The sequence below is a fragment of the Pseudophryne corroboree genome, chromosome 1 (assembly GCF_028390025.1).
Source record: "Pseudophryne corroboree isolate aPseCor3 chromosome 1, aPseCor3.hap2, whole genome shotgun sequence".
NCBI lineage: Eukaryota > Metazoa > Chordata > Amphibia > Anura > Myobatrachidae > Pseudophryne > Pseudophryne corroboree.
The window spans coordinates 133,341,673-133,413,761 of NC_086444.1; positions in this window are offsets into that span (position 1 = coordinate 133,341,673).

Here is a 72,089-nt window from a genome sequence, read left to right on the forward strand (position 1 = left end):
TTTTGTGGCAGGGGAAACGTTCATGAATTGCCTATGCCAGGTTAAGATTACCTCGAAAGAAAGGAGGTCTGGGATTCCATGATCTAGCCTTGTATTCCAATGCAATATGTTTTCTATATATCAGTGATTGGTTGCTTGACGCTAGCTCTTATACAGATAATCAATTAGATTCTGCATTATTTGCCCCTTACTCTCCAAGGGGTAAATTTACTAAGATGGGAGTTCTATTTTTAGATGGGATGTTGCCCATAGCAACCAATCAGATTCCAGGTATTATATTCTAGAAGGTCCTAGATAAATGAGAAGTTGAAGCTGATTGGTTGCTATGGGCAACATCCCATCTTAAATAGAACTCCCATCTTAGTAAATTTACCCCCAAATGTGTTACTACACTCTAAATTATCAGACATACCAATTTTTAACAAGGAAAACCCTTTATTCATAGACACTTACCATACCTGGATTATTAGAAATAAAATATTTCATGTTAACCCACTCTACTTCCCATACATTTCATTATGGGGGAACCCGTTTTTCCCCCCATCATTATCTAATATCACATTTCTTCATTGGAAGGAAAAAGGCTTGGCCTCAATAGCAAAAGTTTTTGACCCTGGTGGCAATTTGCTTTAATTTGCTGATCTACAATCCCATTTTCTTATCCCAGCTCATCATTTCTACATGTTCCTCCAAACACAGCATTATATTCGATCTCTGCCCACCCTGTCAACAAATAATAGTACAGCAACCATTTTTCTTTCCCTTCTTAAACTTATTTCCTCTATACCTTACAAAATCAGCTAATTATGTGAACCATTGGCTTCTCTATCAGCTCCATCTTATTGGGAACCTATTTTGAGGAAATGGTCTGTAGATGTCCCTAGTATCAGTTTATTACCAGACCTTCTATCTCAATATGACACTACTCTTACATTTTTCCTATCTACAGGAAGTCCATATTAGGATGATACATAGGGGGCATATATTTCCCCTGCACAGAGTAAATATATGACAACCCTTGAATCCGGTGCCTGTATCAAATGTAAAATGTCTCATGCTACTTTTATTCATTGTGTGTGTTAATGTGGTAAAGTCAAAAACTCTGGAATAAGGTAATTCAATTTATCAATTCCATGTTCTCCTCTCATGTGCTTCCTGACCCTTTAGCATGTATTTGTGGGAATTGTAAGAACTGGGGTTTAGGACCCAATAAAAATTTAAACTCCAATTATTGGTTGTAATTATTACAATTGCAAAAAAATTATTATTTATTGGACTCATCGTACAACTCCCTCCTTATCAGAGGTCAAACAAAAATTGATACAGGTATTATATTGTGACAGATGGACTACTATTCCTGATATTGAAAATGGTGTAGAAAAATTCTACAATAAATGGGAATTTTTTGTTAACACTTTAGACGAACATTCACAGAATCATATTCTTAAATTGTTTGAAAATACTTCCTGGAATCTGCTTCGAAAAATATCTGCTGACATATAATTTTTGAATCACATGTGTACTTTCATTTGCTGGACTGTCTTGATCAGAATTGAACCTCTGATTTGTATTGATATATTATTCTCCCCCCCTTTCCTTCTCCTTCCCTTATGTGTTCCTCCTTTAATTTATTCCATTTCTTAGCGCTACAAGGCACCACTTTGACTGTATAATTTTTGGATTGTTCCATTTCTTTTCTTGTGATAGGTTTGTGATATATGACATCAATATCTCTCTTACTTCAGACCAACTGGATACTATTTCATGTTACTCTATTCTATTTGTTTATTCTATGTGTGTATTCTTAGTCGTTCTATTTAGCTGTAACAATATGGAATGACTACAACCTTGCTTGAAAATCAATAACATTTATTTGAAACCCCCCCCCCCACAAAAAAAACAAAAACAAAAAAAATCCAACACATTTTAGTGCACAAACAGGTGTTACACTCGCATTGATGTGTAGATTTGATTGCATGTTACACTTATGATTGTGGAAGGAGCTGTGGGCTGAGGAAGGTAATGGGGGCTGTGGCCGAGGATGGTGATGGACTCCTAAGACTATATACAATTTATGCTGCAAGTCACTAGGGGCCTAATTCAGACCTGATCGTAGATGTGCTAAATTTAGCACATCTACGATCAGTCACACAGAAATGCCGGGGGATGCCCAGCACAGGGCTAATTCTCTCCACATGTCAGGCCCAATTCTCCAGCACAAGTACAAAATCATCGCACAGCGACAATGCTTTTGTACTTTAGGAGTAGATCCCTGCCAGTGCAGCTCCCTGCCAGCACAGCTCCTGCATGCTGGCAGGAGCTACTTGTCGCTGTGAGCGTCGGTGGCCCGCCCCCCTAATTGTCCGGGCTTGCGTTGCCTGGACCGTGCCCCCCTAAACGGCGGCCAAACACTGCTGTCCCGTCCCCTCCCACCCAGCAACTGTCTCTGCCTGTCAGTGACGGCGCATGCGCAGTTCAGACCTGATCGACTGCGGTGCGACAATGCACAGCACCGATCCGGTCTGAATTTGGCCCTATATGTACAATCCTTTGTGCTTTATAAGATCTTACATTGGATTACTGGAGTACAATTTGGCCCTTTAGGACTGGCATTCCAAACTTCTCATCACATAGAGATCATATGGTTTTATCTGTACGCTGACCCACAAATAGCTATTTATTTTGGAAGCAACATTGCAAATTTTTTTTTTATACAATTTCACAATGTGAAAGATATATGAACACATTATTTCTATGAACTGATGTTTGACATTAATACATTTATAATTTACAAGTTCTTTTTTGTTTATTTTGTCTGCGAGGCTTTGGGAAATAGTTTGTAGAGAATTTTTTCTTTGCCTTTGTAAAAGATGGACACCATGTAAAACATACAAAGACTGCACTACTTACACTGAAAGTATTGTAGAATAAAAGTAATTACAGATATGTCCTTATACATCTATCCTCAATACGCCATGCACTGCGAGATGTCTGGCATGAGTGAGCTGGCAGTTCCCAGGCAGCTCTGCTAGCGTTGAGCGTCCTTTTTTAGATACAGCCACAGAAACACACACGGAATATAGGCATGCATATAATTTTAATCAGAGTCTGTTTGTGTGTCTTATTCGCATAGCGATGTGAATAAGATGTATTTTCAGGGAAAATTCACAAAAACATGTCTGGCTATAGTAAACGCTCTCACAACTAGCTGCAACTAGAAGGGCAGTTTAATGTGACTGCAGTAAGGCATGCTTACCTACTTTGCAAAGCTCCTCTCCGGGAGATGCCCAGAGAGGAAAAGAAGGTGAGTAGCGATGGAGGCGGGGTTGGGCTAATTGTGTCATTAGGACCTGACCCCTCATGGGTAAATCACCATAAATGGCTCATATTTGCATAGGAGGCAAGACCAAATGACACAATTGCATGTAAACAAGTCATTGTGCTCCACCCCCTCCTCAGAATACCACAGTATTCTCTCGATTCTGCCCAGTTCTCTAGGAAATGGGTGGAGTGCGGGAGTGGTGCCCACTCTTCAGGGGATGTGGGGGACAACAAATTGTGTGTCTCCTGCAGGAACGGGGAGAGTAGGCAAGTGTGCAGTCAGGATGTAGGAGGACACATCTGTAGCAGTCATATGGTAGAATTCATTTTTCCATATATTGGTTATCAACCAGTGAATGAACAGCTGTGGGTTTAAATAACTAGCTGTAAACTTCTCAGCCAATCATGCCAAGTGTTTAATTTTGTTTTATTAACGTAAGCAAGGTTCATTCACTGAATTTGTATGTTGAACTTGACGGTGTTGGGGTTGATTCTTATGGTGCCCATACACTTGTAAGATATTAGGTGCTATCCTTCGATTTCGACCTCATCTGTGAGAGAAATCAAAGGATTGTATGCACATTTTAGGTACCTTGAGACGTGATGCGCGGGCACGCCGCTCGGATGTCGCATCTCCAGATAGTATGTGCTGCACTTAATATTTCTCGCATCGCGATCACATGTGGTTTTTAAACTACATGCGATATATCACACTGCGATGTGCGATGGGCACCCGTCAGGAGCGGCCAGAGGCCACTCCCACTCGGCGGTGATGTTGCGATCACGTGATTACCATGCGATCTATCGCATGATCGCATGGTAATCACTTTGGCAGTTCAGATGTGATTTAATTGCACCTGAACTGCCGGTGCGATGCCATGCGATGTCGCGTTGTGGGGCATCGCACAAGTGTATGGGTACCTTAAGTTGGGAGCAAAGCAAGAAATGAAGAGTAACTATAAGATTATCTGTCCAATCTGTCTGGTTGGAGTGAAAATCTGGTAATGTATGGGAACAAATGACAATCAACCATTTGCTCCCCAAAAAAACAGAAAATGGGCAAAATGGTCATACAGATAAAGTGGTTAAATCAAATGGATTCAACCAATTTGTCTGAATGTCCATTTGCGTCTGTTTGTCTGTGTTGTACAGTGTACCATCTGGTTTTGGTTCTAATTCATCATCGTGTTTTGGCTCGGATTCGGTTTTTGGTTTGGTTTTTGATTCCTTTAAAATTGATAAATATAGATAAACATTGGTTAAAGTAAATCAATTAAATAAATTTAAAAAATCATTAAAAATCAACAAAAGCAGCTAAAATCATGTAATATGGATCTGTCTATATGCAATCCAAAACCCAAGTTCGGTTTTTAAATCCAATTTCTGAACTGACAATAGACCAGAGCAGGGACCCAAAGTGATTCCGAACTGGGACCTTGATTTAAATCAGAATCCCTAAATTCGGGTGTGTTCATACAGTATTTCTGGAAAACTGTAACATATACATATACAAGAGAATTCCCTTAACCTTTCATTCACCGTTTGATTCACCCTATTATTGTCAATGAACAAGTACAAATGAACTAGCCAAGAAAGAAGCTGCTATACGTACTGTAATGTATTGCAGTTCTAACTTAGATCGCTCTATCTTTATAAAAGTATACATAAAAGTATACAAAAGTCTGCATATTATCAACACCTGCTCTCCCTATATAATCAACTGCTCAGTAACAGCCTTTTATGTGTAGTGCAGATGGATCTATTCAAAGCAGGTATTTGTGGGCAATTACTATAAGAGAGAGAAAAGCAGAACAAAAGCATGAAATGACTTTGAATGCTGCATGATAGTGAGCGCCAGATGTACTGGCTTGAGGTAAAGAGAAACACAATGTAAAATGTTTCTTCAAATCTGAATATGCTGCAATCCCCTCTAGATATGTTAAACTATAAAGGGATATCACTCAGCTTATCACAGTCCTCAAATTCTCAAGGATCCTGTGGCAAAATAACCTGTCCCTGTATGAGATATACATTATCGCATATTTAAACAAATCTCACCAGAGAAAAGGAACCTGAAACATTCAAGATAATGAAAGGAGAAAAAGAGAAAAACTAAAAAGAGAAACAAGTAGGAAAAGAGAAAAGACAGAGAGAGCAAGGCAAAAAGAAAACAGAGAACAGAAAGTCCCATTGCCCCCCGCCATTCCTAGAACAAAAATTGTTACAATAGTGATTAAAAAGAAGAAAGGAGCCTACTAGGTTCACATTATCCCCTCGTGTAAAGATTTGTAGTGATCTGATTCTTTGTATACTGGCCAAGGATACCAAGTAGCAGTAAAAGCTTGATTTTTAATTGCTAATGTAGAAATAAGGTCATCCATTACCATATAATGTTCTATACGTGCACACACTCAATAATGGTGGGAATAACACCAGACTTACTTATTACCCCAACACAGAGTTTTGTTTACCAGCACATTGACAGAGGATGAAAACCTATTGCTGAATATTTCTTCCCAATCATCTTCACCTATCAAACTATTGAATTCAGACTCCCAATCTCCTATAAATTTAGGTTTAGAAGAGAAAGTCTGATCAATTATTAGTTTATAAATGGCAGAGTGGGAATGATGGGTATAAGCTCGGGAGAGGCACAAGTTCTCAAATGTGGTAGTCAACCATCTGCAATCTAGTCAATATCTGCATTTTGTACATTGTTTAAATGCAATCTACAGGTGATCATAGACCCATAAGAAAATGTTTAATCTTGCAAATTTCCCTGTTAGGTAGGTCCCAATTGGCATGTACTGCGGAAAAACTCAGTATACCATATGAATCAAGTAACTGGTTTACTCTCTGTATACCCCTCTCATGCCATACCCGAAATGATCAAGATAAGTTACTTGGAGAGGATTTCTAAATAATGGTGTGAGCGGAGATAGAGACGGTGAAGGGAGAGGCTGAACCCGCAAGCGACACCAGCACGCAAAGGTGGGCCCCACAAAAGGATGAGAAATAATAGGGCTTTTAGAAATCCAGGGCAAATCCAGATGTAAAGAAGGGAGTGAGGCTAATTCAGTATCTACCCACTGTTTCCTATCTGCCCCAGGTCCCCAATTCAATACTCTTGTGAGAAGCACCGCATGGTAATAAGAGAGAAAGTGTGGTAATTAGAGCCCCCCCCCCCCCCCCCGATGTTTTCTTCTATATAGAATTTCATGTTTAAACCTAGGTTTACGTCCCACTCAAATAAATCTCTGATCTCACGCTGTATGGGAATAAACCAGGAACAAGTAAAAACAATAGGCAAGGTTTGAATGCGGTATAATACTCTTGGTAAAATATTCATTTTAATAACTCCTATTCTACCTATCCATGAAATTGTTTTAGCACCCCAAGTGAGGAGGTCTGAACAGTGCCATTTCTTGTGGCAGCCGTGCCATGCAGCAAATATTTCTGTCATCCAGGTGGATTACAAATGCACTCCATTCTGCCTGCTGATCTTGCATAACTACATAATGTAGGCCTTCACCGCTCGCAGCTGTGATGTTACATTTCTCATGCATCCAAAGCTACTGGCATACTGTTTCCTCCCTCAAGGTCTCCTGTGCCTATACATAATATTATGTACATATTCTTAAACCCTTATGCACTGAAACCTCAACGCTATAAGAGTGGGAGTAAACGAGGGGAGCCATGTCCGGAACCTACGTTATTGTTGCCTGTTTCAGACTCCTTGGATACTACGGTAGACCTCCCAGTTACTATGCCTCTGAAGGCTCCTCCCACTCCCCCTTCCTACTTGAAAATAGTGAAAGCAATTAAAGAAACAGTGGAACCTCTACTACAAACTCAGGCGGATAAATTTATGTTAGCCATATAATACCTGAAATCGGAACTTGGTTCCATGTCGCGCTGGATATCGGTGAATGAAAATAGGATCAGAGCAAATTTTAAGGAAATTGAAGATCTTAAGGAACAGGTCGCCTCTATCTCCTCTTCTTGCCAACATACAGTATGATAATGAAAATTAACGACCTTGAGAACAGATTAAGACAAAATAATCTGAGAATAGTGGGCCTTAAAGAGTCGTTGAAAGGTCCCGACCTCCTTAAATTTCTTTTTTCTGATTTACCTGACGTATTGGGCATCCTGGAGGAATTTTATTCTCTTGAAATTCAGATAGCTCATAGATTGGGACCACCACTCTATTCCAACCAATCTAGACCTCGCCCAGTTATCTTTAAATATTTTAATATTAGACCTAAGGTATGCACTGGTGCCAGGAATAATGGAACTCTTCACTGGGATGGTCAAATAATTTTCCTATTTTAGGGTTATTCCACAGAAATTTCCAGGGCCAGAAGTGAAATGTCATCAATTTGCTCTCAACTGGTGAAGAATGGTACTAGAATTGCTCTTTTTTATCCTGCATGGCTGAGCATTTTCACTCCACAAGGTCCGAAAGATTTCAGTGGACTCTGCTAAAGACTTTGTGTCTGAAACTATGGAGTCCTCGAGGTCGGCGTCAACTTCCAATTCTGTCTCTGTGGATCACAATGACTGAACTCAGGTTATATGGTTTTGTTACTCTTTCTTGTGGTTGCTTGTAATCTCTCCATGGATTGAGATGCTTCTACTTTTTCTGTCATGATGTTTTTGAATGCAAATTATTCCCCCCCCTTTAAGGAGCAATGTTTTCCCTCCCTCAGATTGCCAATTCGGCGTTGCAAGTTTGATTATGTTACTGTTTGGTGATGAATATTTTTTCATCTTTTGTTCTTGTTGCTCTCTCTTCTGTCCTTTCTTCTTCTTTATCTCTTTTCATATACAATGACTTTGCCGCATTTGTATGCTCATATATGGTCTTTCAAATAATGCTGAGATATATTGTATATTGTAACCTGATGATGGCTGACTCTGCCATTTATGGGTTCGTTGCTGTTTTCACATTTTCTTATATTGATCATATAAATGTCCCAACTTAATTTATTTTCTTGGAACGTTAGGGGTATCAACTCCCCTGTCAAGCAAAGACGCATTCTTACCTATCTAAATAAAATGAAGGCAGATGTTATGCTGCTGTAAGACACCCATTTGACCCCTACTGAACATGCTAAACTTGGAATGCTTAGACATGAGGTTCTTGCTTCCTCTTTTTATACTTCCAAAGTGAGGGGTGTCGCAATCCTCATCCGTAAGGGTATTAAGTTTGACATCCACCATCAGGTTATTCATTCCTTAGGTAGATACAATGTATTAGATATTACCTTAGAAAGATTGAGGTTTACTTTATGTAATGTTTACGCCCCGGATGTGTATGGTAAAATTATTCTACGTCCTTACTCATACACCTGCCTCATTTTGGGAGTAGATATGAATCTGGTATCTTCATTGGTTTTGGATAAAGAGGGTTCCTCTGCTCAGAGGACCTGGCTTCCCAAAATTAATTTGGATTATGTCTCTGAACAATTGGGCCTGGTTGATATATGGAGATTACGTAATCCTGTTGAGCTAGAATATACTTGTTACTCAGAAATGTATAACTCCTTCTCACATATTGATTATTTTCTTGTGTCCACCGCTCTGTCCACCAGGATCATTGAAACACATATTAACCCCATAAGTGTTTCAGACCATGCTTCTATTTCTATTTTATTGCAGGATAAATTCACTCTGGGAATGAATTCCCATTGGCTTCTAAAAGCTTCCAATCTATGCTGATAGCTTCCTGGGACTCTTACTGCTTTAACAACTCTGACAATGTGTCAGACCCTGCCTTGTTCTGGCATGCGGCAAAAGCTGTCATATGGGGTGATATAATTGCTTATATGACAAAGTATAAGAGGGATCAGGATGCTGCTTATAGGGAAGCACAATCTACACTCACTAATTCCTTCCAATCTTTCAAGGCCTCACCCACATTAGACAATAAACAAAAATATAGGGAAACTAAACAACATTTTGATCACACTCTCACACAGATGGATAATAGATTTCTCACTGCGGGCAAATATAAGTTTTTTCAATGTGGGGACAAGCCTAGCTGTTTACTCTCTAACCTTCTTAAATCCGATGGTGGTCCTCACCATGTAACAGCTCAAAAAGACTAATGCCACTATACAATTTGAGGGGTGATAAGGTTCTGTACTCACAGGGTGATATTGACCACAACAACAAATGCACCTTTCAGGAGACTCTCCAGCTGCAGCAAATATCCTCTGATCAGTCAGACTCTCTTATTACGCCTTTTTCTGTTACTGAAATTGTAGATGCTATTAAGGGCCTTAAATCTATAAAATCCCCTGATGGTTTGTCTGGTGAATTTTTTTTAAGCTACTCTCCCCTAAAATAGCAGATTCCCTAACCACCTTTTATAACTCTATTATTTCAACCCACACTATTCCTCATCTCTTCAATTCCGCTCTTATCCGGGTCTTACCCAAGTCAGGTAAAGATCCTCTTCTCCCTACCTCGTACAGACCTATTTCCTTATTTAATGTGGATTACAAGCTGTTCACCAAGTTGCTGGCTGACAAATTGAAATCTATTTTGCCTGAGATAATTCATAAAGACCAAACCTGCAGTATCTGGGGCAGACAATCAGTGACTAATATCCATAAAATTCTGACAGTCCTCCAGTCCTTGGAGGGTACTGGGACAGGTGATCACACACTATTGTTATCACTTGATGCAGAAAAAGCATTTGATCTAGTGACTTGGGATCACCTGTTCGAGATATTCCGATGATTTGGATTCCCTGAACAATTTTTGAACATCATACCATATACCACAATTCTTTTACCCAAATTTTCACTAGTAGATTTCTCTCTCAACCCCTAACAATCTATAGAGGGACTAGGCAGGGATGCCCATTATCTCCATTACTCTTCGCAACTGTGTTGAAACCCCTGGCTATAGCCTTGAGACAGCAATCAGCTTTTTCTGAGATTTCGGTAGGAGGCAGGGAGGTCAAACGTGGATTATTTGTGGATGATATGATTTTATTTGTATCCAACCCTCATACTTCTATTCTGACTATTTTTGACACTATACATTGCTTTAATACCTTTGCTGGTTATCGAATAAATGTTCATGAGTCGGAGCTACTCCCTCTGACTAACTTTACTGACCCCCTTTTTTATGCTCATTTCTCTTCCCAATTTACATTAACCCCTACCAAATTGAAATATCTAGGAATCTATATCTCCTCGCACCTTCATCAGTTGTATTATACCCCAATTATTCAAAAACTTTAAATGCGTTTAGAGAATTGAAAAGATTTTCAACTTTCACTAATGGGTAGGATCACAGTGATAAAAGCCATTATCTTCCCCAAATTAGCCTATTTGCTTCAAATGCTCCCTATCACGATTTCTAGAAAGGATTCTCTTCCCTGCACGCAAATGTTTTTGCAATTTATTTGGAAAAACGGTAAACCTCATATGCCCAGAGCCCAAACTTATGTCACTAAACAAAATGGCGGTTTGAGTTTGCCCAGTATGACGATGTTTGCCAGGTTGGCGCTTTTTAAATTTGCTTCAGACTGGCTTCTTCAATAGGGTCTATTTACAATTTTGGAGCTGGAATAAGCCTTGTCCTTCCCATATTCACCAGTGGCATTGCTTCACACCGCCCTCTTTAAACTTCCACATGACATCAAGAATAATATTTTGTTTTGGAATACCTATAAAACCTGGATCTCTTTTCATAAGACTTTTGGTAGTAATCCTTTTGAATTGCCATATATATCTTTATTGGGCAATCCTAATTTCCCTCCGTCATTAGATAACAGACACTTTTACACATGGAAATACTGGGGAATAACTGCTATCAAATATGTCTTTGATTTTGGTGGACAGATGCTCTGTTTTGCACAACTACAGGGCAGGTTTTCATTACCTCGCTCTCAGTTTTTCATGTATCTTCAGATGCGTCATTACATCCACTTCCTTATAGTCCCACTGGGTAGGACATTGCCCACGCATATAGTACATGATACCCTTATGTTTTGTAAATGTAACCCATTCAAGATTCGTTATCTCTACAATGACCTAATAGAGGTGACCACCCCCTCTTGGTCCTCTCTTTCCTTAACCTGGAAAAAGGAAATTCCAGATACACCCACGATGTAGGAGATATCTGCAAATACTAAGTTGGTCTTGAAAGCTTTGAAATCTGCTAAATTGCAGGAAATACATTCATAGGTAATAAACATAATGTATGTATCCTCTTCCCAAAGGAATCATTTCCTGAGGAATTAGGTCTTTGCCCTAAATGTGGAGTAAGTGGAGCTTCTCTTGCACATAACTTTTGGTTTTGTGGGAAAATTTATTTATTATTTATTATTATTATTTATTAACAGTTTCTTATATAGCGCAGCAAATTCCGTTGCGCTTTACAATTTGAAATAACAATAACAAACTGGGTGATAACAGTCATAGAGGTAGGAAGGCCCTGCTCGCAAGCTTACAATCTATAGGGAAATAGGCATATGTACACAAGGAAAGGTGCTATCTATTGCATAGAATGAACAGACATGTGAGGATATGTGTGGACTGTACAGAGTGGATGTAATTTGATAGGAAGGTTTATGAAAGTTTTTTTTTTTTTTTTAACATTTCCAAGCGATATTTTATTAGGTTGAAATGTATCACTATCAACTCCATAAAATGGAAGCGTTTGCACAATGGCATTCATTTGAACGAGGAAAATATGTTACACACAGTCTGATTACAAAATATAAAGTTATTTCAAGTGACAATTTCATACCTATAGCAAGATCACAACAGCACAAGTTTACCAACAGTGGACAGAACGCTGTAACTGACCAAAATGTGTATATAACAAATGCTTCATGTTAGACAGGTATAATAAAACGCTGCAGCCACAGTTCTCCTCTGCAGACACGGGGACAGATGTCTGATCAGTCAGTATTTACTCATTTCTCTCACTCGATATTGTGCAGTTTCTTCATGAATCGCTTTGGTGAATGTTACAGTCACTACAGTATATTGTTTCCTTATTGCCTCGAAAGAGTGGGAATTGGATGTCGATGATGCATAAATATTATATTATTCCAGAAAAATCGTGGCACTGAAATAAAGTTCCTCGATCTATTGACAAAAGCAAGATACTCCGCCTTCCTAGCCATTCTCCAGCGTATTTCTGCAACCAGAAGAGAGAAAACAGCTTCCAGCATGGGGCGACCTCCCCCCGAACTGCCTGCACCAGTCAGCACTACTCCTGTCTGGGCTCCGGACGCCAGTCTTCCATGTTATCTCCCCGGACTCATCCCCAAGCTGCACTGCTCCCTGAAGAAAAGCATCAGTGTCAAACCACCGTCCCTGGGTCACCTCCGTCCTGCAGCCGAATAAGAAAATAAGAAGATTCTGTTGTAAAATCCTTTGATATTTACATTCTCTAAAGATTTTGCAGTTTGACATCTCTCCTGTGGTTACCTTAATGATAGTTATGTTTACGGTAGTGAAACAGATCATATTAAGACATTGGATTTTCAAAATGGCTCCAACAGTCGTAGAATGGGAATCAGCTCTACTAGATGTCCTATTTTGTGAAAGACGTATGGCCACTTTCCAGATTGACAAAGGAGTAAAAGTTTTCCATAAAAAATTGGGTATTTATATAGATAGCCTCCCTTTGAACACTCGTACTCGTATCTGGACGGTTTTTCAGGATACCCCATGGTACTTACCCGTATTACCGGTGTTATCACTAGAGACTTCCTACTGATACTGAATGCAAGCTGCGTATTTACTCTCTGTATGGGCTTTGTCTCTCCCTTACACATGGAATTTTATGTCTTCTCCAAACCTCCATTTTGACCTTTATGTGTTGTGGAACTGACGCGTGACCTTTCCTCCCCTGGCAATGCTTCTCGACTCTATTCTTCCTCTTCCTTTTCTTTTTACTTTTTCTTCTTCCTTTCTTCTTCTTTCTTATTGTATTTTCCCCTTTCTTAACTTTTATTTTTTGTTATATTCTATTTAGTGTTGTTGTAATGATTGCTATGCATCTTGTGTATATTAACTTGTGCTGGATGGGGTGTTTAGACACCTCGGAGAGCTAATTCTTTTTTTTCTTCATTCAACTGTGCTTGAATTCTTTCCTTTCTCAACAAAAAAATAAAATAAAATGTACAGCCACTATTGTTCTTATATTGTTATATTGTGACTCTGAATGTATATCTTTGATATGTGTTTTTCATGTGTACTTTCTGTCATTATTATTGTAATTTGACGGATGTCTAATAAAACGTTATATTAATAAAAAAAAAAAAAAAGAGTTAAGCTCCTTACGTGCGTTTAGAAGGGATTGAAGTGCCTCATCCGAAAGAGAAGATTTATGTAAAAGCTCAAGGGCTTGAATTTTCCTTATTAAGGCCTCCCTAGCAGCTAAGTGTTGCTTTTTCATGTAAGCACCTAGCTTTATTAATTTACCTCTTATTACGCACTTGGGTGCCCCCCAAACTGTTACCCTAGAAACATTAGCATTATCGTTAACAGTAACATATTCGCCAATCACCTCCCTAATCTGCTGCTGTCAATAAGGGTCCCGGAGGATTAATTCATTTATTTTCCAAGTATAGGAGGTCGAATTTATAGACGGCAAAGAGAGTTTCAAAGAAACAGGTGCATGGTCTGCCAAGGTAATATTACCTATGGTCGAAGCCTCAACTAAATGTAAAAATCTATGTGAGATAAACAGGAGGTCAAGTCTTGTATAGACATTATGGGGATGTGAGCAGAAGGTATAATCCCAAGTGGTGGGGTGTGTGATACACCAAACATCAATAAATTGGTAACAGTGTAGATTTTTTCTCACTCTACTGTGCAGCTTATCTGAATATCATGGTGAGGGGTTAGAAGAATCCAGGCGAGGGTCAATGGACCAATTTAAATCTCCACCAAAAATTAAGACATCTTTTATTTAAGGCTGGGCCAAAGTAAACACTTTATCAAAAAATGCAGGCTGGGCTCTATTTGGAGCAAAACATTAATAAAAGGAAAGTCACTATTGGACACCTTACAATTCAGCAGCAGGGTCCTGCCTGGTATCAATTGGTGGCATTTAACATCGGTGAGAGCAACATGTCAGGCAAACAGGATCACAACACCTAATGTTTTACCCTTAACATTATTTGAAACATAACCTATAGGAAAGTCCCTAGTCACAAAAAAAATAACTGTATGACCTAAACCCTTAAGTGAAAACACATGAGCTGCACATTACGTATTACAGTGACATTGTCAATTGATTATGGCCTAAAAAAGAAGATGACCACAGAGTTTACCCATTGATCAGTCCCGGATCATATCAATGTCCTGAGAAGGGGACTCATTAGCAAAGTTCAGACCCTCCTAACAAGTGGCTGGACAAGTGCTTTATACTTGCATGAACCCCTTAAGGACAGTAAAGTATACAAACTGGAATTTGAGGATTAACCTCTGAGTCTCATGTTTTTGCAGCTGATGAGGATGTTGAGGAGGACGTAGAAGAACTATTCCACTTCTGTGACAATAAGGGAACTCCTACAACCTGATAAGGAAAATCAGACTGGGGAACTTGTAGGGGAGAGATCCGTGAGCAAAGGGACTGCCAATCAGGGATCCGTACAAGGTCAATGTCCAGTATGGAACAAAAAGAAGCTATATCTTCTGAGCCACGAATTGTGGCTGATTTTCCTCTGTTATTAGCTGTAAAGCTGAATGGAAACCCTCGTCTGTACTTTATGCTTCTGTTGCGACATCTTCATTGTAGAGTATGCTATGAAAGGTCCTGAAAAACTTGAATGGGTTGACCATTAAATTCAAGGCCCTCCGAACTTTGCAGTCTTTGCAATATTTTATCCTTTTGACTAAAATAGTGTAAGTGACAGATTTTGTCTCTTGGGTGCTCAGACTGTAGGCCTCTAGGACGCAATGTCCTGTAACCTGCAGGTTATTTCTGCATTCCCTATTATCAATGTCATCCAAGTGGTCACACAAATTTTTAATTTCTTCCGCTAGGAGCTTTATCGTGTTTACCAGTTCTTGGTGAAAAGCGTTAGACTTATCCCCATTTGTCTCCAAAGTATCAATTCGAGAGCCCAATTGTGTCAGCTCTATCTTGAGCGCAGATACTTCAGAGTGTATCACCTCCTGCAGCTTACTTTCCCAGGATATAAAATCTGCTTTAGTGGTAGAGACTGCAGTATCTTAAGGACCTTCTGCATATCTTGTTTTACACCCAGTCATGGGGCATTTGGCAAATCTCTAATTTCAGTAGATGCCTCCGAGTTTGATGAATGTGCTGGTGAGGCGGGTGTTGAAGGAGCAGACATATCCAAGTTTTTCTGGAGATTGAGAAATCACCTGAGTTCAGAGCAAGGAGGAGCCTCAGTCAGGTGGATATTACTCTTTATGCCCTAATGCTGTCTATGACTTAGGAAAAGGCTGCATTTTTCTCAGGACGTATTTTACGTATTGAAGTCACTGAAGGCTAACCACCCACACAGAGGACAATCTCAGGGCTTACTGTAGGAAGAAATCCAACTGCAATCATGTAACAAGGATTTAGGTTGTGTTATTGCAAATGCAAAATTCAACTATTAAATGGAAAAAGAATATATCGAGGCCATGGTAGGTTTGTGAAACAAAACTTTGGTCACATCATATAGAGATTTTGTTAGAAGTTATCAACCATCCCTCACCAAGGAGGCCTTAGATAGTCATCAGAGGAAGTATTCCCTAGCAGAGAGAATCTGGATCACATATCAAAGAATGTTTAAGAAGGCTTGAGCAACCATTAAACGGCACCAAATGCTTACAGGATCAATCTACCTTTATATGAGTCTATTCCAAGGTAATATAGCAAATAGATAATAGTGTGATAGGCCGGGTGTTTCAATGAAATAAAAGAACTTAATGCCAGCATCTCCCAGCTTATATGTGGACTATTGCAATAATTTCAGTAAGTACCAAGAGCTAGGACCTCAGGGGGTCACCATAGACACTCCAGGCATTTGTATCCAGGTACGGGAGCCAGCCACAGCTATCTCAATGCATGATCTCTGCCTCTGAAAGTCCGTCCCAGACACTTTACAAAATTTAGGCCCCGACTTCTAGGGAGTGAGTGGGCTGCAATCCACAAGATCATCTGGGAACACTCCCTGATTCCATGGACCCCACAATTTGACCCCAGGCACCATTATACACTCACCAGCCACCACTGGTCACTTGAGCCCTGCAGGATCACAATGCAGATGGAGGAAGGAACCACAAGATGGCTGCCGCCACCTCACATGCTGATAAGATCCATCTCTTCCCTACAGTTTTCCAACCCTTAATAGGGGTCCACGGGCAGCTAGTCTGCATTGGTGGCTTTGTGGGGTCCAGTCCTCTAGCTGGGGCTAATGGTGCTGCTTCCAGCCGACAAATGGCACCCATCTCGGCTGAATACGGATCTCTGGAAACTCCGCCGGGCAGCCTCACCACTACAGTCCCTGATCCTGACCAGGCGGGTAGGCTGCAACCCGCAAGAGCTATAGAATGCTCTCTGGGATCCACAGCGCTAACTCATCCAGTCCCTGGTGAGTTTAGGAGGGGCAAGGGATGTGTACAGCTACTTCTGGTATTCTCTCAGCCACCAGGCCATGCCCCACACTTTATGATAATTTTTATCTGCTACTATCGATTTACTAATACTATGGTGTGCACATCCATGCAAGCCCCAATAGATAGATAGATAGATAGATAGATAGATAGATAGATGATTGATAGATAGATAGATAGATGTAAAGTTAAAATATAACAGGTGCACTAACTAACTTTTTGCATTTAGACCTGATTTTGGATCTACTAGAACTATATGTGTTTTTCTATATGATAGTGTGGACTATCTATCTATCTATCTATCTATCTATCTATCTATCTATCTATCTATCTATCTATCTGTGGGCTTGTGAGCTAACCTTAGTGTTCCCCTGTATTTGACACCCCCACAGTCTGTGCAGCCCATCCCCTCACTATTTGTACTGCCCTGTGCGCCCTCCTGCGCATATCATGCACACTGTGACGGGAGCAGCAGGGACTGCCCAGCATCTCGCTTCCAGAGTACTGTGCAAGCATCCAGCATGACGAGAGCATCACACTCCCAAAATGTGCACAATAGAGGGTGTGGCCTTCAATGGCATGAGACCACGCAAGTCCGTACTCATGAAAGTCCCTACTCTCTCCTCCCCACTGTTGGGAGATATGCTAAGTGACATTTTTCTTTTTGTCATATTATGGTCACGTTATCAAGGAGTGCTTCCCTTTGTTCATAGACTCTCACTTTCCCTTTACAATATTAATACACCACCTATATAGACCACACCCCCAAAACACTGGCCACACCTCTCATATCACTAGTAACATACTTGTGGCTCTGGGCACACCCACTATAGCACACAATAGGCCTGTCATACATTTCAGCTCCAGGCTCACATGGACCTTTATCTGGGACTGGTTGGGGGTACTTGTGGACTGGAGTTGGATACGTCTGAGGCAATACAAAAAACGTGTGACTACTGTACCTTAGATACCAAAAACCTTAGTGTTCCATTGTCTTATAGATTTTATATGGTAAGCCCACCTGGGTGGGCTATGTAAGGGAGTGTACACATAACTCGGAAAGGCATATCCTTGCTTATCAAGGGGTATCATTACTCAGTGTGCTTGATGTATTTTAGCTTTGTTTATTGTTTAAGTCACCCATAACTTTATTGTGACACACTTAAACATATAAACTTAAACTAGCTTAGTACTAAGAAATAACAACATGGACACCAACTTCTAGATTTTAGAGGTCAAACAGGCATTTATTGTTTGTTGACCTAAATGTAACTATTTATTGGAGGATGGCAAAGAAAGGCGCTACCAACTCACCAGCACTAGTCAACTGGAATAATATCAGATAACCTAGGAGGGGACTTACCACCGCCTCCTAATGACATAAACTGCATTGAGAAGGACTCACCACCCTTTACTCTAGCAGAGCAATGGATGAAACCACATGGGAAAGTCCATAGTCCCCCGCAAGGGGAGGACACACTCACCATTTTACCAAAAGGGGGTGCTCCACAATGACCACTTATGTAAACTTTGACCGCTGGCTGGTAGCAACTTTCTGCCACAAGGTTTACCTAAACTGCAGAATGCCATCCAAACCAAGAAAACCAAAAGCCGTAAAATAACCATTCAAAAAGTTAAAAATACTTTTCAAAAACACACTAATGCCTGCAGGGGAAAGGTGAACACCGTCCTCCCTATAAATCTGTGAATTACGAAGGACCGGCAGTGGATGCCAAACTACCAGACCCCCCATGGCCTTCATATACACAGACACTGCAGATTTCACCTTCTTAGAAGCTTTTTCTATGGCAGAAAATCGAACCGCACCCTGCCAGTGAAAACGGGGCACAATATCTGATCCCACCACTCTCACTCGAGGCCAAGAGGCTCGCAAAGCCACCAAATCCATCTTGACACTTAGGGTGACATGTAATAGGATGAAATTTTTCGACTTCTGAGACTTTTAGTAAAAAAAAGGCCGAAATCGCCTGTTTTGAGTAAATCACAAATGTAATAGAATGCGAATTGCACTCTAATTCGCATTTTCCCCAGAGAAAATCGCATATTTTCACCTGTAGATTTCATTTCGCACTTCAAATTGCATCCAGATGTTTTCCCATTCAAAAGTATACAACTCGCAAATGTAATAGGATGCAATTTTGGAAATCGCACTTAAAAATTGTCTAAAAACCGCACACAAAACAGACCAGGTAGAAATAGGCGATTTTGAGTACTTCCACCATCCAAAAAAACAAAAGGTTACATTTTGCACAGGTGAGCCATACTTTCACCAGAAACACCCTTACAAATACCCCTATATCATCCATGGCACCTGTGAGGGATTGAGCAATGGAGTTTTTGCAGTCAGGAGTTGAGCTGTGTGTATGTGATATTGCACGTTTGGAGGAGCTGCGCAGGAGGAGAGAGCAGGCTGCGCACCAGATCCAGGTCCCCAGACCACTTCATGCTTCACGTAGGTACCGTGCAAGGGTGTACCTGGACTCCCTCTCAGATCAAGAGGTGGTGGAGATGTTTCGGCTGAACCGCACAAACCTCTTGAGCTTATACGGGCAGGTGAGACATGATCTGTAGCCATATGGCTCTGCCAACTATGCAGTGTCTGGGCCGTAAAAATTAATGTGTGCCCGGCACTTTTTTGCCACAGGCACCACTCAGTCTGTGGGCTCTTGGTTGCTGGGGGTTACACAAGCCACTTTCTCAAGGCATTTAACTGAAGTGTTATATGCCTTGAAGAAGCTGTGGTGCACATATATCACATTCCCAAGTTCTGAGTCTGAGTGGCAGGACCTAAAGGTGGCATTCTATCGGCTCTCAGCATTCCCTAATGTGCTGGGGGCCATAGACTGCACCCACATTGGGATTCAGGCACCACACGTGAGGGGGTATGTCTTTGTCAATCGACATGGGCATCACTCCCTCAATGTGCAGGTGGTGTGTGTTGCTAACTTTAGAATTCTCAGTGTGATTGCAGGTTACCCAGGGTCTTGCCATGATGTCTATATCCTGCGTCACTCATCCCTTTGGGAACGCTTCCAGCAGCACACCATGCCTGAGGAATGGCTACTTGGTAGGTACATTCAAGTTATCTTTTAATGTGTTTCCTAATATGTCCTTTTAAAAGTACTGTTTTAATGCCTAACAATGCAGCATGACCCTAACCCATAATGGTGTGCTTATTTTGTCAGTAACACACTTATTTGTGCCATGAAGTCAACTTACATTCCTCTAATGATTGTGCTTATGTGTAGTAATAACTGACTGTTAGGGTCTGGTAATTAACTATACCTTAGTGTGTAACAAATACCTGAAAACAACTGTAATTAATCATTCACAATTTATGTTTTGCAGGGGATTCAGGGTATGGGTGTCTACCGTGGCTCATGACACCTCTACGTAATCCACAAGGCCCTTCACAGCACCAATATAACGATGCACACATTGCCACCCGCAATGTTGTATCAGCTATGTGTAGCCCGGGAAGTATCTCTGGCGGTATTATTTGCTTAAGTTGTTCCTCGTAGTCTGTAATGGGTGCACTGGTACCTCCCCCTGTGCATCTGGCCTCCTTTCTCTCTGCAGCCATCTTTGTTTTGAGCAGTCTTTTTATGTCATTAAATCTTTTTTTAACGTTCACCACTTTTCGCTTGAAAATGCTAACCACATTAATTGCGTCTGTAATGTCCTCCCACATTTTGTGCTAATGCATCATATTAGTACAGTGGTTGTCCTTACCCAGAAGCCGATTAAAAACTGGCCTGACTAGAGCACAGTTTTCCTCATAGGAGAAACGCACATGGTGACCACTGGGAGTATGCCCTGGCATAGGGCCTTCCTCATACTCCTCATCTTCCTCACCCTCCTCTGCGGCCTCTTCCTCCTTCTCCTCAAACTTGCCCCCATCACCCTCCTCCTTCTGCCAGTCAATGTCACTAAGGAGAGGCTCCTCCAGCTCTTCCTCCTGCTCCCATGCTGCCTCTCTCCATGCTGCTCTCTATGCCTCTCTTGCTCACTCTCCTCTCCATCTTACACTCCTCCCAGCCTAGCAAAGGGCAAAATGGCACTGGAGCCCTTTATATAGGGTGTGTGATGCAGATTCCAGGGGACTTAGCTGGGCCAGTAGGTGGGGTTCTTTGCTTGTGTGTAATGGTGGTGTTGTAATTTGCATTCTGGTTGGTCAGAAAAGTGCACATTACCGGGTCATAATATTGTGACAAATCGCATGACCTCGCATGTTTCACTCCCAAATTCGCATCCTATAACATTTGCCATTTTGACAAAAAATTAACGCTTTCAAAACATGCGATAGGGGGCGATTTCGGAATCTTACTAAATATCTCATCCTATTACATGTCACCCTTAGTATGAGGTCGATGCCCGTAACTCAACCCAGGTCATTCCTGCCAAGGTGAATGATGATCCAGTCGGGCCGGCCCCACCTTCACTTGTGACGGAAAAGAAGCCGAAGCAAACCAACCCAACGCAATCCCCTCACACCTAACAATCTGACTACCCTGTCACCAAAAAATTCAGCCATTTGTCCCGCCATAGAATGCCTCTCAGCCCAAAAAACGTAAGAATGGCCAATTAGCCAAATCTGTTCCGAGGTATCCAATGCAGCTGAAAAAGAAAAACCCTAACATCAGCAACAATTCAAACATAGACAAGAGACAACAATAACAGAAAGGAAACCCAAGTGAAGGAGAAAACTCAGAAAAACCTCCCGTGGACCGTGAGTGTGCCTATTGTAATTCGACCCTCTCAGAGGAAAATTTTAAAATTCACTTCACACCCTCGATTCCTGAATGCTAGCCATTCAAAAACCAACGGATAAACAGTGTTTTTGGGTTAACGAAACAGGCGCTACGAAATGCTACCAACATATATGCACTTGCAAACCTCGTAACTTCAAGCGGCCAGGCTCCAGCATAGCCTCTGCTGGAAGACTCGAAGCCACAACCAGTGCAGCTGTCCCTATCCGCAAGAATAGGTCCCACTCACCGAAGCACTGAACACTAAAGGCAACAGGTATAGCCCCAACCTGGTACAAACTAACCTCCTGTAAGAAAAATGCAAACAAAGACACAAGGCCCCCCACAGTGGGAAACAACAATGCCATACCATAACAAATGGAGAAAGCAAAAAGGCTGCTCACAAGGGCAGAAACCATATCGGTCTGTAAACTGAACCCACTAAGCATTCGCACAGCCAAGCAACGAAATGTACCCTTAACTTACCCAGTAAACGACTCAATGAGCTGCCACAGGAAGGGAGGGCACGGCAAACCAAATGTCGCCGCCTCAGGAACAAGCTCCTGAAATCGCGCAAACTCAAAATGGGAAAGAGAGTCCGCTATCTTATTATCGACACCCGGGACATGTTTAGCCGTGAAATGAATATTATGTTTCAGGCAGGTGAGCACCAGATGCCGCAACAAGCGCAAGGCCTGGGGAGAGGAGGAGTGCTGGTTATTAACCGCATGCATGACAACTAAGTTATCACAGCAAAAAACAATACTCCGGTCGGATAAACTAGAGGACCACAACTCCACCGCAACAATTAACGGGAACAGTTCCAGAAGAAGCAAGTTCTTGGTAAAACCACGACTAACCCATGAAACAGGCCAAGGAGCAGCACACCACTTGCTCCTAAAAATGGCACCAAAACCCGAACCACCAGCATTGTCCGTAAAAGTTGTAGGGAACTATTAAGACAACGTTCGGACGGCTATAACACCTCCAGATTGAAAGAAACCAGGAAAGTAGACCAGATCCGCAAATCATCCTTGATCTCGTGAGACAGGTATACGGTATGATGGGGATTAGAAACACTCGCCGTGGACCTCTCAAGCTTATGGCAAAAAACCCGCCCCATGGGGATGATCCTACATGCAAAGTTGAAAGAACCAAGCAATGATTGGACCTGTTTGAGTCTGACCCTACGTCTGCTAAGACACTCATCTATGAGTAGTAACCTTAATAGGTTGAACTCGATGGACAATTGTCTCTTTTCAACCTTAGATACTATGTTACTATGAGGCCCAGGAGTTTATGAACCTTACCGGCAGGTAGCCAGCAACAACCAGCCACCGTGTCAATTTCAATCCCCAAGTAACTCAGACAACCGGTGGGACCCTCAGTGTTATCGGGGGCCATGGGGACCCCAAGCAGACAGAACAAATGCTGTGCGATGCCTAAAACTTCACCGCAAACCAAACTATCCCTTGGGCCTACAAAGAGAAAATCATCTAACTAATGAGCAAACCCCGGGTGACCGGAGGCCAACTGAATACACCAATGTAAGAAAGAGTTGAATTTCTCAAAGTAGGCACAGGAAACAGAACACCCCATAGGCAAACACCTATCCACGTAGAAATTTCCTCCTAAACGAAAACCCAGAAACCGCAGGGATTCGGGATGAACTGGAAGAAGGCAAAACGTGGACTCAATGTTGAGTTTGACCATCAGAGCACTGGGGTCAGCCTACTTAACTATCTGAAGGGCCTCATCAAAAGATTGGTACCAAACGCGGCAGGCTTCTGTCGGGATAGCGTTGTTGACCGAATCCCCGTGTGGGTGGGACAACTGCTGGATGATGTGGAACTGACCCGGGCCCTTTTTGGGAACCACCTCCAAGGGAGAAACACATAGACCAGGCAACGGAGGGGACGGGAAAGGAGCGCACATGCGCACCAAGCACACCTCAGACTCAACCTTCCGGGAGATCACCTGGGGGAAATCACGTCCAGATCGCAAATTGCGGTGAGCAACAATGGTAACGGAATCAGAAATGTGTAGTCTAAAACCAAAATGGAAACTGTCCAACAAAAACTGACCGGAAAGGGTGTCCGGATAAGGACCCACCCACTTGACTAATTCGTCAACCTTAATGGGAGAAAACACCTTACTTGCCACCTCCGGGTGCATCGGCAGCCTCAGAGGGCCTGACACTGGAAGCAGAAGTGCAGTCTTTGGCCGGGTGACCCCCCGTACACTTTACAGGTGTGGCGAAAATGACAACTGTTACCTCGGACGCACTTGCCATCAATATAGGCAAAACACTTGACCTTAGTTGCAGTGGCTTACTGCCTTGAAAATCTACCGGGGGTCTACCGTGTTGAGTGACCTATAGCCACACCTCCATGTCCTTAAAACCCATGGGCAAGGTCGGGTTGCCGTCCTGATTCCGACGGAACTTCTCATCTTATTCCCGCCAAGCATAACCTTTGGAGGTTAAGTACATTTCATGGACTAGGAACAAATATTTGACTACATTATGATATTCGGCCAGCCTAGTATCGGCATAGCAAGCCGAAAAGACCAAGAAACCCGATAAGCATTTTTACCAATGCCCCCAACCTTCTTTGTCTTATCAAACGCCTTCCTCATGTCGTCTGTAAGGGTGAACATGTCGACATATTTGCCCTTCCTAATCTTGTCCCTCATTAGTTTCTGCAAACCCCTAGTAACCGCCGTGTTCGCACAGTGGACCATCTCCATAAACAAGGGAGGGTCAGCTTTCCTATCCTTCTTGTGAATGTGATGCGCAGTGAGCCTAGCCAACTTTCGCGGGCGCCTAGGGGATCTGGAAGACCCTGTATCAGAGGAAGAACTTGAAGAAGAATAATAAGTAACAACAAGCTCACCGGTTCCTGGGGGACCTCCGGCATCTTCAGCCACGGTGGTGGGACCTGGCAACTCCTCTTCAGGGACCCCGGATCCCCCAGCCTCGCCCATTCCAGAAGGCCTGTTCCTCTGCGTTGACGACGTCCCTCGCACGGCACTGGAAACAAGATCAGCTGCAGGCTCGGAGGACACCGCAGGAGGTGAAAAACCACTCACGTCACTGACACCTAATGGGGAGACAGAAGGAGGGGGCGGTGGGGGCACAAACCCGGCTGACACATGGCGGGCAGGAGGCAGACGGGGGGGGGGGAGAGGGAAGGGAAGCTGGAAAGGAGGAGCTGGCACGCCCGCAGACGCCCTGCTCAGTAAGCCGATGGCCAGACCGGAACCGGGTGGCCAGGGCAGCTGGGCAACAAAACCCGGGGGCATGGAATAATGAGCAGGCATGAAAGGTGAATTCAAATACGGAGGGCAGCATGGGAAAATCCTCCAGCGTAAGACCCCAGACACTGCCGGAACTGACAGTAAACCTGAAGGAACTGTTTGGGAGACATTGCCCGGCACTGTAAAAGTGGCGGACAGGACACTATGACTGGAAAACACATGTAACATCCCGGGCTGGCCAGCAGATGGCGTACCAACTGTATGTGACAAGCCCCCAGACAGGAGCAGCAGGATCTGGGAAACTGGGAGTGCCCCCGAATAAATCCATGAGGACTGCTGGTTGTGGAAAAGGGGGGACCCAAAGGCAGCTGGGGAAGAAATTGAAGTGCCAGCACGGGGATCAGCATGCCAGGCACACCACTAGCAGCAAGTGGCAACCCAGCAACAGCATCCCTCGCCGCACCCAGACCCATGGAGGGGAATGAGAGCAGCCCACCCCATGCATCATTGATTCCGGTAGATCCACCCCCCCAAATCCCAAGCCCTCCCCCCCCCCGTGCGGCACCAAGCAATGTGCATGTAAATTAAGTGATGTAACATATTTATGAAATATTTTACTTACAAACAATCTAAATGAAACAGTGTATTTATATAAATAGGAATATAATAGTCGCCACTTTGATAAATTACAGGCATTTGGTGCCTTAAACTACATTGTGTGAAAGAGGGAAGAACCATGGAAGTGTAAGTGTTGCACACAACCTAATCACTATCAAGCTTCAACAGGTTAAACAAACAAATGCACTACTAAAACGTGTCTGTTAGTGATTAAAAAATATACATATATCTATATATAACTTGAGCCTCTATTTGTTTCATGCACGCTCATTATATTGTAAATATATGTGTGACATGCCTGTCAGCTCTCGTTGCTCTTCTCACATGAGCCGGGTCGGCGCTACTTTACCACCGTAGCCTGGGGAAACGCTGAGGAAGAGCTGCCGATGCAAGCATCATGGCAGCTTTGGCTCAGTCTGAAGTCCACAGGCGCAGCCCGGGGGGAAACCCTGAGGAAGAGCTGCCGATGGCAGCATCACAGCAGCTTCAGCTCAGTCTGGGCTGAACACAGTCTCATGAGATTTGATGTCATCTCGCGAGACAGTCACTGTAGTTCACTGAGTTCCTCGGCTGCCAAGGAGCACTGCTGGTGCTACCAGGGTCCATTTATTCCTGGCAGTGGCGTAAGTAAGTCACAGTCTCCCGGAGGCAAGATAAATATTGGTGCCCCCCTCTTTCCTATATTAAGATCAGTGTGTGTGTGTGTGTGTGTGTGTGTGTGTTTGTGTGTTTGTGTGGAGTGTTCTGAAGAAAATTTATATACTGTATTTATACATTTAATTGTCTTTTATTTTAACTCACACATTTCTTAGCAGTCATACCCAGGATTAGAACCCATGACCTGTTACACTGACAGCAGACACTTTACTGATGGAGTTATTTGCTCCGGTAGAGGAAGCATGAGAATTGTAACTATATGAAGTTATGTGTAATTGTCAGAGAAGTATCTTCATATAGTTAAAATTCTCATATTTCCTATACAGGAGCAAATAGCTTCATCAGTAATGTGTCTGCTTCCAGTGTAATAGGTTGTGGTTTCTAATCCTGGGTGTGACACTTGTAAAATGTGTATATTCAGTATAATAAAGAGGGTGTGATTTGTAAGGTGCAGGGACCAGTGAGGAAGTCGGCCACTGAAGAGACAGCGACAGCTATCAATTAACTTAATTCAATGGTGTCACAGAATGGGAGGAGAGGTGCCCCCCTTCAGAGCTGGAGCCCGGCGGCAGATGACTCCATTGCCTCCCAGAGTTCTGCCTCTGATTCCTGGAGAATCCAGGAATCTGGGTGAAGGGAAAAGCCTCCTGGAGGGTTGCCATCAAATCCTTGAGATCCAGGAAATCAGGGAGAGGTGGCAACTCTACCCGCAGCGCCAGTGGCAAACGCAGGATTTGCATGGGGGGGTTTCCAGAACTGGGCGGAGTCAATCACGGGGGTGGGGACTGAGGTGACCCAGTATATGCTGGGTCCGTAAAACTAGTGTGTCTGTGTGTGTGTGTGTGTGTGTGTGTATATATATATATATATATATATATATATGACAAGAATTACTCTCCCACTGCGCTATTTCAAATGAAACACTCAAATTAATTAATTATATGGCTGCCTGTATCCTCTAAATTCCCTGTTAGGAGGAACTAAATGTGTGAAAATATGAAACGAAATAGAGGAGATGGCGCCATGGGAGTTATATCAACGCCCTACCTAAAAACGGACCCTTACAGTACTCTCCGGATAAATTACGTCAGATAACAAATACTAACATAAAAATGTATATGTTGTTTTAATAAATTTTTATGTTAGTATTTGTTATCTGACGTAATTTATCCGGAGAGTACTGTAAGGGTCCGTTTTTAGGTAGGGCGTTGATATAACTCCCTTGGCGCCATCTCCTTTATTTCGTTTCATATATATATATATATATATATATATATATATATATATGTGTGTGTGCAAAAAAGGTGTATAACGAGCGCTTAATACCTAAACGTTTACAATGAATAAATTAATCAAACAAAATTCGTGCATAACCATTCACGTCAATTCCAAACAGCACTCCCAAGTGTAGGGGCTGCAGTATAGACTTTCTTATTGACTCATATTTCGCTGAGTCATAAATACAAATGTTCAATAGGGATAAAGTCTCTGCGCCTTCAGTGCTTTGGTGTGAAAACTTCCATCTGTGTATAACCAATAATATATGCGTACCAGAAATATGATCAAGTTGTGCCTGTAGTGGTATCTTTAATTGGTCGTCTTCCCTTGTCCTCTTACTCCATGTATAAACACCCTCAGCGAGGTGTTAAGGCACAATTTACATAGGCAGAGAGGGAAGATTTGTGTCAGCAAAATGCTCTTAATATTATAAAGTGACTTGTGACTTATTTGTGCCAATATATAAAATATTTTTTATATAAAGTGCTCTGTGCCTATAGTGTTTCAATAAACCACTATATTATATGTGATTTCTAATATAAATAATCAGAATCACACCCAAGTGGCTAAAAATAAATCAAAAAGGAAGGTAATAACTCACTCCTTTTAGGAATGCTGCTCCTATGAGGTGATCCTTGACAAAGTATAGTACCTCTAAAAAGAAAGTTTTTTTCTCATGGAAAAAAACAGGAAGAAAAAGGAGCTGATAGTGTGATATAGTTTTTCACAATTTTTAATCACACACATACATAAAAAATGGAATCGTACAATTTAAAAAGTAATAACAAGCTTATCTGTTGTACAGGTCGTTGGAGAGGTAGTGGAAGCTGGCCCAACGCGTTTCGTCCCTTTAACAGCTTTTGTGGGACTTCCTCAGGGGTTGCAGTGCATCACCCTGCATTCCCATACTCTTTTATTCCCTAAAACGCTCCTTTGGAGCACACTTCCGGTCACTCGTGACCGGAAGTGACCCGTGCGCATGCTCCCGAATGGCATAGTGTTGTAGTCACTCCTGTGTGTACATATATCTACACATATATATATATATATATATATATATATACATACACACACACACATACATATACACATATACATAGCATATTAAACATGCATACATATATATATATATATATACAAACAGAGAACCCAGCACTCACCAAAGTAAACTCACTTATCCTCAACAATTCAATAAATAAATGATGGGGGTTTAGTTGGTGGATTGGCCAATGCACGGAAGCCTGTATACCGATTCAAGGTACCCCACCTTCATACAGGTCCTGTATGAAGGTGGGGTACCTTGAATCGGTATACAGGCTTCCGTGCATTGGCCAATCCACCAACTAAACCCCCATCATTTATTTATTGAATTGTTGAGGATAAGTGAGTTTACTTTGGTGAGTGCTGGGTTCTCTGTTTGTATTTATTAGAGCGATGTGGTCATGGGCTACATGCACCCCGCCCTGTGAGTGGTAAGTACAGCTGTGTACCCCGCTTCTGTGGTGGAGAGTGCAGTGTTACATGCACCCCACCCTGTGAGTGGTAAGTGCATAGCTGTGCCCCGCTTCTGGTGCGGTGAGTGCTGTGGTTTTTACTCTGTGTGTATATATATATATATATATGTACACACACATACAGTACACATATATATACACATGTATATATATATATATCTATCTATCTATCATATGTGTGTGTGTGTATGTGTGTGTGTTTATTTGTATGTATGTATATACATGTGTATATATGTATGCACATGGATATATATGTACTATAATTAAAATAAAGTAAACTTTTATTGCACTTACAAGTGCCACCAGGAAGGCAGCAGGATGCAGAGGACGCTAGACAGCCATTAATAATACTCATGCAGCTAAAAAAAAAAATAAAAAAAAATTTTTTTTTTTTAGTGGAGGGTGGTTTCTGGGTGCTCGGAAACCCCCCCTGGGTGCGCCACTGAGCACGGCGCTCCGGCCGGGCACGACAGAGAAGTCCCCGCCGGAGGCAGTGCCAGCACCGCCGGAGCTCCGTCCATGGCGCACATGGCCGTAAAGCCGCGCCCACCACCAGACGCAGCAGGCAGAGGAGGAGAGAGGCCGCCAGTGGAGGGCCTCCACAGCGACCCGGCAGGCACGGCAGGAGAGGCAGGAGGGGAAGCGACCACCTGGACACTTGGTCGGCGATAGCCTGCAGCGGTAAGCGGGCGAGCGGCCTCAGCAAGGTGGCGGGGGGGAACGCAGTCCTATGCAGACGGGGCATGGCAGCATCGAGGGGACTGAGGGGAGAACTAAAAGCGGTGTAAAAATGAGTAGGGAGAGAGAGGACAACAAGGGAAAGGCAAAGGCAACACAATATGCACACAATTGAAATGACAGTGAATATAGTATACTCAGCTTCCCAAATGGCTAAGAGCAGTGCCGTTTCTTGCGGCGGGCGAGCCGTGCAATCGCACGGGGCGCCCGCCGCGGCACTTTGCAGCTCCCTTTATCCCCCTCCTCCGTCTTCTCGAGGGCGGAGTTTCGCGGAATGACGCGGCTGCGTCATGACGCAATCGCTTCATTCCGCAAAACCCCGCCCCCCGAGCAGGAGTACTCGGAACTTGGAAGACGGAGGAGGAGCAGACAAGCTGGAAGGAACCGAGGAGACGGCCGGCGCGAAGAGCGGGAAGATCCTGATTGCTGTTCATGGGTAAGTAATCTCGCCCCCCCTTCCTCCCCCCCCCCCACTTGACACTTGCCTGCCGTACTGAGTAAAGTGGGGACACTTGCCTGGGGTCACTTGCCTGCCATAATGGGGACACTTGCCTGCCATACTGAGTAAAATGGGGTCACTTGCCTGGGGTCACTTGCCTGCCATAATGGGGACACTTGCCTGCCATACTGAGTAAAATGGGGACACTTGCCTGCCACACTGTGTAAAATGGGGACACTTGCCTGCCATACTGAGTAAAATGGGGACACTTGCCTGCCACACTGTGTAAAATGGGGACACTTGCCTGCCATACTGAGTAAAATGGGGACACTTGCCTGCCGCTCTGTGTAAAATGGGGTCACGTGCCTGCCGCACTGTGTAAAATGGGGATTCTTGCCTGCCACAATGTGTAAAATGGGGACACTTGCCTGCCGCAATGTGTAAAATGGGGACACTTGCCTGCCGCACTGTGTAAAATGGGGACTATTGCCTGCCGCACTGTGTAAAATGGGGACACTTGCCTGCCATAATGGGGGACACTTGCCTGCCGAACTGAGTAAAATGGGGACACTTGCCTGCCGTACTGAGTAAAATGGGGACTATTTCCTGCCGCACTGTGTAAAATGGGGACACTTGCCTGCCGCACTGTGTAAAATGGGGACACTTGCCTGCCGCACTGTGTAAAATGGGGACTATTGCCTGCCGCACTGTGTAAAATGGGGACACTTGCCTGCCATAATGGGGGACACTTGCCTGCCGCACTGTGTAAAATGGGGACACTTGCCTGCCATAATGGGGGACACTTGCCTGCCGAACTGAGTAAAATGGGGACACTTGCCAGCCGTACTGAGTAAAATGGGGACTATTGCCTGCCGCACTGTGTAAAATGGGGACACTTGCCTGCCGCAATGTGTAAAATGGGGACACTTGCCTGCCGCACTGTGTAAAATGGGGACTATTGCCTGCCGCACTGTGTAAAATGGGGACACTTGCCTGCCATAATGGGGGACACTTGCCTGCCGAACTGAGTAAAATGGGGACACTTGCCTGCCGTACTGAGTAAAATGGGGACTATTGCCTGCCGCACTGTGTAAAATGGGGACTATTGCCTGCCGCACTGTGTAAAATGGGGACACTTGCCTGCCGCACTGTGTAAAATGGGGCTATTGCATGCCACACTGTGTAAAATGGGGACACTTGCCTGCAGCAATGTGTAAAATGGGGATTCTTGCCTGCCGCAATGTGTAAAATGGGGACACTTGCCTGCCGCACTGTGTAAAATGGGGGCACGTGCCTGCCGCACTGTGTAAAATGGGGATACCTGCCTGCCGCTCTGTGTAAAATGGGGTCACGTGCCTGCCGCACTGTGTAAAATGGAGATTCTTGCCTGCCACAATGTGTAAAATGGGGATTCTTGCCTGCCGCACTGTGTAAAATGGGGATTCTTGCCTGCCGCACTGTGTAAAATGGGGACACTTGCCTGCCGTACTGTGTAAAATGGGGACTTCTGATTTTATTTTATTTTTTCCCCTGCGGTGGCCGTGATGATATCAGATGAGGCCATGCCCATTTTAATAAGGTCACGCCCCCTTGCCGGGAGCGCGAGTGCCTTGGCCCCCGCATGATTTTTCTTTTAATAGCTATGGGGGAAGGGAGCGCATTTTTTTTTTTATATAAAGGGGGGGGGGGGGGGGGCATTTTGAAATCTCGCACTGGGAGCCAAATTGGCTAGAAACAGCCCTGGCTAAGAGAAAGATGGCCCCTATGTCCTGCCTATGAATACTACATTATACCCTCCTCCTACAATCTCCCTAATAGGCAGACAAAGGCACCTGACCCAAAATGACATCACTAAGGCTAGCCCTGCCTGTCTTTAACAATTAGTCACAAAAACCAGGGCACTTATGTGGCTTCAGCCCTCAGCCTCCTTTTCCTTTGCAATGAATCTTTTCTTTGTACAGTGACAATTCACTTTCCTATCCATCTTGACAAAAATGATGGTTCAACTTCTATACCTCCCTACATGATTCACTCCAGGAGGGACAAAATGTTTTGTCTGTTCTTGGACTTACCTCTTATCTTATGATTACCATCATAAATGGCGAGTTATTTTTTTTATTAAGTAACTAGTTCCGCACTGGTGATGGCAATCATAAATTAGGAGCAAGTTCAGGTACAGAGCATTTTGTCCCTCCTGGAATGGGTCATGTTGGGAGGTATGCAGTACCAACTCCCTCCACCACACTGCATGATAGAACTACTGTAGGGAATAGTGGGACTGGCCCACAGGGGTAACCCTCGATATGCCCACCTCCTCCTCTAGGTATCAGGTTCCAGACTGTGCACGTGAATGATATATTATAAATGTTACATTATACTGCACAGGACTATGGTGTATTTTCTACAGTGCATTGCTATTATTGATCTGGTACATTTTCATGCATGCACTAGCAGTATTTACTATATACATTTATCAACAGACCCAGATCATGCACTTTTAATGGTTAGCCAATGTCTGTGGCGACTGGCCACACCCCTAAATATGGGCATCTACCACTGCATGCCCCTGGTGGCTCTTCATGGCCAACACTGCTGTAGGTTAACCGGTTGTTGTGTAATGTTTGATTTGCACCATACAAACTGCATAGCATTCAGGCAAAAAAGTATTAGGTCACAAGACTTTCTGTCAAATGACTGCAGTATCTCCTATGGTACAGTAGATGGTGTTATTTCATTTTTTTGGGCAAAGCAAATCAGTTTTTTAGTCTGGACTTCTTAAAGGCAACAACCTTGGAGACTTTAGACCAATGCACACATTCTTACATTGCAGCCACTGACTTCTGTAGCTTGTTTAGTGTCATCATAGGTCCCTGATTCTTGTCTGGTATATGGGGATGTACAGTAGTTTCATATTTCTCCCAATGCTGTCCAAGAGAATGCATTATGGACTGTCCAATGTCTTTGGAATGCTTCTTCATTTTGAATATTTCTTTTATAAGTCTCTACAATGTCCCAGTTTTCCATCTGTAAAAAGAAGAGATAAGACTTCAAATTTCTGAGCATGCTCAGTCTGTTCTTGACACTCGCCATCTGCCTCTAATTAGCCCTGCTTATTATCCTTTAAAAATGGTCCTTTTGTATCAGATCTTGGAAAATCATTGTGGTGCTTTTGCTGTAATTTCTATACATGCTGCTTCATTTTCTGCCTCTAATCCCGAAAAACCAGACCTTTCGCTTAATTCTGACTTTACAAACTTCTGAAGCTTTGACCCCTGACTGTTTGCACACTGCTCTCTCTCTGGCTCTTTTTGGGTCCTAGGGTTACCACCTAATCGCTTTAATTTTGGACAAATATTCATTACACAGGTTTTGTGGCTGGCTGAGTTCAAGACTCCATTTCACCTGGTTTTAATTAGCCACAGAACCTGTGTAATTAATATGTGTCCAGAATTAAAGGGATGAAGTGGTAACCCTATTGGGTCCTGCCCTGGCTCTTTGCCATTGGCTAGTATTTACCCTGCTCCTGACCCACTGATTAGTGTACAAGTCAGCTTCCTTAGCCTGTACCTCCACAGAATCATTATGTCCCAGTCCTGTTTCCTGTCTCTCCTGCCCTGTTAACAGTCCTTCATCAATTTCAACTGGGCCTCATTATAAATAACATGTAGTCTCTGGGAACAACTGAGTCAGACACTGCTATGCAACCGTAAGAGCAGCCATCTGCACCAAAAACAATAATGGCAATTACACTAACCCTATGCAAAGTGCAGAAAATCTGGCATGAAGTTTGCATATGCTCAGCTAAGAATGGGTTGCAAATCTGTCTACACGTCCACAGGGCACTTCTCCTATGTGCAAACGCCCTAATGCCACCCAGTAACACCCATTCAGCCAACATTGAGAAGCGAATAAGATGCTTATATAGAGCAAAACGTAACTTGATATGGAAAAAAGATTGCAGACGCTGCATCGTAGCATATATGCATATGTAGATTCAGAGACTCAGTCGCACACAAATTTACAAGTACTGCATATTAATCAGCACAGTCTCCTGGTACGCCCTAGCCTCATCTTGCCTAGAAGAGACTCAATGGGGCCTGGCATGCCAGGAGGGGCTGTTTGGTGTGACTGCTGCACAGATGTATGGAGACACATCTGTAAGTAGGCCGTATCATATGAGCAGATTGCTAAAAATAGCGAGATGCTGATACATTTTGAACTGCGTGCATCTCAGAACTAGGCTCATTGTCTGCATATCCTGCACCAGCAAGCTCTGTTTTATAAGGGATAGACCAGTCCAGTTCCTGGGACTTTAGTCCTGCTGTCTGCTCAGCCTGGTTACTGTATTACCACCGGTTTGGCTTCCAGCCCTAGAGGTCCTTTCCGCGAATTTTATATAACACAATTTTGTATCAGTGACCGTCTACAGTGGATACCTGTTACAAACATGTCCTGTAGTAATGTTATTCCCAGTGTAAGATTTATAACACAGAGTAATTAAACACAAAATGATAAAATTATATGTAGATACGGTTTTATGTGAATCACTTAGGAATTTGCTATAGAGATAGAGGTGTATGAAACCTCAAAGATATCCTAATCCATGGTTTGTGTAAGGTGTACATAGACCATGTGACAGCTGCATCCACCCTGTACCAGCTCATTCACTGAATTTGTGGTATCAGGATGTTACAATGAGTGTGCGGGACCAATGGGATAAGAAAGGAGCTGTGTGCCGTGAACAGTCCAAGGTGACTCTACAGCAGGGGTGGGGAACCTCTGGCCCGCGGGCCGTATAAGGCCAGCGAAGCCGTTTGCTCCGGCCCACCCGCTTCTCCCAGTGAGACACGCCGCCGCTCAGTCCGGCGGCAGCGTGTCTCAGCTGTCAGTGTCAGGACAGGGAGGAGAGCGCGGCGGCGGCGTGTAGAACTTGAAACCAGCCGCCGGTTCGTGAGCCAATCAGAGCTTGCGGACCAGCAGCCAATCAGGAGCCGCGGCTGCCGGTCCGCGAGCTCAGATTGGCTCCCGAACCGGCGGCAGGTTTCAAGTCCTACACGCCGCCACCCAACATAGCCGCGCTCTCCTCCGTGTCCCGCCGAAAGGAGCGGTAAGTAGCACGGAAGGGGGGGCACTGTGGGGGCATCTGTATACCTGGCATTGTGGGGGCATTTGTATACCTGGCACTGTGGGGGCATCTGTATACCTGGCACTGTGGGGGGCATTTGTATACCTGGCACTGTGGGGGGCATCTGTATACCTGGCACTGTGGGGGGCATCTGTATAACTGGCACTGTGGGGGGCATCTGTATACCTGTCACTGTGAGGGGCATTTGTATACCTGGCATTGTGGGGGCATTTGTATACCTGGCACTGTGGGGTCATCTGTATACCTGGCACTGTGGGGTCATTTGTATACCTGGCACTGTGGGGGCATCTGTATACCTGGCACTGTGGGGACATCTGTATACCTGGCACTGTGAGAGGCATTTGTATACCTGGCACTGTGAGGGGCATCTGTATACCTGGCACTGTGAGGGGCATCTGTATACCTGGCACTGTGAGGGGCATTTGTATACCTGGCACTGTGGGGGGCATCTATATACCTGGCACTGCGGGGGCATCTGTATACCTGGCACTGTGGGGACATCTGTATACCTGGCACTGTGAGGGGCATTTGTACACCTGGCACTGTGAGGGGCATTTGTATACTTGGCACTGTGGGGGCATTTGTATACCTGTCACTGTGAGGGGCATCTGTATACCTGGCACTGTGAGGGGCATCTGTATACCTGGCACTGTGGGGGCATCTGTATACCTGGCACTGTGGGGGCATCTGTATACCTGGCACTGTGGGGGCATCTGTATACCTGGCACTGTGGGGGGCATTTGTACACCTGGCACTGTGAGGGGCATTTGTATACTTGGCACTGTGGGGGCATTTGTATACCTGGCACTGTGAGGGGCATTTGTATACTTGGCACTGTGGGGGCATTTGTATACCTGGCACTGTGAGGGGCATTTGTATACCTGGCACTGTGGGGGCAATTGTGGATCTGGCACTGCACTATTGGGGGCATATGTGTATCACGTCCCATTTTAACTGGCCACACCCATTTTTTGGGCGTGCGCGCCTACGGCGCGCACACACAGTGCCTCTATGGGGCAGACCTGCTGGGGGGCAGGGTAATTTTGTAAGTTAAGAATTTTTGTATGGCCCCCGAAGGATTTTATAAATATCCAAATGGCCCTCGGTAGAAAAAAGGTTCCCCACCCCTGCTCTACAGGCTGCTGTGTGGGTGATTGGAGCATCCTAGGGATGCTCCTGTAGGCACTGTGACAGCTCTCTAGGTTGTAGGGTGCCTAATTCTGGTGCACATTGCAGCAATTGTGCTGCTTCCTAGGCCCTGTGCCCTGGTGGATGGCCTCGCTTTCTCACTGCTAATTACGGTCCTGACCCACATAGCCCCAACCGACATCTGTGCAGCAGGATGTAGTGATGAGGCAGATTAGTAGTCAAAGACGGTAACAGCCCCTTTAGTGTTAGGGTTAGCCTTGCAGTTAGCTGATTTTTACTCCCAAAGAGAGTACTATACAGATTTTAGGAAAACAATTGGATTCTGCTTTAAAAAAAGAACACCCATCAATTTTACTATCACCTAGTTGTCTGCATGCAGAAAAATAATCCAGAGAGAGAGAGGTAGTGTAAGCACACCTTGAAAATACAGATAGAAGACTTGTGAAATGTACTGTAATGGCAGTAATGCAGGAACAATGAAATTAGGATGGAATACATACTATATCCCAGCTGTCGGGATGCTGGCGGTCACATGACAGACCGTGGCATCCAACATTGAAGATCCGGACATCGGGGGTTGGGGGGGTGGGTAAGTATTTCTACTTACATATATCTCTCAGGGGGTGGTGGCTAAGACTAACCCTGGAGGGAAGGGGGGGGGGGGTTCTGCTAGGGCTAACCCCAGTGCCTAACCCTAACTTTCTCAGGCCCTAAGCCTAACCCCTCTAGTGCCTAACTCTTGCCCCCGCTCCCAATCCCTAAACCGTACCCCAATACTCGCCTTCAGGATGTCGGCTGCCGGTGATCTGTTGCCAGTCTCATAAGTGGTGTCGGGATTCCGGCGTCTTTCGGGATTGCTAAACACATCCCATTAGGATAAAGCTTGTGCCTGAATCTGGAAGAATATCTTTCGGTGTCAGAAACTGAATACAATACACAACTCCAGGAAATGCACAACTATGGTAACAAATAGCACTATACTATAGTTTTCTTTGTTTTTACTGTTGCAAATAAATAATTGTATTCAAATAGAATAAAATACTGTCTCGTAGTCTCGTTAGGAAAAACCTCTATTTGAGTGTATGATCTATTGTGGCTGTAACCACCTGAGCATAGCTGAAATGGGAACTACTGTATTGCTAAATTAATAAAAAATAAATCTCTGTGATTCATTCCCATTTCAAATAACAGTTTTCAAAAGTGCCTTAGACATCTATGAATCAGAGCAAAATCACTGTCACAAGCAGCCAGTGACATGGCAGTAGATATGTGGGCGGGGGAAATTATCTTCAATTTATAAAAGTAAGATTAAATAGCATTTTGAGAACCAATTTTATTTTTTGAAGCACCTGTTGCAGTATATGGCAAATAGCTTTCTATCTGTCTGTCTGTCTGCCTCTATTGTATTGTATAAAATAACCAGAGATGCTGATATGGGAAGGGGGGGGGGGGGGGGGGGAGTGGGGGGAGGGGAGGGGGGGGTCACTTTTGGATGGACTTGAAGAGGGCCTTTGTGAGGGGCTGAGGGGATATATGACATCATATCAATTCCAGCTACCACCAGCCATAACAGATGGCACTCAGTGAATGACAGGCAGTACATACGGCATCCCAGTGACAACCAGTCAGTGCAGACAGCATCCCAGTGACAACCAGTCAGTGCAGACAGCATCCCAGTGACAACCAGGCAGTGCAGACAGTATTTCTACCAATGACTTCCAGGCAGTACAGATAGCATCCCAGTGACCACCAGACAATACAGATGGCATCCCAGTGACTGCCAGGCAGTACAGAAAGAAAAAATACCAAGAATCACTGTCTGCTAACAACATTTATTATTTATTAACATTTATTCCTTGATATCAAAGTCGCTCCGAACACTGGGGATCTGAGTCCACCTGAGCCGTGGCTTGGATCCCATGTTGAGGCCGAACATCATCCTTCCAGCGTTGAATTCTTGCAAGACTTGGATTCCATATAAGGTGCTATGGCTGGGACTCCATTTCACTCACGGCATGCTGCTGTTTGCTGCATTATACTCTGCTGTTTTGTCTCTGCTGTGTATAGACTCCACTAAGTAACTGTGCACTGCAGTATAGTGACAGTGTATATAGGAGCACACTGTTTGCTGTTTTGGCTGTGCTATGTCCATCAGAGACTCCAGACTTCACTAAGTGGCTGTGCAGTATAGTGATTGTGTATATAGGAGCACGCTGCACTATACTCTGCTTTTTTTAATGTGCTGTGTCCAGGGACTCCAAACTCAATAGTGGCTATGCGCATTATAGTGACTATGTACAGGGGCATGCCTCTGTATGCTGCACTGGACTTTGCTGTAAAATGTATTGTTTGGTGCACTTTACCCTAGTGCAATTTTTTTTACATACATCTATAAGCCCTCTAACCCAAGCATTTAAAGCCGATCTGTAAATTAGAAAAAAAAGGAAAATGAAATAAATAAATAAATAAATAAATATATATATATATATATATATATATATATATATATATCACAAGTCCTCGTATTCACAATCAGCAAAGCTGGGTGAAATGGAAGAGATCCATAAAACCAATAGAGAAATATTTGTTCATCAATAAAAAGTTTCCATAAATGCTCAAGCAATTGATTCCAAAGAAGCATTAAGTAGCAGCGTTTACAAGCATGTTTACCACTCCTGGAGACACTGCTCCTGTACCCCTGACAGCCGTTTCGGTGTCTGCGCACCTTTCTCAAAGGGTGTATAGTGTATGATAAAAACTGGAGCATTTAAATAGAGGAAGAACAAGCAGTCTCACTTGTGCATGGATTGTAGTCTCCACCCCTCGGCTACACCGCGTTCTCCCACTGCTCCCGCCATCACTCCCCGCCGTGGAGCCGGCGCCTCCGTCATGACGTCAGCGTCCGGAACCAATTTGCGGGGAAAAGTGGTAGGGACGCCGCTGAGGGTTCCCGGGTGCCGGAAGTCAGTGGCCGGAAGTACCTGTTGTCATGACTCCCTGTACAAACAAGTGCCACTATCCCATAGCCAGTGTGTGTCATAAAATAAACAAAAACATCATGATGGAGCTGTCATTCACTTAGTATCACATAGCGTCGCCAACAATATATATATATAGATAAATAAATGATGTATGAATCATGTCACAGTTGATTATGGTTCCTATGTTACTAAGATGTGCAAACAGCATATAGATTCATGATGTTAATCACCAACAATCAAGCCACCAACGATTCCAATTGTGGAATCATGTGTAATAGACAACCAAAAATTAAAGGAGAAAAACGACAATACAAACACATATAAGGGATCGGGTAGTGGGGATCTGGAATTGTACTGTACATATCAAGATATATGAGCCTGGGTCTATTTAAACTAGTGATGTGCACCGGAAATTTTTCGGGTTTTGTGTTTTGGTTTTGGGTTTGGTTCCGCGGCCGTGTTTTGGATTCGGACGCGTTTTGGCAAAACCTCACCGAAATTTTTTTGTCGGATTCGGGTGTTTTTTTAAAAAACCCCTAAAAAACAGCTTAAATCATAGAATTTGGGGGTCATTTTGATCCCATAGTATTATTAACCTCAATAACCATAATTTCCACTCATTTCCAGTCTATTCTCAACACCTCACACCTCACAATATTATTTTTAGTCCTAAAACTTGCACCGAGGTCGCTGGATGGCTAAGCTAAGCGACACAAGTGGCCGACACAAACACCTGGCCCATCTAGGAGTGGCACTGCAGTGTCAGGCAGGATGGCCCTTCAAAAAAATTGTCCCCAAACAGCACATGATGCAAAGAAAAAAAGAGGTGCACCAAGGTCGCTGTGTGACTAAGCTAAGCGACACAAGTGGCAGACACAAACACCTGGCCCTTCTAGGAGTGGCACTGCAGTGTCAGACAGGATGGCACTTCAAAAAAATTGTCCCCAAACAGCACATGATGCAAAGAAAAAAAGAGGCGCACCAAGGTCGCTGTGTGACTAAGCTAAGCGACACAAGTGGCCGACACAAACACCTGGCCCATATAGGAGTGGCACTGCAGTGTCAGGCAGGATGGTCCTTCAAAAAAATTGTCCCCGAACAGCACATGATGCAAAGAAAAAAAGAGGCGCACCAAGGTCGCTGTGTGACTAAGCTAAGCGACACAAGTGGCCGACACAAACACCTGGCCCATCTAGGAGTGGCACTGCAGTGTCAGGCAGGATGGCACTTCAAAAAAATTGTCCCCAAACAGCACATGATGCAAAGAAAAATGAAAGAAAAAAGAGGTGCAAGATGGAATTGTCCTTGGGCCCTCCCACCCACCCTTATGTTGTATAAACAGGACATGCACACTTTAACGAACCCATCATTTCAGTGACAGGGTCTGCCACACGACTGTGACTGAAATGACTGGTTGGTTTGGGCCCCCACCAAAAAAGAAGCAATCAATCTCTCCTTGCACAAACTGGCTCTACAGAGGCAAGATGTCCACCTCATCATCATCCTCCGATTCCTCACCCCTTTCACTGTGTACATCCCCCTCCTCACAGATTATTAATTCGTCCCCACTGGAATCCACCATCTCAGGTCCCCGTGTACTTTCTGGAGGCAATTGCTGCTGGTGAATGTCTCCACGGAGGAATTGATTATAATTAATTTTAATGAACATCATCTTCTCCACATTTTCTGGAAGTAAGCTCGTACGCCGATTGCTGACAAGGTGAGCGGCTGCACTAAACACTCTTTCGGAGTACACACTGGAGGGAGGGCAACTTAGGTAGAATAAAGCCAGTTTGTGCAATGGCCTCCAAATTGTCTCTTTTTCCTGCCAGTATACGTACGGACTGTCTGACGTGCCTACTTGGATGCGGTCACTCATATAATCCTCCACCATTCTTTCAATGGTGACAGAATCTTATGCAGTGACAGTAGACGACATGTCAGTAATCGTTGGCAGGTCCTTCAGTCCGGACCAGATGTCAGCACTCGCTCCAGACTGCCCTGCATCACCGCCAGCGGGTGGGCTCGGAATTCTTAGCCTTTTCCTTGCACCCCCAGTTGCAGGAGAATGTGAAGGAGGAGATGGTGACGGGTCACGTTCCGCTTGACTTGACAATTTTCTCACCAGCAGGTCTTTGAACCTCTGCAGACTTGTGTCTGCCGGAAAGAGAGATACAACGTAGGTTTTAAATCTAGGATCGAGCACGGTGGCCAAAATGTAGTGCTCTGATTTCAACAGATTGACCACCCGTGAATCCTGGTTAAGCGAATTAAGGGCTCCATCCACAAGTCCCACATGCCTAGCGGAATCGCTCTGTTTTAGCTCCTCCTTCAATGTCTCCAGCTTCTTCTGCAAAAGCCTGATGAGGGGAATGACCTGACTCAGGCTGGCAGTGTCTGAACTGACTTCACGTGTGGCAAGTTCAAAGGGTTGCAGAACCTTGCACAACGTTGAAATCATTCTCCACTGCGCTTGAGTCAGGTGCATTCCACCTCCTTTGCCTATATCGTGGCCAGATGTATAGGCTTGAATGGCCTTTTGCTGCTCCTCCATCCTCTGAAGCATATAGAGGGTTGAATTCCACCTCGTTACCACCTCTTGCTTCAGATGATGGCAGGGCAGGTTCAGGAATGTTTGGTGGTGCTCCAGTCTTCTGTACGCGGTGCCTGAATGCCGAAAGTGGCCCGCAATTCTTCGGGCCACCGACAGCATCTCTTGCACGCCCCTGTCGTTTTTTAAATAATTCTGCACCACCAAATTCAAGGTATGTGCAAAACATGGGACGTGATGGAATTTGCCCAGATGTAATGCACGCACAATATTGCTGGCGTTGTCCGATGTCACAAATCCCCAGGAGAGTCCAATTGGGGTAAGCCATTCTGCGATGATCTTCCTCAGTTGCCGTAAGAGGTTGTCTGCTGTGTGCCTATTCTGGAAAGCGGTGATACAAAGCGTAGCCTGCCTAGGAACGAGTTGGCGTTTGCGAGATGCTGCTACTGGTGCCGCCGCTGCTGTTCTTGCTGCGGGAGGCAATACATCTACCCAGTGGGCTGTCACAGTCATATAGTCCTGAGTCTGCCCTGCTCCACTTGTCCACATGTCCGTGGTTAAGTGGACATTGGGTACAACTGCATTTTTTAGGACACTGGTGACTCTTTTTCTGAGGTCTGTGTACATTTTTGGTATCGCCTGCCTAGAGAAATGGAACCTAGATGGTATTTGGTACCGGGGACACAGTACCTCAATCAAGTCTATAGTTGCCTCTGAATTAATGATGGATACCGGAACCACGTTTCTCACCGCCCAGGCTGCCAAGGCCTGAGTTATCTGCTTTGCAGCAGGATGACTGCTGTGATATTTCCTCTTCCTTGCAAAGGACTGTTGGACAGTCAATTGCTTACTGGAAGTAGTACAAGTGGTCTTCCGACTTCCCCTCTGGGATGACGATTGACTCCCAGCAGCAACACCAGCAGCGCCAGCAGCAGTAGGTGTTACACTCAAGGATGCATCGGAGGAATCCCAGGCAGGAGAGGACTCGTCAGACTTGACAGTGACATGGCCTGCAGGACTATTGGCTTTCTTGGGTAAGGAGGAAATTGACACTGAGGGAGTTGGTGGTGTAGTTTGCAGGAGCTTGGTTACAAGAGGAAGGGATTTAGTGGTCAGTGGACTGCTTCCGCTGCACCCAAAGTTTTTGAACTTGTCACTGACTTATGATGAATGCGCTGCAGGTGACGTATAAGGGAGGATGTTCCGAGGTGGTTAACGTCCTTACCCCTACTTATTACAGCTTGACAAAGGCAACACACGGCTTGACACCTGTTGTCCGCATTTGTGTTGAAATAATTCCACACCGAAGAGCTGATTTTTTTTGTATTTTGACCAGGCATGTCAATGGCCATATTCCTCCCACGGACAACAGGTGTCTCCCCGGGTGCCTGACTTAAACAAACCACCTCACCATCAGAATCCTCCTTGTCAATTTCCTCCCCAGCGCCAGCAACACCCATATCCTCATCCTGGTGTACTTCAACAGTGACATCTTCAATTTGACTATCAGAAACTGGACTGCGGGTGCTCCTTCCAGCACTTGCAGGGGGCGTGCAAATGGTGGAAGGCACAAGCACTTCCCGTCCAGTGTTGGGAAGGTCAGGCATCGCAACCGACACAATTGGACTCTCCTTGGGGATTTGTGATTTAGAAGAATGCACAGTTCTTTGCTGTGCTTTTGCCAGCTTAAGTCTTTTCTTTTTTCTAGCGAGAGGATGAGTGCTTCCATCCTCATGTGAAGCTGAACCACTAGCCATGAACATAGGCCAGGGCCTCAGCCGTTCCTTGCCACTCCGTGTCGTAAATGGCATATTGGCAAGTTTACGCTTCTCCTCAGACGCTTTTAATTTTGATTTTTGGGTCATTTTACTGAACTTTTGTGTTTTGGATTTTACATGCTCTCTACTATGACATTGGGCATCGGCCTTGGCAGACGACGTTGATGGCATTTCATCGTCTCGGCCATGACTAGTGGCAGCAGCTTCAGGACGAGGTGGAAGTGGATCTTGATTTTTCCCTATTTTAACCTCCACATTTTTGTTCTCCATTTTTTAATGTGTGGAATTATATGCCAGTATCAATAGCAAATACTAATGGCCTACTACTATATTTACTGCGCAAAACTAAAATGCACCACAGGTATAGAATGTAGATGGATAGTATACTTAATGGATGACGAGTTACGACACAGAGGTAGGTACACAGCAGTGGCCTACCGTACTGCAATATATAGTATACTGGTGGACACTGTCAGCAAACTGCAAAACTAAATTGCACCACAGGTATAGAATGTAGATGGATAGTATACTTTATGGATGACGAGTGACGACACAGAGGTAGGTACAGCACTGGCCTACCGTACTGCTATATATAGTATACTGGTGGACACTGTCAGCAAACTGCAAAACTAAAATGCACCACAGGTATAGAATGTAGATGGATAGTATACTTAATGGATGACGAGTGACGACACAGAGGTAGGTACACAGCAGTGGCCTACTGTACTGCTATATATAGTATACTGGTGGACATTGTCAGCAAACTGCTAAACTAAAATGCACCACAGGTATAGAATGTAGATGGATAGTATACTTAATGGATGACGAGTGACGACACAGAGGTAGGTACACAGCAGTGGCCTACCGTACTGCTATATATAGTATACTGGTGGACACTGTCAGCAAACTGCAAAACTAAAATGCACCACAGGTATAGAATGTAGATGGATAGTATACTTAATGGATGACGAGTGACGACACAGAGGTAGGTACACAGCAGTGGCCTACCGTACTGCTATATATAGTATACTTGTGGACACTGTCAGCAAACTGCAAAACTAAAATGCACCACAGGTATAGAATGTAGATGGATAGTATACTTAATGGATGACGAGTGACGACACAGAGGTAGGTACACAGCAGTGGCCTACCGTACTGCTATATATAGTATACTGGTGGACACTGTCAGCAAACTGCAAAACTAAAATGCACCACAGGTATAGAATGTAGATGGATAGTATACTTAATGGATGATAAGTGACGACACAGAGGTAGGTACAGCAGTGGCCTACCGTACTGCTATATATAGTATACTGGTGGACACTGTCAGCAAACTGCAAAACTAAAATGCACCACAGGTATAGAATGTAGATGGATAGTATACTTAATGGATGACGAGTGACGACACAGAGGTAGGTACAGCAGTGGCCTACCGTACTGCTATATATAGTATACTGGTGGACACTGTCAGCAAACTGCAAAACTAAAATGCACCACAGGTATAGAATGTAGATGGATAGTATACTTAATGGATGATAAGTGACGACACAGAGGTAGGTACAGCAGTGGCCTACCGTACTGCTATATATAGTATACTGGTGGACACTGTCAGCAAACTGCAAAACTAAAATGCACCACAAGTATAAAATGTAGATGGATAGTATACTTAATGGATGACGAGTGACGACACAGAGGTAGGTACAGCAGTGGCCTACCGTACTGCTATATATAGTATACTGGTGGACACTGTCAGCAAACTGCAAAACTAAAATGCACCACAGGTATAGAATGTAGATGGATAGTATACTTAATGGATGATGAGTGACGACACAGAGGTAGGTACACAGCAGTGGCCTACCGTGCTGCTATATATAGTATACTGGTGGACACTGTCAGCAAACTGCAAAACTAAAATGCACCACAGGTATAGAATGTAGATGGATAGTATACTTAATGGATGACGAGTGACGACACAGAGGTAGGTGCACAGCAGTGGCCTACCGTACTGCTATATATAGTATACTGGTGGACAATGTCAGCAAACTGCAAAACTAAAATGCACCACAGGTATAGAATGTAGATGGATAGTATACTTAATGGATGACGAGTGACGACACAGAGGTAGGTACACAGCAGTGGCCTACCGTACTGCTATATATAGTATACTGGTGGACACTGTCAGCAAACTGCAAAACTAAAATGCACCACAGGTACAGAATGTAGATGGATAGTATACTTAATAGATGACGAGTGACGACACAGAGGTAGGTACAGCACTGGCCTACCGTACTGCTATATATAGTATACTGGTGGACACTGTCAGCAAACTGCAAAACTAAAATGCACCACAGGTATAGAATGTAGATGGATAGTATACTTAATGGATGACGAGTGACGACACAGAGGTAGGTACAGCAGTGGCCTACCGTACTGCTATATATAGTATACTGGTGGACACTGTCAGCAAACTGCAAAACTAAAATGCACCACAGGTATAGAATGTAGATGGATAGTATACTTAATGGATGACGAGTGACGACACAGAGGTAGGTACAGCAGTGGCCTACCGTACTGCTATATATAGTATACTGGTGGACACTGTCAGCAAACTGCAAAACTAAAATGCACCACAGGTATAGAATGTATATGGATAGTTTACTTAATGGATGACGACACAGAGGTAGGTACAGCAGTGCACTCTGCACTGTACTCCTCCTATATAATATTAATTATACTGGTGGTCCCCAGTCCCCACAATAAAGCAGCACACTGAGCACAGATATGGAGTGTTTTTCAGGCAGATAACGTATACTGGTGGTCACTGTCAGCAAAACTCTGCACTGTACTCCTGCTATAGCTGCTCCCCAGTCCCCACAATTAAGCAGTGTGAGCACTCAGCACAGATATATTATGCAGCACACTGAGCACAGATATGGTATGGAGCGTTTTTTTCAGGCAGAGAACGGATAAAAACTGGTGGTCACTTATCAGCAAAACTCTGTACTGTACTCCTAACAGCTGCTCCCCAATCCTCCCCACAATTACGCAATAAACAACCAATCAACTGTCTTCTACAATAAACGGAGAGGACGCCAGCCACGTCCTCTCCCTATCATCTCCAATGCACGAGTGAAAATGGCGGCGACGCGCGGCTGCTTATATAGAATCCGAATCTCGCGAGAATCCGACAGCGGGATGATGACGTTCGGGCGCGCTCGGGTTAGCCGAGCAAGGCGGGAAGGTTCGAACCTGCCTCGGACCCGTGTAAACAAGGTGAAGTTCGGGGGCGGGTTCGGTTTCCGAGAAACCGAACCCGCTCATCACTAATTTAAACTAGCATAAAGACCGACACATAGAATTCTTCAACTAGCCTAAGAAAACCAACATGTATCAGATCCTCGAAGAAGGATAATTATTATCCGAAACGCGTTAAGCTGGTGACGTTTGTTGCTGTGGATGTAACCCTGACTTCTGACCGAAAGCCTGTTCCACCTGGTGTGCTATCCGGAACCACCAGTGGCATCCCTATTTCCATTCTGGGAGGGTAACGTGAGGAAAACAGAGATCTACATCCTTTATTGTACCATTTAATTGGTTACATGCTTTTATGTTTTTTTAATATTGTAAGTGTCCTGTGTCTATTAAACGTGTTTTATCCCTGAAATACGACCTGCACCATGATCTGTTTTTCTTTATATTGAGATAAAGATCTATACTTTACCGATCTATGAGGTGCATTGGGAGTTTATGAACACTGACTACGACACTTCAGAAATATCGTCTAACTGATTACTGGTTTGGCCTAGGAAGTTAACGAACTGTGCCGGACCTACTTTGGAATCATTATATATTTCGAGGATCTGATACATGTAGGTTCTTTGCGCCCACTTGTTAAATATACTTTTCTACTTGTACTGTTTCTGGAATTTAATGAGGATTCCTTCATTTATCAAGCAGGCTGCATTGAGAAGTAGCGCATTTTGTTCAATATATTCTGTTTTCATAGCCTAAGAAAACCGACATGTCAAATTCTTCATTAAGACCCATTGGGTTCATAGATTGCAGATCATAGATCCACTGACACTCACGCTTAAGTAGAAGCTTATGTCTGTCACCTCCTCTCCTTAATGGGGGGATATGATCAATTGGCATGAAGCTGAAATCTTTAATAGCATGTCCTGCTGAAACAAAGTGTTTGGCTACAGGTGGTGTATTGGTTTCCAATTTCATAAACGCTTTTTTTATTGAAGAGCGGTGCATCCCAATTCTTTCTTTCAGCATGCGTATTGTTTTGCCCACATATATGCGTTTGCATGGGCACAATATCATGTAGACGACAAATTTTGTCTCACAATTCATTCAATGTTTCAAATGGTAGATGCGGCCTGTCAGGGGATGTTGAAAGCTCAATCCTGTTAGGATAAATCGGCAATTGACACAGCCAGAGCACTTAAATGATCCTTTAGTGGTGGTTAGCCAATTTCTGCCTTGTGAGACTTTGGGACTGACGTCAGAATATCCTAGTCAGCAGAGAAGAGAAGCCACTCTTCCTGCTGAGCATTATCTGCATTAACGACATTGTGGCTTGTAGTGAATTCAGCACTATAGTGTTATTGTTTGCCTCACTGAGTTGGCACATTCATTTTAGCTGTGAATTCAGCGCACTTTTCATTACATCCATTACTGCAAGCGTTTTTATTGATTTTTTTTGAGGGATAAATTCGATCATATATCGGTCATCCATTCTTTTGTGTTCTTCCGACCTTGTTGATAATGAGCCCCTGATGAAGTCCAGTTGGGCGAAACACGTTGGGTTTTGGTTCGGATACGAGAGCATCGGATATGTATTAATTAAGAGAGCATCTTCGGATTATCAAACTGTCCGCATTATATTGTTTTATATCTGATGTCTGTATTTTAAATATATCAGCCATTTGTTATTCAATGTAATTCACTGTCTAACACTTTTATACAAATAAATTGGAGTTTTTTAAGTGAACTGTGGTCAAATCCTGGAAGATAATACCTCGATTAAGCTCCCTTAAGACACCCCCATTTCTTTTATATATATATATATATATATATATATATTGTTTGTACTGTTTGGTGTGCTTTACCCTAGTTCACTTTGTTCATGTGCATCTATAGGCCCTGTGACTCAATGCAGTTTGAATGAAGCTGCAAGTTCAAAAAATAAATAAATATATATATAGATCAATTGTTTGCACTATTCTGTGCGCTGTAGCTTAGTAACTAGCCAGCTTGCTCCAGCCTTTGGCCAATATTGGTGAAAACAATATTATGAGCTGTGAGGTGGTCAAAATTTACATGATATGACTGGAGGTTACTGACGTTAATAATACTCTAGAAACAAGAAAAGGCCCAAATTTGTGATCTTTAGTTTTTCCTTTGTCAACTTTTGAAAAACAAATGTAAATCTAAATCCAAAACCAAATCCAAAACCGGATGATGAATTCAGAGCAGAATTCAGTAAAAATGGTCTGCCGCACATCTCTTATAAAATACTCTGATAAATACTCTAATAAATTTTACATTCTATAATATTTAAAGTAGTTCCTCATGAAGGAAATGATCATCAAAATTCTACTATAGTAACGAAGTTTACCAAGTCAAAGCATTAACCACTTAACTGATGATTTCCCTCACAAAAAAATCGCTCCAAAATTGTTGGTTTTTCTTATGAGTGAATTAGGTGAAGAACATGAATTTAACCCTATCCAAAACGATTTTAGTTAAAAAAATAATAAAAAAATACTATTTTTTAATTTTTCAAACATCGAAACATTGACCGGGAACATTGCGACCATTAGAACATCGGAAACATTGTGGCTTTAATTTTGAAAGCCAGGATAGCCTCCAGGTACACAGGGGGCAGGGGTGGGGATGTTAATTTACACTTTCCCGGCGGCTGATATTGTCTGCAGCCGCTGGAGGGGGTCCTGCCGTGCTGACCGATTAGCAGTGATCGGCAGCACGGCAATCAGTAGGGGAGAGTGCAGGGAGGCAGGCGGACCCTCTGACAGCAGCAGCGAAGGGAAGTTTCCCTTCCCTGTCACTGCTATCACTGTTTATCTGACTGGTCGCATCCTGTGCGACCAGGTCAGATAAAGCACTTGCAGGCATGGTCGCATCTGATGTGACCATGCCAGGCAAGTGGTTAAAACTTTAATTATAAGATACGTTGAATAGAAATATTGGCCCTCATTCCGAGTTGTTCGCTCGTTGCCGAGTTTTGCTATATTGCGATTAGTCGCTTACTGCGCATGCGCAAGGTTCGCAGAGCGCATGCGCTTAGTTATTTTACACAAAAGTTAGGTATTTTACTAACGGCATAACAAGGATTTTTCATTTTTCCACCTCCCTTCCAGCGCCAATTTCCTACACCCCTTTTTTTAAGGATTTTTCATAGTTCTGGTGATCGGAGTGTGATTAGCAGGAAGTGGGTGTATCTGGGCGGAAACTGGCCGTTTTATGGGTGTGTGCGAAAAAACGCTTCCATTTCTGGGAAAAACGCAGGAGTGGCTGGAGAAACGGGGGAGTGTCTGGGCGAACGCTGGGTGTGTTTGTGACGTCAAACCAGGAACAAAACTGACTGAACTGATCGCAGTGGCAGAGTAAGTCCTGAGCTACTCAGAAACTGCAAAGAAATTTCTATTCGCAATTATGCGAATCTTTCGTTCGCAATTCTGCAAAGCTAAGATTCACTCCCGGTAGGCGGCGGCTTAGCGTGTGCAATGCTGCTAAAAGCAGCTAGCGAGCGAACAACTCGGAATGAGGGCCATTATTAGAATGTGAGTCTACTCTGCATTATGAGGGTTAGAAAATTTTTGATTATAATCTCCATATTATTCCAATTGGATACAGAACAAGAACTGAACTGTTAATATCAAATGCAAGGTAAATAGAGAATGACAGAAATGTATGCGATAGAAATGACCTCATGCACTGTTCCTTATGTAACCTCCCCTTCAGTGTGCAATGTGGTGCAAGGTGCATTTTGCAGTGATACACCCAGGGGTGTTACAACAGAGGAGGGGGCACCAATTATAGAAACACCAATGGATACACCTCCAATTGCCCCAGACAAGCTCTCCAGGGTGTGGGCAATACCCAAGAAAGGGGGTCCTTGCTCATACAGGCTTTATAACACTATATAATGAAAGCAGGGAAACACTGTGATGCAGAAACAGTTCTTGTTTGTATCATTTTGGGGCCAGACCTTCTTTTATTAAAATATATCACTTTATTTGTCTCCTCCTGCACAATACTTTAAAGGACATGAATATGGTTACAGCAATCTTATCCTCTCTCTCCAGTGCAAACACTTAGCATGTAAACCGTACTTAAAGGAGGTTATTTATGAGGGGACAGGCCAGGGGCGGATTGGGAACAAAAAGTGGCCCTGGAAAAATTTGTACTAGTGGCCCCACTTGGGCAGCACCAGAGGTGTAAGGTCTAGCCATGGGCCATGGCAGCAGCACCCTCCCCCCAAGACTTTCCAGATAGTGGGGATGTCCAGCATCAAGGGGAAGTTAAAAGGAAATACAATTAAATGTTATGAGCACATTATATGATACACCTTTAGAATTTAGAAAACTATATAACTCTCTTTAGAAATATATATTTTCTTGCTTATTACACCAACCGTATCCCAATCACTATTCACTCAATCTAATATGTCAGCCAAGCAGGCAGACAGAGCATACACTAGATCATCTGCAATCACAGGCTAAGTGGCAAAGTCATTTTCATATATGCAAATTGTTTGGCATCTTATTCATTATGTCTATAAAAAGGACCACATGTCCTCAAACAAAACAGGCCCCACAGGTGCGCCGGCCCACCGGGAATCTTCCATGTAGACCCTATGGCCAATCCGCCTCTGGGACAGGCGATAACGTGGAGTCTTTATGGGTTGAATTGGGGGTATAAATGCAAAAAAATTAGTTATAGGCACGTGCTACAAACAGCAAGATATTAGCATACATGAGAAAGAACAACTCTTGCAGCAAATCGAAAGGGCTGCGGGATTAGGGGACATCCTAGTGATTGGGGACTTTAACTATCCTGATATTAATTGGAGTAATGATTCATGAGTTAAAGCTAGGGGCAAAAGGTTCTTAAATATGTTAAAAGATCAATACTTGTCTCAATTAGTCGAGTACCCAACTAGGGGTACAACTATTCTAGATCTAGTAATTAATAATGTGGACATCATATTGGATACTAAAGTTGGAGAGACCTTGGGTAACAGTGATCACTATATGATCACATTCTACATCAGTTTCAGGAAACATAGCTATAAGGGTTCAACAAAAACATTCAACTTTAGGAAGGCTAACTTCAGTATTCTGAGATGTGCATTAAATGACATTGAGTGGGAAGTTTTGTTTCATGGTAAGAACACTTCAGAAATGTGGGAGGCTTTAAAAGGGTTGCTAGATAGCAATATTCAAAAATGTATCCCCATGGGCAGTAAGCGCAGGAGTACCAAACTCAAACCGATGTGGCTTAACAAGAAGGTCAAGGCCGAAATCGATAAAAGAGGCATGCTTTCAAAGCATTTAAATCTAATGGAAAGGAGGATTCATTCCAGTACTACAATGAATGTAATAAAAGATCCAAAAATGCAATAAGAGCAGCTAAAACTGAAAACGAAAAGCTTCTGGGGGCAGCCCAGCCAGTGGCATCAGAAGGGGAGTGCGGGGGGGGGCGGCCTGCAACCAGGTGTCACCCTCAAGTGGGGTGACACCAAAATGTCGGCTTCTCCACATTCACAGGAGATGAGTGCTGCAGTGTTACATTCTCCTGCATCACTCAGCTCCTGTCATGCAGAAAGAGCCAACACTGCAGGCAATTTTCGAGGATGCTGGGCTGTCCCCGGAGTGATGTCACCAGGATCCCACATGAGGCCATGCCCCCCCATTCCCCCTTTTGTCCGCTCACCGGGTTTCACCAGACAGACTTAGAGATTGTTGGGGACGCTCCAAGAGTGATGTGAATGAAGGTGCTGTGATTCTCCACCCCCTTTCTCATAGGCTCTGCCCCATGTTCCGTTGCGCACAGAATCCCACTGCCAGGCACACCAAAGTTGGGAGGTATGTGATAATGTCACCCCCTTGCATGGTGTTCTTTCTGAAAATAAATAATTAAGGAACTTTCTATGGTACTACAATTATCTAGAATACTCCATATGGAAGTAACACTTTTTGGGAAGATAAAATAATCAGGTTGCTGCAGTGCCAAAGTTAAGCAAAAGGTGGTGTTCCAATGCAATCTACAAAATGTATGCTACTCCTTAAAGAACTACTTAAAAATCCCGACCCCCAGTAACACAAACCCAACCCAGCTGCATCTATTATCTAATACTGGATTTTTCTCTAAGTGCGGTCAGTGGGGTCGTTATGTCTTTTTTTCACCCACTATGGAGGTTAGAGTTGGACCTATACTGGGAGCAAACAATGCAGGAACATATGGTAACAATGTAGATGAGCTCAACACTAACTCATCCTTTTTGAGAGTTGCTCTAAATGCCAGCTGAGCAAATTTTACATCAGAATCATGCTTCATGGCCCAATGTGTGGTATATAATTTTGGCGGAGAGGGGTTTTAAAGCCACCCTGGCCATTTGAATGTCACTAAATTTCCCAAGCTGGGATGAAGCGGAGGATCTTGTAACTTACTCAGACTCTGAGGCAGTCATTGTCTGTGAGACAAAGACAAGCATATGAATCCCTTTGTGGGGCACTTTTTTAAGGGAAACACAAATTAAAAGTTATGTTTTAAACACTACAAATACACATAATTGTACAAAAAGAGTGCCCACAAAGGGATTCATAAGCTTTTCTTTGGCTCACCGCCAATGACTGTCAAAGTACTTTGTATTCATATACCAGGGGCACCTTCAGTCACAATATTGATCTAGGCAGTTTGCCACATAAATAATCAAAACAGACTGGTTTACAAATAAATCATCCTATCCTATACCAGTGCTTGATACCCAAACCAATATTGTTTGAAATTCCTCAGACTCCCAATCTATCAATTAAGACTGGCCATGTTCCCCACGGGTAAACCTGTGAACTGGGAGCAGGTACAGTACCTTCATGCTGCCTGTTACGGGCAGAGATGTTTTGCCATCTATGGGCAGGAGTGTTGTGCTTGCTCCGAGCACTATCATGTTGGCTACTATGGACAATACTGGGAAAAGGGAAATTTCACCTGTACATGTCCCTTGGAGTAAGACTTACTTTTATCTGTCTTTTTTAGATTTTTATTTTTTGCCTGAGGGCTCCCTGAGCCAGGGGATGACCCTATACCTTGCTGGGGAGACTTTTCTACCTCAGAGTCCGAGGAGTCAGATGCAATGATATTTCTGACTGAATTTTCTTTCCTTCTCATTATAGAAATATCCTCTGAAGAGGGTGAGGAGGAAGGAGAAGGTGATATTGCCCCTTTATGGGCTCCTTTGCCTGAAATACTGCCAGCCATGGAGGACATTGTCAGTGAATCTGTCACAGAGACAAAGTCCTCCATATCAGTGCTGACAGAAAAATCTGAATCAGCGGCTCAGTCCCGTGCTTACATGTGCAAGCACGTGACACAATGTGAACATGACCTGCGGGCACGCGTGCACCACTGTGAGTATAGGGCAGAGGAGGTGAAAATTCGTTCACACTTTTCTCTTTCAGCACTTTTCAGGAGGCTTGCTGCCTTACCCACCTGCTGTTGCCTCCTGAAGAACAAAAATGTCGATCTTCAATAGCTGATCTATTTCCTGCCTTTTTGAATTGTTTCCCAATTAAATATTTCTGGCTTCAGGTATTGAGGTTTACTAATACATTCCTGGTGGATAATTTATCCATCACAATGGAGTGAGCTGTATTTGGAATGTCAAGAATTTCTGAGGGCACTAGAAAGCTCACATTGGCAGTGTCGGCGTACTTCATACCTTTGATCTAGAGTACCCTTTCCTTCTCTTTCCTTCTGTAATTGTTTCAGCAAAAAATTTACTATAATGTATATTCTTCATGGATTTAGTTGGTCTTAAAAATACCCTTTGGAACTACACCCGTATCTCTGAGGCTGTAACGCCTATTTCTCTGTAGTTAGTAGAATTTACTATTTTTCCCCTTCAGGGTGGTTCCTTGCTTTGATGGTCAAATAATGGCTTATCTATAAATCATTTTTCCTTCTGTCCGGATGAATATATGCCCATTGTCCTCCTAGTTTTATTATATTTCTAATTTAATTATACTTGAATTCCATTATGTCATATTCCCTGCTTGGAATTGCTGTTATTTCTTTTCTTGCTTGATAAAAAAACAGTTACTGGTTATACTACTTTTCCTTTACTGATGCCTTTTCCTTCATGGTGCTCTCATGATACATTTTGAAGGCCACAGTCCAAACCCCTGGTGAAGCAATCTCTCCAGAATCTCTATAATTTGCAATGCCAAATTAGCCTCTGGTTGAAGCCATTTTTAAGAGGTTAAATCAGCTGTGTCCTAAATGCTTTTTCTTTTTCAAGGCCACAGTTAAATATACTTGCTTTAGGTATAGGATATCTAACGCTTCTATTTAATCTAAATCTATGGCGACTATACAAGTTGGGTTGCAAAACATGCAAAGGCAGTGCGGGCGCATGCACAGGGCTCATCCTGCGCATGCGCCCACATTTTCTGTGGCTGACCTGCAGTATATACAAACGCCTCGGCCTGTCGATCAGGCAGAGGCATTAGCAGGGCGGGAGGGGTACAGCAACACTCTGTTTCCTAGGCAGAAGCGGAGCATTGTGGGGGCGGTGGCATGAAAATGGGGGCAGCACCAGTTAGTAAGGGTTATTAAGAAGCACAGAAGTGCTATGCAAGTGAGGTGTGATTAAAATAATACAGGTAAGCTGACTCTCAGATGCTGTAGGAGCCATTATCATGTGGCCTAAAGGGGGGTACTCACGGAGCGATATTCTAAGCAATCTGACTAGATTGCTTAGAATATCGGCATGATCGCTCCGTGTGTAGCCCCCTCGGCGATAGCGATGCGCGTCCCCGCACATCGCTATCGCTGCTGCTAGATTGGCCTGCATGCAGGCCAATCTAGCGGGTCGCTCACTTCACCCGCTGGATGAAATGAGCAGCCCCCCCGTCTCCCCCCGCACGCTCAGCACAGATCGCGCTGTGCTGAGCGGCAGGAGAGATGTGTGCTGAGCGGTTCGCTCAGCACACATCTCTCCAGCATCGGCCCGTGGGTACTGGGCTTTACACTGGCCTATTAGACCCAGACATATTTGTCATTATTTATGGGGTGGGTGTGCGGTGCGATTATCCCTGTTTTGGTATTGCTGGGCTGCTTCAGGTTGGCACACCTTAACACTTTATTAACACTTATATTTTTCCCTATCACATTGTATATATTTTTGTATTATTTTAATCACATCTCACTTGCATAGCACTTATGTGCTTCTTATTAACCCTTACTAATTTTCACTTGTGTGCTGCCCTGGGGTAGCCGGCCTGTGCCGACATGATGGGGTCCCGCACCCCGGACCCACACCTAGAATTAGGGACCTCCAGTGATGGAGACGCCTTGCCGATCGGCCTGGGGGCTTAACCCTATATCTGCAGATATACGCAACTAAGATCTCCATATTATCTGATCATTTATGTAGTGTTATTTCTCACTCAGTGTGCATTAGGGATAGCAAAATGTTTTTCTCTTACCCAGCTACAGTACATTACTTGCAGCACTTCTGCTTGTTGTGTGGCTTTAACTTCCAAAATTACTTTTTCAAATTACAGTAAATGTAAAAATAGCTTTTATGGCATTCTTATAAAAAAATGTGCATGATTAAACAAAAAAGCAAAACGTGATTTTTAATTACCACTGCACATATCTAGATATAAAGTTATATTTGGCAGTTATTTGTTGGTGTAAAATGATATCTTACTTGCAAAATACTACAATATTTAGCATCTTCATGCTGGTAGAACCTATAAAATTGATAGGGTTTTTCCCAGTAAATTAATATTTCAAAAAATAAATTACATTTAATTACCTTCAATATCTAAGTAATTGCTTGCAATAATAACTTTTAGAAGGCAACTGAAAAATCGCTGGAACCGAAAATAATTTCTGTAATTAACTCATTAAAACTGATTACATTTTTGTAACTCTAATGGCATCATACATATTTTCAAAGTCATAATCCCTAGAGTAGCGGAAATTGCACTTCCTCAGCGGAACACCTAGTTCAGGCATGATGAGTTTTGTTTGAATAATATGATGCAACTAAGCAAATTAAAGCTTCCACGCTGAGCCTGAAAAATTAACCTTTTAAACAGTGCTGGATATATACAATTGGAACGTGTATTCGCACACCGGGACACTCATTTTGTGTTGGACACAATGCAAATTTTTGCACATGGCCGGCTGTTTTCAACTGTGAATGTGTCTAAGTAACAAAGAAACAATTAATTTTATACCAGAAAAGAACCAGTCGGACAATCTAGTCTGCCCATTTTTTAACCATATTGTTACCTCAAAACCTATTTGATACTTAGTTCTCTGTAAGGATATCCTTATATCTATCCCAAGCATGTTTAAATTGCTGTACTGTATTAGCCTCTACCACTTTTGATGGGAGGCTATTCCACTTGTCCACAACCCTTTCTGTGAAGTCATTTTTCATCAAATTTCCCCTGAACCTACCTCCCTCCCGTCTCAGTGCATGTCCTTGTGTTCTAATACTTCTCTTCCTTTGAAGGAGGTTTCCCTCCTGGACCTTATTAAAACCATTGATATATTTGAGATTCTATTGTATCTCCCCTTTCCCTTCTCTTCTCAAAACTATACATAGTAAGACCAGATCTGGGTCTCAGGGTCAAAAGTGTCTAGGTCGACACACATTAGGTTGACACCTATTGGTCGACAGTGAGTAGGTTGACACTGGAAATAGGTTGACATGGCCATTAGTCTCATGTAAAATAAATTTCATGAACTCGCCGCAAATGACGACACATGGAGGAGGTGCCTAGAAGGCTAATGTCTCTACATCTACTAACTTTGGCCTCACAAATGGATCAGATGCCTTCATAAACATTGTCAGGATTTGGGTAAAAATAATTTCACACCCAAGAGGTTGCTTTTTTTGTCTTATGCCCAGGCATCACAATGGCTTTCTTTTTATCACAGGCAAGAATTGTAGCCATTGGTGGCTGACTTACACAAACAACATCATCAACATCCTCATCTTTAGTGTCAGATAGTAGTAGTACAAACATATCCCCCTAATCCTGTTCCACTTCCACACAAGCATCCTCAATTTCTATTATGTCCTCATCACCATCTTTAGTTGTATTGTTCCCCACTTGTGCAAATGGTGCAGAAGTAGTGTAAAGAGGCAAAAGAGGCTTCTCTATGAGGACAGTGTGAGAAATGTCAGACTCACACATACCAAACGTGGAAACCCCTTGGTTCTTTTCACGGATGTGTGATGGTTCTGAACACACAGATTGCCCTACTGCCTTAGTGGTTTTCATTTTTTGTCACCTCTTATAGACTCTGAGTGAAAAGGTCTTGCATCATCATGAGAGGTAGAAGATGCCTCACTGACAGTTTCAGAACCACCACTCATAAATAAAGGCCAAGACCTGAGCCTTTCCTTGCCACTGCATGCAGAGCCGGCCCTAGGCATAGGCAAACTAGGCAAATTCTTAGGGCATTTGGAATGCCTAGGGGCACAAGCAGATTATGCTGATTAAATTGATATGCGGCATGCCTATATTGTGTGTGTGACTGTGGCTGTATCTACATATGAAATGCTAAATTACAGGGTATTCCTGGAAATCACTGTAAAGTAGCATTTCATATGCATACACAGTCACGGTCATGCACAGAATACAGGCATAATAGTTATCATTTTAATCAGCAGAAGCTGATGTGCATCCTAGTCTCAAAGCAATGAAAATAAGACGCATTTTCTGCAAAAAAGGGCACCCAACGTTAGCAGAGCTGGACGGGAGCTGCATGGCATATTGAGGCAAGATGTATGAGGACACATCTGTATCCAAGCAGAGGCAGAAGTCACAGTGTTAGCGTCCAAGTGAGTGCTGTGTGTGGGTAGGTTTGTTGTACAATAGTGTTTGGCATATATGTAAGGGGTATTATGTGTGTCATTATGTGTATTAGGGCATTAATAAGAGTTGGCATAATGTGTAAGGTGCATTATGTTTATAAGGACATTAATAATGTGCATCATATGTGTAAGGGGCATTATGTGAGTCATTTTGTGTATAAGGGCATTAACGAGGGTTGGCATAATGCGTAAGGTGCATTATGTTTATAAGGAAATTAATAATGTGTGTCATAGTGTAAGGAGCATTACTGTGTGGTATTATGTGTACAAAGGCATTACTAATGTGTGGCATTATGTGTATAAGGTGCTCTACTGTGTGGCGTAATGTATAGAAAATACATTACCGAGTGGTTTAATATGAATTAAGAGCAATATGGTATGTATATGTGAATAAGGATCAATTCAGTGTGATGTAATGTGAATAAGGAGCACTACTGTGATTAGTAATGTATATACGTTAAAGTGGTACTACTGTGTGATATAATGTGAATAAGGGACACTATTGCATGATATAATGTGAATAAAGTTGCACTACTGTGTTGTGTAATTTGAATTGGAGGTACAATTGTATGACCATGGCCCTTCCCAAAAGAACACGCCCCTTTTTGGGCTGTGCACCAAATGTGCGCACTGTTCCTATTTAAAATATAGGAGGTAGGAGCACCAAAATGAGGACTGCTGTGACTGCTATAAGGGGTGATGGTGATGGGAAAGGGGTGCAGCGTTAGAGGTGGAGCTAGCAGCGGTGCTAGGGGGCACAGAACAGTACAAACAAATTATACAACAATTAATTTTTTTAATTGCAGCTCAGCTTGCAGGGCTTGTGTGAAATAAACAACGTGCCCTTTGGCACCGAGCATACTGGAGTAGGTAGAGTGCACAGAACAGTACAAACAAATTATACAGCAGCTGGCTCGGATTTCAGGAAATCCGAACTACTCATCTCTAATATACACAGACACATACTGTATATACAGTTACATAGACACATACAATATATACAGTTAGACAGACACATATAGAGTTACACAGAGGCATATACAGTATGCACAGATACATATCAACATAGACACATACAGTACATAGTCACACAGATACATATATGTGCAGACACATCAGTAAATAGTTACACAGACACATATATACACAGACACATGCGCAGACACACACAGTACAGTGACGTGCGGGGGGGGGGGGGGTGAGGCAGGTGAGGCAGAGCCTTTCCTGTCATACTTATGTTTAAACAAGAGTTTCGATTGAATAAAGTATATGAAAAATACTAATAATTTGTTTGAAATATCTTCTTTGCATTATTCTAATAATTTGTATAGCCCAAACTCTGGAGTAAAAAGTCTATGGCAGGAGGTGAGGCAGTGCCTCAACTGCTTATCTTTTCAGCACATCTCTAATCAAAACTCACCAAATTTCCAGGAGTTTATACTGCAGCACCTGTGTATAATTCCCAGATGTACCCTTTGGCTTTTATATTGCGAGGAAATCTGGCTCTGGGGTTAGCCAGTGCCTCCTGAGCCATTTAGCTCACCGCACGTCCCTGGTACATAGGTGGTCATTCCGAGTTGTTCGCTCGTTGCCGTTTTTCGCACGGAGCGATTAGGTGGAAAATGCGCATTTAACACAAAACTTTGGAGATCTGCACATGCTCGAGCGACGTTTTTTCATCGCTCGAGTGATCGTAGTATGATTGACAGGAAGTGGGTGTTTCTGGGCGGAAACAGGCCATTTTCAGGGAGTGTGCTAAAAAACGCAAAAGTGCCAGGTAAAAACGCAGGAGTGGCTGAAGAAACGGGAGAGTGGCTGGCCGAACGCAGGGCGTGTTTATGACGTCAAACCAGGAACTAAACGGACTGAGGTGATCGCAATCTAGGAGTAGGTCTGGAGCTACTCAGAAACTGCAAGGAATTATTTAGTAGCAGTTCTGCTAACCTTTCGTTCGCTATTCTGCTAAGCTAAGATACACTCCCAGAGGGCGGCGGCCTAGCGTGTGCAATGCTGCTAAAAGCAGCTAGCGAGCGAACAACTCGGAATGAGGGCCATAGTTACACAGATTCAATATAATTTAATGGCCATCACACATTACAGATTCATATTGGTTACTTGTTATTGAATGAGGACTGCGGCAGCTCCATCCATCCTATCTGCCATGTTGCACTGCAGGAATTAGGACGGTACTTTGGGTAGTCCTTCCCCCTGCTGGCACACTGTCACCTCCATCTCCTCATCCTTTCTGATCATCATGGATGGCCCCTTGAAAATTACATTATATTTTCTAAACACAGTACGTGAACAAACAAATAACACAGTGCTCCTAATAATAATGACATCCTAAAATTACATATTTTTTAAACACAATGCATAAACACACAAACAACACAGTGCTCCTAGTAATAATGACACCCTAAAGTGACATGATATTTTTTAAAGCTCTGATCTCCCACTGCCCCTATTGGTATTTTTTGTTTACAGAAATGCCTCACAGTGGAGCACCCCCTTTGGTCTCCTGTGTAAAATGGCACCCGATCACAAGGCTGGGACTTATATGCAATCCAAAACATGCCAGATCTGGCGCTGTGAAGATTACTTTTTGCTTCATATTGGGATCCAAACATGTCGGGTTTGGACTGACTTGTAACAGCTCGTGTGTGTTTGGTTTCCATGGCAACTACTCTGCACATCTCTACAGATGTGTCATGTTAGATCCTTGCTGTGTTCTTACTCCTGTGATGAATACACATCGTGGGAATTCTATGCCGTGGAAGACTGTAAGCGTTCACAGCTGTATCTCTCTCTTTGAAGAAAATAGTTTGCGGGTACAGCATACGCACGCTCACATCTGCGAGTCTTGATAGTTGTAGGCTACACAGCAAGGATCTAACAGGACACACCTGTACTTTCTAGTGCTATTAAAAGAAATGTTAATGCCTCTTCACTACACTTTTTTTTATCCATGGCAGTAGACAGCCTGGCCCTGCCCAGGATCTTTTCAGGTGGCATGGCCGAGTCACTGGGAAGGCATGGCCAGGCACACTAAGAAAGAAATACAGAAAAAATAGTGCTTTAAGTGCCTCCCTGACCACACTATAGCCCAGCACACAGCAGCGTGTGCTGAAGTGAGGAGAATGGCTGCTGCCAGGTATGGGTGGGGCCTTGAGCCCCCGCTGGGCCCCTCCATTAGGTCTGGGCCCGGGTGAATAGTACCTGCCCCCCCTCTGAGCACCACTGTTTGTATCACTGGGATATTAATGTGCCATAGTTAATTAAATGCCAGCTCTCCACTGGTACTGATCACCGCTGAACGCAAGGTAATTATGTAATGATGGGGGTCATTCTGACCCGTTCGCACACAGTGTTTTTGTCCCAACGGTGCATGTGCATCGTTGCCCGGCGACAAGGGTCGCCGGGTTACCTCGCTGCCAACGAAGAAAGCGGTCACAGAGTCGACCGCAAGAAGATTGACAGAAAGAAGGCGTTCCTGAGCGTCACCAGACCATTGCCTGCCGTTTTTGGGGAGTGGTGAAGAAAACGCAGGCGTGTCCAGGAGAACGGAGGGCGGATGTCTGACGTCAAAGCCGGCCCCAGCATCGCTGAGATCGTCACACAGGGTAAGTATGTCCAGGGCTAGTCATGTTCTGCATGAAATTTTTTTAGCTCAGCAGGGCTGCACAAGTGATCGCAGCCCTGCTAAGCTAAAATACACTCCCCCATAGGAGTGGACTAGTTGATCGCAGCAGCAGCAAAAAGTTGCTGGCTGCGATCAACTCGGAATGACCACCGATGTGTGGTGATGTTCATCTTTTACAGTACAATGATGTGGTTAAGTTAATAAAAGTATAAAAATGTGCAGGTATTTTATTTAAGAAAAATGATAACATAACAATTAGATACTGTACTACAATATAACACCAAAATTCCAAAGGGAATAGTAGAGTTACTTTGCTATATTGTATACTGTAGTTTGACAAGAAATTAAACAAAAACTTACAGTAAGACACCAATGTGACCTAAACTTGGTTCAAGCCATAAAATATACCCAATACTTTTGGCCTTAAATTGGGTGAAGCACTTATAGGAATCTTGTCTTGTTAATATGGCTTTAATTACGGGTTGATGGTTATATTTTTTATGGACCTATGCAGTTTCCACTCCCCTCCAACTCTGCTGACTTAAACAGCAACCAGCAGCAGGCTATTAGAGGATGGGTTGGCCCAGTGTTGGACTGGGGCATGAAGGCCCACCGGGGTAATGCAGTAGTACGGGCCCATGCTTAGAAGCTTCGCTAACCATTAGCGAGTGCATGGTCTGGGCCCCTTGTTATATACATATATATAGTAAATACTGCTAGCACATGCATGATAATGTACCAGATTAATAACAGGAATGCACTGTAGAAAAAAATAGTCATATGCAGTATAATGTAACATATGTATAATGCATAATTCAAGAGCACAGTCAGGAACCTGATCCCTAGGGGAGGGGTTGGACCCCCAGGCAGTAGGGCCCACCGGGGGTTTCCCTGTGCTCCTGTGGGCCAGTCCAAGCCTAGATTTGCCTCATTATCACATTATAAGCAGTGTGTAGACCCCCTGTTGTAATGTGTTACATACTCAATGTGTTCAGTACAGGCTTACATTTCCCCAAAAAAATTGCCCCATGCTGAAGTCACTGGAGCACCTGCCCTGGTTTCAGCATGCTTCTCAGCCATAAACTGTTTTGGTATGTAGAAGGTTGTAGAACTATAAGTACCAGCATACCTATGATTGCCAGACCATACTGATATTTGGAGAACTGTAAAAACCAGCATGGCCTGACATTCAAAGCCACACTTGGACAATAGCACACAATAGAAAAATGCTTTATTTCAAATAAATTACCCTCTAATTTCTTATGGATAGACTACAATGGCTAATGCCATCTAAAGATGGCATTAGTTACAGTGGCCAAGCTAAAGAATGTGTTACATTATAGAGTTTGGTAAATACTGCAATTAAGCAGCCTCCCAAAGAGACCCATGAGTGCTGCTTCTGTGGTTAAAAACAGAGGACCGCAACACAACAGGTATATATGATATCTGCTGCTTTCCCCCTTACATACAGATGTGTCTCCGCTCATTCACACTCCCGCTGGTGAGCGCAGTGCGGGTACAATTATCCGTGCCCCTGTGTGACACATACGAGGGAGTGTGCACACTATGTGATCCTATGGATCATGGGTGTGTATGTAGTGCACCTGCACGCAGCAGGCATACTAATACCCAGTTAAGATAAGAAGGAGCACATCTGTACATTCAGGGGAAACTTGGTATTTGTGAGTACACTCCAAAACATGTTTTCAGGGGATATCCTACAAATATTAATTGATAAACAAGCTCCTTTAAGGGGCTAGCATTTGAAGATTTTTATCACAAATTAGAGGATTACTGTAGCTTGGAGAGGAGAGATCAGGTTTGGGTACATTTTTACCATTCTAAACAATACAATCAGAACCGTAAGTAGACATTTTTGTGCCCTGTGTGATTAATAGAATTGGTGCCCCCCCTCAATTAATACAGGGATAGTGCGCGCCAAAGGCGTGCAGAAAAATATAGGGGTGTGGCCTCATGGGGAAGCGGCAAGATCACAAAATAATACTGTGACCGGACGATCTCATCCCCAGCGCACAGAATGGAAGGTTAGGTCACACGGGACCTGACCACATAGGGGATTCCCGCTTACGTCAGTAACCGCCTGTTACTGACTCCACCCACTGCGCTGTGGGCGGGTTTATGCTGCCACCACCAAACTCCTAACCTGCCGTGGCATTTGGAACCACAGTTCTGCTCTGTATGTGCCGACACACTGCGTGTGGTGTTGACGAATCCCCACTAGTCACCTGACTAGGCCGCTACCGGTAGCTGGCGGAAGGCAGAACTTGGAGACGATGATTCACCCTAGACAGCCGGTGAACGGGGCTATGTTTCGCATAGCCCTGTAGGTCACGAGATGACGCAATCTTCTTGAGGCAGACGATGTTTTAATGCCAACAAAAAGTTCTGAAAAGAACTTAGCAGTACAGCAACATGTTTACAGCAGAATGAAGATGGTACAATACACTCTGGAGGCACGCAGGCCTCCTTTTTATGTCAACTTGACACACAGTACCACAGGGGGTCATGTCCCCCCTGAGTAATTTCCATCCAATCAGGAAATCTTACAAAATACAAATAAATAAATTACATTTCAAAAGGAGATAAGTGCAATAAAACAATATCCTCCTTCCTGTCACACAGACAACGTTTGGTATCAGTTTAACATTCACTATTGATAAATTTATCACATAGCTTCAAAATACAAATGTTTCTGGTCATTCACATCTCCAGGCAAACCCAGTGTTTGGGATTACAACAGGAAAGGCTGCAACACAAACAAACAGTCTTCCTTCCTGCATCTGCCATTCAGGGTTCGTATATCAATTAATTAGTTACATGACACAGGTTCCAAGCCCTTGATCCCCCATGATTAGCATCTTTCTCTAAGGAACTTACACATCAAAAGGTTTTGTCATTCACACCTCTCTGCTAGCAGAGGCGATTAGCATGCCACTTCCTATTTCCAGAAGACAGGAGATGATTATTCAAAGCAGATATAGTACGTGCATTTTCCCCTTTAAAATACAGGTGACCATATCTTGAATATAAAATAAATACAGTTAAACATGCAATCCTACAATTGTGCACACAGCACTACATATGACATGTTAAAACACATCATTAAACATACTTGGAAACAGTCCGCGCCCAGAGCCGTAAGTACGTTTAACAGTGACGCCAAGCGCCCATTGTCCCTTAATATGGCGCCGGGCACTAGGGGTTAACCCCTTCAGTACCACGGCTGCCTTTGTCCACGTGGGCTGGGGGTCTCTCCAGCCACACTCCTCCCCCCCATTCAAGCGGGTCAACCAGGGACCCATGTCCCAACGATTTGGTCCCTGGTCCCGCAGTCCTTAATGAGGTTACCGGGAGTTCTTTGGGGGTTCAGGCTCCTCCTGATGTGACAGTCCATCCGCATTGCTATGAGCCTTGCCTTGCTTGTGGATAATATGAAAGTCATAAACCTGAAGAGCAAGGCTCCACCGCAACAGTCTGCCATTTCCCCCCGTGGTGTGCTGGAGCCACCGTAATGGATTGTGGTCCGTTACCACCATAAAATGGCGGCCATACAAATAGGGCTGAAGCTTCTTCACAGCCCAAACAATAGCCCAACACTCCTTTTTAATTGTGGCATACCACCTCCCGCGGTAGCAGCTTCCTGCTCAAGTAGGCCACAGGGTGCTCCTGTCCATCCGGCCCCTCCTGGCTCAGTACTGCCCCGAGTCCGTACTGTGATGCATCAGTCTGTACAACAAAGTTTTTACTATAGTCCGGCGCCATCAGTACTGGGGCTTGTACTAGAGCTGTTTTCAATAACTGGAATGCCAACTCACATGCGGTCGTCCAGTCAACTATCTTGGGGAGTTTCTTCTTAGTCAGATCAGTCAGGGGTTTGGCCACAGAACTAAAGTCAGGGACAAAACATCTGTAGTCTGTAGTACCCTGCGATCCCTAAGAAAGCCAGGACCTGTCTCTGGGTTGTGGGCCGGGGCCAGTCTCGGATTGCCTCCACCTTCGCTGGTACAGGCTTCACCTTATCTCCCCCCACCCGGTGTCCCAAGTACTGTACCTCTGACATCCCCATTTGGCACTTGTCTGCCCTGATGGTCAGACCTGCCCACCGAATCCTCTCTAACACCAACCCCACATGCCTCAGGTGCTCTTCCCAGGTCCGGCTGAAGACAGCAATGTCATCCAAGTAGGCCTCTGAACCCCTTCAGCAGGTCATCGACCACACTCTGGAAGGTGGCTGGCGCATTCTTCATCCCAAATGGCATGGTTTTGAACTCAAACAAGCCAAAGGAGGTGATGAAGGCGGACCGTTCCTGAGCCTCGGGAGTCATTGGTATCTGCCAATACCCCTTGCTCAGGTTGAACGTAGAGATGTATTTCGCTCCAGCCAACTCATCTAACAGTGCGTCAATGCGGGGTAGAGGATAGGCGTCGGATTTGGTCACTTTGTTCAACCGGCGGTAGTCTACACAGAACCTGGTTGTCCGGTCCTTCTTGGGAACCAGTACAACTGAGGCGGCCCAGGGACTGTTGGAGCGCGTGATTATGCCAAGCGCTAACATCTCCTGCACCTCTTGGTAGATACTCGCCTGCGCCTCTGGTGAGACCCGATACGCGGGTTGCCGAATCGGCCTATGCTCACCAGTGTCTACATGATGGTCACGTAGGGAAGTCAGGCCAGGCTTCCTGCTGAACTGGGCCTCAAAGGACTGCAGCACTGACTCCAGCTGCTCCCTCTTGGGGTTACCAAGAACACTGCTCCAGCTAACTTCCTCTACACCACCCTCACCCTTGGCATCCGTGAGGAGGTCAGGAATGGGATCTTTTCCTGGTTCCTCCATCGGCAGGCAGCACACAGCGGCTACCGACTCCACACGCTCGTGGTATGCCTTAAACATGTTTACATGGTAGGTATGCTGCCTCCTACCAGCGCTGTCAAATGACACCATGTAGGTGATGTCGCTTAGGTGTTTTGCGACCGTGTACGGTCCCGCCCAGGCAGCCTGGAGCTTGTTCTGACGTGTGGGCACCAGAACCAGCACCTTCTGCCCTACTCCAAAGACCCGAGCACGTGCGCCCTGGTCATACCAAGTCTTCTGCTTGGTCTGTGCTTCCGCAAGATTTGCTTGCGCTAGTCCCATGAGATTCTCTAACCGATCTCTGAGCTACAACACATACTCCACCACGGACTCATCCTGGTGGATCAGCTCCCCCTCCCAAGACTCCCAGAAGAGATCGAGAGGTCCACGGACTCTGCGGCCATATAGTAACTCAAAGGGCGAGAATCCGGTCGACTCCTGGGGCACTTCCCAATATGAAAACAGGAGGTGCGGCAGGTATTGCTCCCAGTCTCCCCCCTCCGAAGTCACAAATGCCTGTAGCATCTGCTTTAGAGTGCCATTAAATCTCTCACAAAGTCCGTTAGTCTGGGGATGATAGGGGGCAGTGCGGAGTTGACGCACTCCGCACCTCGCCCAGAGACACTGGACCAGATCACTCATGAACTGCGTCCCTTGATCAGTTAGGATCTCACTGGGGAACCCTATACCGGGTAGCATAATCCACCACGGTGAGGATGTATCTCTTCCCCGATCTACTGTAAAATAAATACAGTTAAACATGCAATCCTACAATTGTGCACATAGCACTACATATGACATGTTAAAACACATCATTAAACATACTTTGAAACAGTCCGTGCCCAGCTCCATAAGTACGTTTAACAGTGACGCCAAGCGCCCATTGTCCCTTAATATGGCGCCGGGCACTAGGGGCTAACCCCTTCAGTGCCGCAGCCGCCATTGTCCACGTGGGCTGGGGGTCTCTCCGGCCACAAATACCATTTAATATTACACCGCACAGTAGTCTCCATTATTTAAATTACGCCACAGTAGTGCCACTTATAAACATTTAAACCAGGTAGAACCCCTTATATACAATACGCCAGGCAGAGCCATTTTTACACATTATGCCAGGAAGAGCCACCTTTCACATGTTACACCACAGTAGAGAAGAGCCCTTACATACATTACACCAGGTAGAGACCCCTATATACATTATGCCAGGTACAGCCCCCTTTTAAACATTACACCAAGTAGTGTCCCCTTTTACAATGCCTGGTGGAGCCCTTTTACACATTTTGCCAGGTAGAGCCCCCTTTACACATTGCATCAGATAGAGCCCCTTTTTACACATTGCACCAGGTAGAGTCCACTTATACAATGCCAGGTAGAGCTCCGTTTTACACATTGCATCAGGTAGAGCCCCCATTTCTCATACTGCACCAGGTAAAGTCCCCTTTTACACACAGCACCAGGTAGAGCTCCCTTTTACACACTGTGCCAAGTAGAGCCCATATTTACACACTGCACCAGGTAGAGCTCTTTTTTACACACTGCACCAGGTAAAGCCCCTTTTACATATTGCATCAGGTACTGTATAGCCTTTTCCTTTTACAAATTCCACCAGGTAGAGCCCCCTTTTACACAGTGCACCAGGTAGAGCCCCCTGTATACATTGTACCAGAGAGCCCCCTTTCCTTTTACACATACTGTAGCACCAGGTAAATCCCACTTTTACAACAGGGGGTGTGTGTGTGTGTTTGTCTGTGTGTGTGTTATACTTACATCTACCTCCAGAGCAACTGCATCCACCTGCTGGCATTTCACCCACGTTGTTCTTCTCCTGCTGCAGCCACACAAGAGGACACTGGGACCCAGGAGGGGCAGAGTGCAGGAGGTACAGGATGCTGCAGCATGCCACTGCCTAGCTGCCTGTGTGAGCAATATCTGGGATAGTAGGCAACGTTGGTGGCAGTAATGTGGCTGTATGGGGTACAGCTGGTGGTACTGTGCCCACAGTGCATATACTTTGTGTGCCAGGCTCCACTAGCACACCTCTAGTTACGGCCTTGATTACAATATCCTGAATTAGAATTTTGATCAAGAGCTCATGGAAGGCTCAGAGGTACTGCAGGAGTGCATATAATAATACAATATGTAGACAAACTCCAACTCACTATTACCCCTTTCACATCACCAAAATAACCCTGTATATTGTCAGGTCAACCCAGGTGGAGGTGCAATGTGGAAGGGCCAGGTTGAAATATTCTGGGTTGAGCACTCAGCATATTAACCCAGTAATAAGGGAGGGTTTTACATGGGTTATTTCCATGTAAGCTGTGGCGTGAAGTGCTTACCCGGGTTGATGCAATCCAGGACCCATTCACATTATGGAGGAGGTGGCGATCTGATCTCCAAGCGCCGCCTCTACACCCACCCCCCGATGACATCAGCACAGCCTACACCCCCGATGGCAACCCCTCCGGCATATTTCTGGGTTGAGTTGCCAGTCTGAAAGGGGTCTCATCGCGGGTTGCACACGGGAAGGACCCGTGTACAATTCCCGGGTGCAACCCTCGTTAGTGTTGTGAAAGGGGTATATGTAAGATCTCCAACTTATTTAACCATCTTGTTTTATTTAAAAAATTGCATCTGGTGTGTTATATATAATACACTACGCTGGCTTTTTTTTAGCAGTATAATTTTTATACAAAGGATGAGCTCATCTGGAAACCACTTGATGATCTCTGCGTGAAAGTTACTCGTGGAATACAGCATTTATGTAAAAATCCAATTCCTAGTCATGACAAAAGATAGAAGAGCAATCAGACATCCAATTTAATTAGTCTCTTACCCACATGCCTGCATGTCAAACATCAATCACTTACTATTCAGCTGGAACAATGTAGAGTGTGCACATATGACAGTGGGCAAACAAAGGAATCTATCTCCTTAAAGTTAATGTTTTATAAAATAGAGGTTAATGTAAAGAAAGTGAGGTGGGAGAGAATCATAGAACTCTTCAATTATTAATCTGTACTTCTACGTTATCAGTGAGCGCTATGAGAGGTCAGCAATGGAATTCACATTTTGCATTCTCTAGCCACTATCTGATGAGTTCCTTGTATTTACTCTATATTAAAAAGGGAAAGCAATTATCTTGGATGGCTTCAAAGAAGGAATGTTGTCAGGAGCTTACCGTTATGGATGGGATCCAAAATTCACAACATCAAAATTCACTCCCCCACCCCATATGTATGGAACCCGATATTCACATTGTCAAAATTTGCTGTCCCCCTTCCCCCCACATATGCTGCAGCCCCCCTCTCTAGGAGTCTAGTATACAGGGCACCTTATAAAATCATTAATTCTAACTCCAGAAGTTAATGAAATGTAATGCCCAAAAATGAACTGAATACGTTAGTGGTGTCCTTCTCCATAGCGGTGGCTAGGTCCCAATAAAAGTATGCTAATGACATAGAACGTGCATATAAATAATTGTTGCTTCCTTTTGACAGTAGTATCCAGAGTATCTACAAATTCATTGTTCCAATATAGAGACTGATTGTAAGTTGGGCAACAAAAAATAATAAATAACTTTGCACCTTGGTAAAACCATGCTGCACACAGGTGAGTAGATTTACAATGTTCAGAACTAGTCTTCTGTCCTAACTAAAATCCCCTTTGATAAAACTTAGACAGCAGAACTACTCCTACTTTTTAATAATCCAATCTATTTGAGAAGATCTGGGAATGGAGTTTTATTATATACAGTAGTAGAATAAACTTTAAAACTAATACAAACATGTAGAATGAAATTATAAAATGCACATATATAATGCAATCCAGACATACTGTATGAATATGAACAAGGTATGCATACATCATGAACTGACATACTGTGTACAAGAGTATGCTGTAATATATATGAAAGCATACCATACAGATAAACAAGCCTGAGCACATGCAGAGGGTCTGCATGTGCTCATACCTAACTGAGTTCTTTCATTGTTGACAGAAATAATAATAGCAGATTTAGGGTCACATTGCGTACCATCGATGATGTGCTGAGAGGAGGAGTATATTTCCATCTCTAGCTGCAGACACAGAAATCTAAAATGGATGCCTCCAGTGTCCTATACTGAGGATGCTTTGAGATCTAACTAAGGAAGCCTGGGAGCTTTGTTAAGCTGATTCTATAGCAGTAGATGGGGAAAGGAAAGAAGACTCTTGAGTGGGCGCACTCTTTATTTTCACAGATGATAGCAATGTGTGAAGGTGTATATATTAAGTGATTAAAACATAACTTTTATTGTTATATTAAATAAAACGAATTGTCCTTGTTGTATCCCATTACTAAGATAGGTGGATGTACATATATATAAGTAAAAATAAAAATAAATATTGTATTCTGGTTTATCTATATCCACATAGATTGGCGGAAGGATGTGCACACTGACAGTATCACATCCATATTCCAGCACACCAGTACAAGCTCGGCCTGTATTTTAATGAAGATCTAAATTGATCATACAGATATGTATGTGATCACATTGGGAGTCATTCCGAGTTGATCGCTAGCTCAATTCGTTCGCTGTGTAGCAATGAGGCAAAAAAAGGGCACTTCTG